The sequence below is a fragment of the Serinus canaria genome, chromosome 15 (genome assembly GCF_022539315.1).
Source record: "Serinus canaria isolate serCan28SL12 chromosome 15, serCan2020, whole genome shotgun sequence".
Lineage (NCBI taxonomy): Eukaryota > Metazoa > Chordata > Aves > Passeriformes > Fringillidae > Serinus > Serinus canaria.
In genome coordinates, this window is record NC_066329.1 from 4,587,332 (window position 1) to 4,658,109 (window position 70,778).

The 70,778-nt window shown below is 50.2% G+C and overlaps 1 protein-coding gene across 1 annotated transcript; it reads right to left on the reverse strand.

The window, feature by feature from the left end:
* Positions 1-15,958: 15,958 nt before the first annotated feature.
* TBX5 (T-box transcription factor 5) lies at positions 15,959-55,099 on the reverse strand. The gene is made up of 9 exons (XM_050980732.1): positions 54,657-55,099; positions 52,103-52,278; positions 50,387-50,481; positions 47,709-47,828; positions 46,784-46,931; positions 44,681-44,833; positions 36,436-36,527; positions 26,420-26,646; positions 15,959-17,983 (listed from the first exon to the last, which is right to left on the reverse strand). The coding sequence occupies exons 1-9, from the start codon at positions 54,694-54,696 to the stop codon at positions 17,406-17,408; spliced, it is 1,629 nt and encodes a 542-aa protein (XP_050836689.1). The 5' UTR covers positions 54,697-55,099; the 3' UTR covers positions 15,959-17,405.
* Between the last annotated feature and the right edge of the window lie 15,679 nt (positions 55,100-70,778).

The window sequence follows — 70,778 nt, forward strand, 5'->3', positions numbered from 1 at the left end:
TTCAACCACTTCCTTTTATTTCATTCTCCTGTCTTTGATCCTGGGCGGGGTGCAAGAGGAAGAACAAGGCTTGGATTGTAGCAGAGGTTTAGGAAGCTCAGCTCCAGTCTGAAGCACTTCTGATCAAAAACAGCAGCTGCCTCTGCTGCCCCATCCAGCAGTGGCTTTTACCTGTAGAACCCTTCCATGTGCCACAGTTTTCTGTTTTGCAGAGTAGCTGGTGGTGCCTGACTCTTGGTGACACCCAGGTTGTGAAGCAGCAGCTCCTCCAAGCACAGCAGGATTGGAGCCAGCTCCTCGAAAGCTTTTTTGTGGTTTCCACAGCAGCCATTCCCTTTTCCCTCATGAATTGCCTTTCCTGTTCATCTCTGAATGCAAGAAAAACCAAAACCATTTCAATTTTGACTCTGGAGCAATGTTTTTCTTTCTCTTCACTCACTTGGGCCAGCGAGAAAGTTTCCACAGATTTTCCCAGGTCTCTTCTTCGAAACCAGAGCAGAACAGTTCATGGAAAGCAGTGCTTGTGCTGCCTGCTGCTGTTTGCTTTGGAGGGCAGGAGCAGGGTGGAAAAAGGAATTAGATATCCTCATGTAGCTACTGAGCTCCTGGATTCACCTCTGGAAAACAGCTGAGCAGGTGCAGCCCTCGGTTCACTGCTGGGAAAGGAAAAGGCACAGGGAGAACGAGCTCCACCCAGCACAGGAGCAGTTCTGGGGAAGGCATCTCAGAACATCGAGCTGAATTGATGCTCAGCACACGCCCAGCAGCAGAGATGGTTTGAAATTTGTTGCAGACAGACACCATGATCTCATCCCATCTCATGGCCAAGGTCTAGATGCTCCCTTGAGGTCAGAACAAATGTTTGATGTTCAGCATTATTTTTTTGCAGGGGTTTTGCTGGACTGTGAGTAAGGTTTTGGCTTCACAGAGGCTCTGTCCCTCTCCTGAGGACCTCACCAAGAGCAGGGAGAGCTGGACAAGCTCCCTGCTCCATCCAGCAGCTGGCTTGCACTCTCTAGGTGCTGCTTTGGAAGGGTTTGTCATCTGAAATGAACAGTAGGAAAAAGCAACAGAGGGGCCACATGTGATCCCCCAGAATCCACCCAAAGCTCCTACTCTCCCCACAGAAAGAGGAGTTGTGTTTATCCTTGCACCTGGATGATCATCCTCCATCATTCCTGCTGAAGAATCCATGGAATGATTTGGGTTGGTAAGGCCTTAAAGCCCATCTCACTCCATGCCCTGCCATGGCAGGGACACCTTCACTGTCCCTGCTGGCTCCCAGCCCTGTCCAGCCTGGCCTTGGGCACTGCCAGGGATGCAGGGGCAGCCCCAGCTGCTCTGTGCCAGGGAACAATTCCTCCTGTACATTCTGTGTCATATCCATCACTTTTCTGACGCTGGGGACTCCAGAGCTTCCTTCCACCTCAAGTGAAAGGGAGGTCAGGCCCACATGGCTCCAGAGCTGTGCCAGTGCTCCCTGGGCTTCTCACCCCCAGACCTCAGCCCCAGCCAGTCTGAGGAGCACATTGCCCCTGTGTCCCCCAAAACCAGCAGAGGATTTGCTCTCACTCTGCCCCAGGGGGCTCCTGGCTGCTGGAGCCCCCAGCCAGACCTGGGGGAAGCCTGGGGCTGCTGGGGCTCCTCTCCCAGAGCTCTATCTCTCTTTCTATTTCCAGTGCACTTTCAAGTGCAGGAGCTTGTGTGTCCTTATCACTTCCCAGCAGGGCTGCAGCACCAGGGGCAGGCAGCCCTCAGCCCCTGCCAGAGCAGCATTCAGCAAACAGGCCGAGGGGGACACATTTTTTATTGTTGCTGTGATTATTATTGTCTTGTTGTTGACTTGTTCTCTGCTTTGAAGGAATGCAACCACCCCCAGGAGCAAATAGCAGAGGAGAAGCTGCATTTGTGTTGCTCCAGCCACTGTTTCCCATTTCTGTTTATCTTTCTGTCTCGGCCCACGAGAGGCTCTGAGCAGGAATCTGAGCCCGTGCCAGCTCCCTGTCCTCACCCAGAGCCAGAGCATTGTTTTGCACTGCTGGGGCATCCCTACAAGCACCACATGCTCCCTCTGTGTTTTCTGCTGACCTGTGGAGCCTCCAGGAGCTGAAGGACACATGTTTATTTTAAAAGAAAAAAAAGCTTGGATGAGTTGCTTAAATTTGAGGCCGAAATTTTAAATTGCTAAAATTGGATGCCAAGGGCTCCCACAGCCCTGAGTGCAAGAAGCCCAGATCTCTGCCAGGGGCAGAGCTCTCTCCCTGAGCTGTTTTGGGGTTAAAGGGAATTCAGATGAAGTTCATTTTCAAGGAAAGCATTGGTGGGGAAGGGGTCACACTGCAGCCATCCCCTTCTGCCCTGGGGGAACACTGCCCATCCTGGGACACACAAGGTGAAGGCTCCCAGGGGAATTCTGAGGGCTCAGAATCTTTTCCTGCAGGCTGATGGTGCTTGTAGGAAAATGCAGGAGCTGGGTGCAAGAACAGGATGCAGCTCCCAGGGACATTCCCCAGAAAAGCTTTATGGCCTCTGCTCTGCCCAGGAACTGAGGCAAGGCAGCTGCACATGAACCAAGCCAGAGTGGGAATCTGCTGGAAAAACCCCTTCTGGGTGGAATGGAGAAGATCAGGGCACAGATCACAGGTGACAGTCCTCAAACAGAGCTGGGAGCCCAAAACACATCCCTGTTCCCACCTGGTGCATGGCATTCCCCTCCTGTCCCTGTGGGAGTCCCACATGAGTTCTTTTCCTGTTAAAATCTCCAACTGCATCTTCAAAGCACAAGAGACCTTTGTGGCCTTCTTGGCAGCTGCCTCCACCCTCTGACTGTGCTGCCAGGGAAGAGTTTGGTCTGGAATTCCCTTTTTTTATTAATGGTCCCACTGCCTTTAGACCTTCCCAACGTGAGTATGGGCCATTGACCATGTGGAGTCTCTTCCTAAATGGAAAACTTCAATTTAGGGCTTTAGATACCCCCATCAAAATTCATAGGGCAGTGGGACCCTCCCTCACCACCACAAACCAAGGCAGGCTCAGGCTTTTTTTGTCTTGCCAAGGTGATGCCAGAAGTGTGTCTGGCCTAAGTTCCAGCTGATTCCTTGCTCCAGGGAAGCACTGTCCCATATTCTCCTGCCAGCTGTGGGTTTTATCCCATTGTAGCTTTGGAACTGAAGGCATCAGAAGATTTCTGGGATTTATGAGGCAGCTTTAGGCCTTCCTCCTTTTCCCTTTTGTCCTACCAGCCTGGCTTTTCAATATGACCTAAAACCCATGCTGATGTCTCACTGGATGGCTTCATTTCTGTGCCAAAAAGAGAGATTATTGACCAGGAGTTAAAGGGCTCTCATTGCTTAGGCTCTGGGGAGCAGAGCAGAAGGAAGCAGCAGGTACCTGGTGTGGAGGAAGAGGAGAAGGAAGCAGCAGGTACCTGGTGTGGAGGAAGAGCAGAAGTCCCTAAAGCTGCTGGCCTCTGCCTCACTCCCTTCTGCACACATCTCTCAAACCTCCACCTCCAAAAGTGAAATTCCAAGAGATACAGCCTTATCAAAGGACAGGGAACACAGCCCAGCCCTCCTGATTCCCCAGAGAATTCCAAATGGCATGGAAACACATAAAGGCAGAGATTACATTTCAGAAATCTCCACTGAGCCATTCGAAAGGCAGCACATGTAGGGCTGCACATTCCACTCTCTCAAGCATTGCAAGCTCCAGGGATGCTCAAAGTCCTTCATTTTGCCAACATTTATAAGGCATATCTTGAGGCCATTGATCACTCCCAAAAGCCAAAGCTATCAACCTCTCTTATCTGCTGCCTGTCTTTATCCAGCTGGAAAACACTGTGTGCTCCTTAAAGCATCCTTCAGGCACGGTCTGGTTATTCATCACATCTTAAAGAGGGAATTCAGTGCCTTGGCCACAGTGTAAGCACTGAAAAGAGCAGGGATGGATCTCTGCAGCTCCCAGCAGCACCCCCTGATCCCAGCTCTGCCATCCAACACACAGGGGAGCAAAAAAACCCAACCCAAAACTCAAAGGGAGCGAATCCCTAAAATAATCTGCCAGCTGAAGCAGGAAGGATTCAAGGACAGGGAATTGCTCCCTGCTGCCAGGAAGGAGGAGCAGGAGTGGCTGGTTCAGGTAAATGATTAGATGGACAGACAGACAGATCTGTATTTCTGTTTTTCCACACGTGTTTGTGTTGAGTTGGATGTGCTGAGAGAATTCTCCAAGCAGGTTTCTGCCCCACAGCTTCTTTGACCTCTTACTCTGTTTCCCCGTCTCTGAGTGAATAATCTCCCTCATGGAACCTTATCAAGTGATGTTTGACAGTCTGGGAACTCGATTGCATCCAGGAGCTCTCTGTCCTGCACCATAGCAGCAATATCTCCCAAAAACTCCTACTAAAGCCAGGCCCACTCCTCATAAATCACAGGCACACATTGGCTGTCTCTTAATCAATCTTCCCCAGGTGTTCCCTCACTCAACCTCACCACCAGCATCTTGAGGCTTTTCCTGGAAATTCTATTATTTTTTTTCCCCTTAAAGCATGCTCAGGGCTTTTGGATTTTCTCTTTTCTCCCTGGTAATGTCCTGCTATCAATTTGATTTTTGCAGAAGTCTCAAGGGTCCATAGATACCTTCTACAAATGTCTAATGAGTTAGAAACTCCCCTCAAAAATATCATGTTGGCATCTCTACCTCTGGTTGGTTGCCCACCAATCAAGCAGATTAAAAAAATATTTTATAGACAGCTTAAAATACTTTATATAAATATATAAAGTCAGCTCACTTCACTTTTCCCTGTCTCCACAACATCTCCAGGAGCACTTCCCTGGTACCCAGAGAAAGCTTTTCTTCTTGAAGCACTTTTTACTCTCCAGGAAGAAAAAGTGATTTTTCAACAGAATGATAATTTTTTACCTTAAATTACCTGGTCTATTTGAAGACAGTTGATAAATCACTGAAGAAATAAAACTCTTCTCTGCATTGAATCATCTTGTAAAGAAAAAGATTAATTTTGTCATAGCTTCATTGCTGGACAATTTTTTTTTTTTTTAGCTTTTAAGTGTCTCATGAAAAACACACTGTTTGTAACACGCCTGCTCCATTTCAGCTTGTAAAAAAAACATTTAAAAACAAAACAAAAAAATCAATGAAAGCATTTTTAATTTCTATTTCAGGGAAGAGCTCAGGCTTAGCAGCAGCCTGACAGAGCCATGCAGGGCTGGCTGAGGTCCAGCCAGCAGAGGGGACGGGCAGTGAAGGTCGTGGATGCTTGGAAAACCTCCCAGAGACATCCCCCAAAATCCCTGAGCCTCTCTGCCTAAACACACAAGGTGGTACCAAAACACCCCATTCCTGAGAGAGCTTTGAGAGTCTTCCACAAAACCAAGCCAAGATATGATCCAGGGATGCTCCTTGTCCACCCTCCCTGGCTTTTCCCTGTCTCCAGAGGCTCCTGGAGAACCCTCAGAGCTCTGGGACATCCCTGTGGCAGCACCTGAGCTGTCCCAGCCCCCTGGGCACAGGGGCACTGCCCAGTGGCCCTGGAAGAGCTTGAGCACAGCCAGGGACCTTCTCTGGGGCTGCAGATGGTGCCCAGACAGAGCCAGGAGCTTCCCAAATTCCTGGGCTGAGCTGGAACCAGCCAGGCCCTCCCCAGCTGTGGAAAACACAAAAAGTGGCACAAATTGGAGGGTAAAAGCAGTTTTTTGGTGTTGTAACCATTGAACACCAAAAGTTTGGGTCAAAAGCTGGAAAATTGGTGTTTCTCAGCTTGACTGTTTTGTTTTCTGGCTGAGAATAAACCCTGCTGTGCACAAAGTCACATCCCACTCCCCTCCTCTCACATGAGACCCCTGCTTGAACCATCCCTGGAGCTGCCTGAAACCCCAACAACCTGAGCCTGTTTAGGATGTTTGAACAAAGAGGATTTCCTAGAGGGGAAAAAAACCCCTATAAATGCTATTTCTAAGCAGCTTTAATAGAGATCCCAGCTCCTCTGCAGCTGAGCCTGTTGTGTCTGAAGTATCAGGCACTTGAGATAGCCCAGGGAAGTCGTGGTCCCTGCCCTTTTTATATCTATTGCCTAGTTCTGGAAAGCATCCTGTGAGGAGCCACTTGGACTTTAATAGGATGAATCATTGTTCAAACCAGCATGTGCTTGGAAATGTTTACATGAGGGGGCCTGAAATGGAGATACCACGAGGAGAAAAAAAAGGAATTCAGCTGAAAGCTGTGGGCAGAGCTGAGAGACACTTGTGTGGAAGGGTTCAGATCTGCTGGTTCCCTGTTTGAAATCAAAGTGTCACCTCAAGTAGAGGATTGCTAAACCCAGCGTTTGGGGGATCTCCAGGAGTTCTTTCCCCTGCTGATAAATGACCCCAAGACCAGCAGAGGGAGGGAATTCAAAGGAATCGACATCTCCTGGCTCTGAGAGCCCTGGGATTATTCACCTGGTGGGAATGGCTCCTGGAAGGAGATAAACCTGCAATGTGAAGCCCCCAGAAACCACTGAGAAGCAGCAAAGAGCAGAAAAAGAGCAGCCTGGCAGTGCCTCCCTCCTGAGCACAGCTATAACACAAATCTCACTCTAACAAGTGCTATTTTCCTCTGCCACCTGCCTTTAGGAGAAATTCCCATCATCCTCTGTCATTAATCCACATTTTTCTGGCTTTATCTTCCACTCAAGGCATCACACTGGGTATCTGAGATCAAGTCTAGCCTCGGGCCAAAGTTTGGGGAGCATTTTGAGGCTGTTTTTGCAGCCCCAGGTGTTATTTTTAAACAGCACGTGCACCCAGGGTACTGCCTGATAGGCTGGGTATGTTTGAGGGCACGGCAGAACAAAGCTCCTGAGGGTTGGGGGTGAGATTCCCACCAGCTCCAGCAGCTTTGAGATCAAACCCTGCAGGAGATAAACCTTAGGCCCCTCACAGACTGCTCTGGGATCTGGGAGCTTTGCCCTTGGCTTTGAGACTTTGAACCAGGGCCAAGCGATTGCAGCTCCTGGTTTAGGGGAAAAGGAAACAGAAAGGAACTCCAGGCTTAAAGGATTAGAAGGAAGAGCTAAAAATAAAGTACCAGCAATGCCAGACCCCCAAATTTACTGCTTTCCTGCAAAGAGGATGGGTTTTCCTGTTGTTTTAGTGAGGGGAATCAGCTTTCTGCGTGACTTGGAAGAGCAGGACACCGAGGAAAAGCTGAGTGCTGTTACTCTCCAGGAGTTGTTCCTGTTGTTCTTCCTTCTTCCTGGAACTCATCCTCTGGCTGAAAAAGAAGAGCAAATGGGTCTTGGGGAGCATTTCTCAGCTACTTCAGCTGATTTCAGTGAAGGGTTGCAGCCCAGCAGTGCCAAAAGATGGCACAGTTAAAGGTATTGTGTCACTGTCATATTTTCTGAAAAATCCTCTTGCCCTGGCTTCTGCTCCTGGGAAGCTGAGAAGCCTCAGAGAAAAAGGAAAACAATTCTTATCTCATGTGCTTCTCCTGTGTTTTGCTGCTTTATATTGTAATTAGAGATTGTTTATCCAACATGTGAATTATTTTAATTTAATGACCAATCACAGTCAGGCTGTTTTGGGACTCAGGTTTTTAATTAGTATCTTGTTAAGCCTTCTGTGTGTATCCTTTCTCTATTCTTTAGTATAGTTTAGTATAGTATTCTTTAATATTATACCATAAAATAATAAATTAGCCTTCTGAGAACATGGAGTCAGATTTATTTCCTTCCTGCCACGGGGGACCCCGAAAATACCTCACCAGTGGGTGTTTCTGCTGGGGGAATATCCCTGCCTTGACTTTTCCTGCCCTGCTGTCCATCTCCTCCTGCCTTTTCCTTCAGCCCTACATTGGCCTTCCAATCTGGTAGATCCTCTCTTGGGGCCTGGATGACCTTTTTGGGGTTTTCCAGGTCCCATCTCCCACCCAGTCCTTTTCCAGGGACCACAGCTCAAGGAGAGCAGGAGCAGGTGCCACTGGGACAGGCAATTGAGGCTCAACGAAGGAAATTTTCTGGGAATGAAAGGAAAAGTTTGAGCATGGCTCTCTGCTGCTCTGAGCAGACACTTGGCTCTTGAGAGGAAGCCCAACACTCAGCCCTAAAAACTCTACACACACAGATATGTTACATATTTATCCCAGGCAGAAATTGGCCAGGAAATGGCTATAAAACACACATTTTGAATAAAAGGAGGGAGATTTATGGCTCTTTTGTGAATCTGAGTCATATCTTTCTGCATCCCCCAGGCAGGAATACCCTAATCACTAACATACCCCAAACATGGACGCACAGTGGGCCGGGAATTGCTTCCTTCTGGCCACAGCTCCAGCTAAAGACGTGATAGGGATTGAGCTACTTTATCTGACAGTTGGTAAATGAATTGCCAATTCATTCTGAGCTCAGAGGGGGAGTTTTTCCCCTTGAAAAAAAAGGGTCCTTTTATATATGTCTTTGATCAGGCAGGGCCTTGACAAATTATTTTCCAAGGAATTTCTTGAGCCCTAATGCCACGAGAAGGAGAAGGGGGGGGTTGGAGGGGAAAAAAAAAAAAAGTATTTGCTCTCAAAGAGAAGCTTTTATGCCTCCAAAAATCACAGTGATGTAAGGGATTTTCTGCCATTTCCCCTCAGCCTCTTGGCTTCAAGGGAGGGAGGCAGGTAGCTTGAGGATTTCTCCATGCCATGGAAGCCAGGAGGTGGATGGGGAGGAAGCAGTGCCAGCTCTCCCAGGCTGATCCCTCCCCAGTGAGCTCCAGCACCGGCTGAACATAAAGGTCAGGGCCATCAGTGACACTGAGAAAGAGCCCCTTCAGCACCAGCACGAGCCAGGGGAGCAGGGGACAGCTCAGGGTCGTGGCACCACAGAGCTGCTCCTTGCCACGAGTGCTTTGGAAAGGTTGGGAATCAAGGGAGCATCTCCCTGCCAGGGTCACTCCGAAGTGTGAGGAGAGAGCAGCGTTTGCTTGTCTCTTGCTGGGCTCTGGGGGGGTTTTCCTGGCTTTGCCATTCTATTCCTTTTATCCTACCATTTAATCCCTCTCCTCCAGGCAAGGATCATGTCTCTGATGGAATCCCAAGTGAGTTGCACAAGCCAGGTCTGGACAATGGCTGTGCTTTCTATTATCCCTAATGTACAAATCACTTATTCCCCTGCTATGCCACTCTTCTGTCCTGAAGGAGAGCAGATCCCCACAGCACAGCGTTCAATTAATACATCTCTGCTGCACTGAACTTCATCAGGATGGATTAACCAAAAAAAAGCATTTTAAAAAACCCCACATGACTTTTTTCTCTGACCTAGCTCTGCATGGGCCCATTTATCTAAAAGAATATTCCTGGTGGAATTCTCAGTAGCAGCTTGGCTTTGGACAAGACTGATGGATAAAACCACCAGGTGACATCCACAGTCACCAATTCCCATATTCTCACCACACCCTTTTCAGTTAGGAGCAGCTAAATTTCCTCGAGAAATGGGCCTCTGCAGTTGTCTTTTAGGACATTATCAAGCAAAATTCAACCACCTTCAAGAAAAACCCAGAAGAATTTCAGGTTGAACGTTGAGGGTCCTCAGTGAAATGCCATTGAGCTTGGAGAGTTTCTCCAGCCGATTCATTCTTTAAATAGTGCCTGTCCAACTTTTCCTGGCTCCCAAACCGTCCAGGTGAAGCCCTAATTTAGGTTATATTTAGCTACTGTCCCATCCCAGCCTGCTGCAGCTCAGAGTTACCTGTCCTGAAATTCTCCTGGAATTCTGTCCTCCTGGAAAGAGCAGGGTTCAGCTAGTGATCCCCAGGGGTTCTGCCCCCATCCAGCAATAACTGATCAAGCTGTTAGAAAACCCTAAAAGCTGCCACGACCTGGGGACAAAGGACATCCCTAAAGATTTTCCTGTACTTTATTAACAGATGTGTCAGTTGAACAAGGATCCAAACAAACCAATTTTAAAAATGATCCTGTATCAGGCTCAGAAATGCTCTGGGATGGTGATCATCCTGCTCAGACCCAGAGCTCCCTTCATTGTGGGTAAAAACCTTCAAGTAAAGGCACAGACTGAACCCCTGTGCCTGGAAGACTGTGGGGAAATACTGGAGATCTAAAATTATTATTTAAATCCTATATATTATATTATATTATATTATATTATATTATATTATATTATATTATATTATATTATATTATATTATATTATATTATATTATATTATATTATATTATATATATATTACATTACATTACATTACATTACATTACATTACATTACAATTACATTACATTACATTACATTACATTACATTATATTACATTGTATTGTATCATATCAGATCCTACTATATATTGTTTTGAATATTATCATTATTAGTAATTATTAAGTTATATATTCTATTAAATATATTATCTCTTTTTTATTATTATGAAATAATAGTAAAATATATAGTATCTCTATTATAACACAGCTAAGAATGAGTTGACCCTTTTTGGTTCCTGACTTCCCCTTGTTTTATTCCTTCTTTGAATACTCTTTCCAGCTGACCACCAAGTTGGGATGCTGAGGTGGCCAGCAGCAATATTTTATGCCAAAAATGAAGCATCTCTGAGATTCCCAGAGGCATCAAATAATAGTAGTACTATTATTATTATTATTATTATTATTATTATTATTATTATTATTATTATTATTATTATTATTATTATTATTATTATTATTATTATTATTATCTTGCACAACAAAACCCCATTTATGGGTACAGGTACCCCCAAGCCCTCAGTCCCTTGCTGTTAGAGGGTTCACCATGCACTGCTGCAGGTGTTTGCCTCTTCCTCCCTCCCAGCTTGTACTTTCTGTTCATAATTCAAGCCCCATTTTTTCCCTGAGGCAGGTTAGAGCTCATTTCTTCAGGCTCTAGTAGCAGCAAACACCCCTGAGTGAGAGCAGTGCCCAGGTGACATCCACAGTCACCAATTCCCATATTCTCACCACACCCTTTTCTTTCCCTTCTACTCACTTGTGCTCCCAACAGAATCTCTACAAGGAGCTGATGCAAAACCTCCTCTAAACCTCAGCCTCAGATGCTGGAGCCCCTGGGTGTGATGGGTTCAAGTGAAACACATCCCTCTGAATTGACTTCAGGTTGGAAAATTCCCTTGGACATATTGAAGGAGTAAAATCTAAATGTGAATGAAGGATTGCCCCTCTTTGGGGGTGGGAATTTATTCAAAACACTCTCTGAACATTTGCTACTCACTTCAACTTTGTTGTTTTTATTACTCAAAAATAACACAGCAAAGGCATTGACTTTAACAGAGAAAAGTAAATTTAAAAAGCAAACAAACAAATTTAAAGGCCCCAAATCTAAATATTTTTTGGCCCATGATGAGCTCCACCTCCCAAGTCATGGTTCCTCTGCCTCACTTTTTCTCTCCAGTAAAATTTCCAACTTCACAGTATGTTCTAAAACCAAACAAAAAAATCTTTAGATTTTTGTTTGGTCCCAGGGCAGTGGGAGAAAGACTCAGAATCCTTTGAGAACCTCATATTTTCACTGGTGTCCAGGAGCTGGAAATTTTAAGAGAAAAAACGAAACCACACTTTTGCAAATCACATGAGACCCATCATAAAATTGTCAGAGTTGGCAGCACTGTAAAATCTATGATATTGTGGGCTGGATTTATGGACAAGAATCCTGAGGCTTTGGGATGTTTTTTTCCCTCAGCCCTCGAGGCACAACAGCAATTTTTGGGAGGTTGGCTCTGCTGTGGGAGCAGCCTGAGCAGCAGAGGGGTGGCTTTGTCCCTTCCAAGCATCCCTGCTTGTAGGAAAAGCTTCACCAGCACAGGTTTGGGGGCTGCTGGTGGGGAAAAAGCCATCTCAAAACCCACCCAGCACTGTGGCTGGTGAAACCTGAAATGTGGAGTGATTGCTAGGGGCAGACAAAGAGCTCTCTGTGCCTCTCAGGGCATCACAATCCTCCCCAGGTACCTGGCAGGGAGTGTTTGAGCCCAGGGAGGCAGCTGGAAAAGCAGCATTGTGACCACAGGCTGGAGTTGCTGCTCACTCTTTCAAAGGTGTTCTCAGCATGGGTTGGGTTTCATGCTCTGAGGAATTGCTCAGCCTGCCCCTGTTTATTCTGCTTCATCCCTGAAGGCCAGTTTGCCTTCTGCCTGCTGATGTTCCACGGCTCCTCTCCTCACCAGATTCCCTGCTCATGGGGAGGAGGGGTCTCCACTGCCTTCTCTCCCACCTCAGCAGCTCTCCTCCTCCTCTGGAGCTCCCTTTGGAGCCCAGGTCCCTCCTCACCCCGGGGTGCAGCTCTCCTGGACTCTGGTTCCATCATCTCTGTCCCCAGGCCTGGAGCAGGAGCAGCCCAGCCCCAGCCCAGCCCCAACACCCTCAGTGGGGTTTATGGAAACCACCAGAGGATTGGTTGGGGATGGTCCTCCTCAAGTTTCAGGGCTTCTTAATAAAGAATCATGGAATGGTTTGTGTGGGAAGGGACCTTAAAGTCCATCCAGTGCCACCCCTGCCACAGGCAGGGACACCTTCCACCATCCCAGTGCCTCCCAGCCCTGTTCAGCCTGGCCTTGGGCACTGCCAGGGATCCAGGGGCTTCATTGGGCACCCTGTGCCAGGGCCTCACCACCCTCACACAGAATAATTGCCAGCTGAGTTCTGAATAGGGTGAATTTTGCAAGCTCTTTTGTCCAGTTCCTCCACTGACAAATGTCATTTTCCCCCTAATTTTGCTGTTTATTATCACCAGCATTACTGTTCTTGGCTAAGAAATAAATCCATAAGAAAAGAAATCAAAGAAATCACATCAGGCTCTTTGGGACATGAAATCACAATCAGAGGGAGTGGACAACCCTCTTCTTGACAGCTCCTGGTGTTGTTTTGAACCACCTGGGGAAAGGCAGAAGCTCGATGTAGAGCAGGCACATCCACATCCAGGCTGGGATCACCTTTTCCCTTCACGTCCTGACTGCTCCCAGTTCTACCCATGGAACTGGAATTGCCCTATGGAAATGCCACGCTGAAAAACTCCTTCAAAAGGGGAGAGAAAGGCTGCATTGGTTCCTCCCACCACCTTTTCTTTGCCTTGATCCCAGATTTTACTGCTGTGACTGTCGCCCTGATTTTTGAAGTTTTTCTAAGCCTTCTGATGTTTACATTCTTGTAATGAACTTTCTCACACACCTTCTGTAAATCACTCATTGTTTTGCATTCTTTTCTGGAGGAGGAGAAATCTGATGGACTGTTGGTTTTTCCAGTGTCATTGGAGAGGTGGCACTGTCACCCTCCAACCCACTGTCACTTTTGGAAACCTATAAATGTCAGTGTCAGAAATTAAAAATTCTTTTTTTACCGTGTGAGAGCTGCGTGTCTGTGTCGTGTTATTTCGTGTCCTACAGCGACATGTGACAAGTGATGATTCTGCCACTGATGGCCTCCCTGCTCCTCACACCAACGTGGCTCCACAAGGCTGGATCCTCAGGGGTCTGCCTGGTTTTCCAACCCCAAACCCCATCACAGAATCTCAGCATAACCCCAAAGAGCCAAACCCCAAACCTGAGGCGCTCTGAGGAAATGAGTGGAATTGGAAGCTTGAGCCTTCCCTCCCAATGCCTAAGAAGTAATTTTCCATGGGAGTTTAGTTTTCCTTAATCCTCTTTGAGATGCCTGGCAGGCATTTCTGGGGAGACCTCTTTGCTTACAGGGTAACCACAGCCCCTCTAATGACATGGGAATCACTTGGTGGGGATTAGATGATTGCATGGTCAGCAGTGGGACAGCCAAGCTGGGAAAGGACAACGTGGGTGACAGCTAAATAGAGTGTAATTGTTGTGTTCCTCAACTCAAAATGCAATTTACTCATCAATCTTGGAGCCCTGCATGTTCTGTGTGATTTAATGCAACGTTTGGGGGATTCCCTGGGGGTGGCTGCATGCAGACAAAAAGCTTTGCAAGAACTGAGGATCCAGCCTGCATCTCCTTCTGCCCACAAATGTTGATACCCAGAGCGAGCTCCAGCATCACATTTTGGCTGTGTCTGACCCAACAATCACAAAATGTTTTGCAAGCATGAAACAGTAAAAGCAGACATCCAAAGAAAGAAAGTTTTATTGGAGGCAGTGCTGGGAGAGGCCCAGAAGGCCCCGTGCCCCACATCCCTGGGACAGCAAGGTGGGAATATCTCTGTGGAGTGGCCCTCCTGATCCTGGGTGGGAAATGCAAGCACAGAAAGCTCCCAAGGCTCCAGCATACAAGCTCAGAGATAGAGATGGATGCAGTGTTTGACCTAAGACCTTGCAGAAGGCTTGGAGCTTGAGAACAGACTAGTGAAACAGACACAAAATAAGAATAAAGATTTGTAGTTTAAGCAGAAATATGTTTTAAGCAAGTAGGTATGGACCTCATACAAGTGAATAAATATGCTAAGCAAGATAGTAGAATACAATTAAAGTTTAGCAACAGGACTTATTATAGATTTGATAAAAAGTAGAAGATACAGCAATTAGTTTTTGTAGAGTTATATGATTGGATAGAAAAAGATGCATTGGGGTAAATCATATAAAACTTAGCAATTAGCAATTGGTAATGAGGATGTCAGCAAGCTTTATGGAAGGTGCTGGTTGGATAAGAAATTTATAGAAGACATTGTAATTAGAATTATAACAGCTTCTGATGCAAGGCCTCTGATGTAGGGCTTCTAAAGTGATGTTTGGGTGTGACAACCTTGCAGTCTCACCCTTCCTGGAGACTGATTTTGCAATAAACCATCTTTTAAACACCTCTTCAGCCAACCCCTCTTTCTGTGTCCCCAACAATCCTGCTGCCTTTGCAGGGTGTCCCTTGGTGTCCCTCCCATGTGGGACAGGCTGGGGACACATCCTCAGCTCCTTCCCAGCACCTGGCCATGCTCTTCCTCTGGGGATCCTGGACAGGCTGGGGACACCTCCTGGGCTCCTTCCAAGCTCTTCCTGCAGTGATCCTGCTCCAGGCTGGGGACACCTCCTGGGCTCCTTCCAAGCTCTTCCTGAGGTGATCCTCCTCCAGGCTGGGGACACCTCCTGGGCTCCTTCCAAGCTCTTCCTGAGGTGATCCTGGCCCAGCCTGAGGACATCTCCTCAGCTCTTCCTGCCGTGATCCTGCTCCAGGCTGGGGACACATCCTGGGCTCCTTCCAAGCTCTTCCTGCCGTGATCCTGCTCCAGGCTGGGGACACCTCCTGGGCTCCTTCCAAGCTCTTCCTGCCGTGATCCTGGCTCAGCAGCCCCACAGAGCCAACCTTTCTGTTTGGCTTCCCAACTACAATCTCATCATTGCTCTGGAGCTGATTGTCCCACCTGGTTTTCATTTCCCAAAGCATCTCCCCTCCTTCACCAAGGCTTGGACACAACCCCACACCTCCCCTGGGCCAAACACCTCCCACCAGCCTCACTTCCCTGGGGACAGGGGGGAAGTTCCACCTCACTGGGCATTCCCAATGCCACCCCAGCACCCACCAAGGTCACTTTGAGATGTGCCTTGATGGGCAGGTGACCCCAGGAGAGCAGGGCCCAGGGGGACCCAGGCAGCTGTGGAGCAGACAAGGCCACAGCCCCAAGCTCAGCCCATCCCTGCCTCCCCCTGAGGATGCTGCACCTCCTCTGCTACAGCAGAAATCAATAAAAATTCAATTATAGGCATCAAGTAGAAGCAAAAAAAAAAAAAAATCAGGTAAATCCACCCCAAACCCCAAAATACATTAAAAATAGGTGGGCACCCCCTTGCCATTGAGAGTGTGTGGCATTTATTAGCCATAAATTGGCACACAAAAATGGGAGAGCACAGCTAGGTTGGATTATTTTTTTCTCCTTAGCTCCATGGCTTTGGGTACTTGTCTGTATTCCCTCCCAGATCAGAATTCCCACACATTCCCACCCGCATTCCCAGAGGCTGACACGCAGGTATACCTCTTTAGTTAATTAGAATTACTTTTAATTAAAAATATATGTAAATTATATAGAGTGTGCACAGCTTGGAGAGGAAAAAAAAAAAAGAAGAAAAGAAAGCAAACTTCCATTTCAATAAAAATTTGAACCTCTTGGAATCAGCTGCTTTTGTGACATCCTTGGAGTTATTGGAACTCCCACGTATAAATAAATAGGACCAGGAAATTTTACACCTGAAATATTCTGCAGTAGACATTTTTCCTTGCACAATTTTGCTTTTCCTTCTCTTTTTGCCTCCACCACTCCCAGCCTCTCATGATCACTTTCTGCCCCTTTTAAACACATTTATTTAATATCTCACTTCACACACCCAGACTGATATCCCTTTTTTTTTTTTTTTTCCTTTTTCTTTTGGAGAGGAAGCAAAGGAACACAGGAGAAAATGAAAACTGGGATTGCAAACAAGCGTCATCATCATTTTGGTGAGCAAACTTTTTCCTCTCAGTGTCTGAATCCTCTCCCCCCTCTCCCCCTGTGGCAGCTGGCTCAGAGCCTGGCTTTCCACATGCTGCCAAAAATCCAGCAGGACTCAAGCTGGGGATGTTTGCAAGCTTGGAAATAACCCCATGCTTCTGTCAGAGATGGCTGAGGGACCAGGAAAGACCAGGAGATAGGAAGGGAGAGAAGTGAGAGAATTACAAGTGGGAAAGGAGATGAGGGGATGGTTTATGGAATGATTCCTGGAGACAATTTTGGGGAATTTGTAAGGAAACAGCTCCCTGTGGGAGTAATTTCACTCTTGGTACAATGCCTGGGTGAGGTAGGTACTGGATTTATTTATTTGGGGGTTCTCAGTACCTCTTTCTGTTGAAAAGTAAAGATAACACTAACTAAAAAAAAAAAAAAAAAAAAAAAAAAGAAACACACCACTCCAAAATCCACCCTTGGCAAAAAGGGACGGTGTCTTTTTCTTTTTTTTTTTTTTTCTTAGAAAATGGAAAGAAAAAATATATATTATTATTTATTATATAACATTGTCAACATCAACACCACAAAAAAAAAAAAAAAAAAAAAAAGTAACATCCTAATTGTTCTTGTTCAAGCATTCTGACCGTGGTGAGAAAGGCAGCAGGAGTTTGGTGTCCCTTGGAGAACAAAAAGAGCAGGAGGGCGGGGGGGGACAAGGGTGGTGGCAGCAACACAAACTGGGTGGGACCGTGGAGGGACAGAAGTGTGCTGGGCTGTTGGCTTTTCTTTTGGAACAAAAGAAAACAAAGAGGGGTCAGGGCAAGTCCCAGCGAGGCCGATGCTTGCAGCCTGGTTTCGGTCAGTGTCCGTCCCTCTCGAGTGCTAGCGGTGAACATTCACTTCAAGGAGTCTTGCAAAACGCTTTGTTATCAACAGGGGGATTCTTTTCCTTCTCCTTCTCCCGTTTGCTGGGATTTTCCCGTGGCTCTGGCATTCCCTGCCCCCCTGGTTAGCTGTTCTCACTCCACTCTGGCACCATCCCCACGCCGTGCACCGAGTGGTACTGGTGGGGCGACAGGGTTCGAGGCACGCCGTGGGAATACAGGAATTCCGCCGGCTGGAGGCTGCTGGGAGGGGACTGGATGCCCGTTTGAGGTCCACACTGCCTCACGATGGGCTGGTGAGAGCTTTGGTGCTGGAACATGCTGTGGGTGTCTGCGATTTGGGGCGACGTGTGGTTGGCCACGCTGCCCAGGCGGGGCATGAGCGGCCCCGAGGTGAAGTGGGCAGAGAAATGCTGGTAGGGTAACCTGTCCATGGGCTGCATGGCAGACACTGTGCAACTGCTGTAGGAGGGCACGCTGGGCCACGTGTTACAGCTGATGTCCTCCAGGCTGGGCACGGGCTCCGTGGGCGGCGCCGAGCTGGCGTACATGCAGGCCTGGCGCTGCGCCGACTCAGTCCTGTACGACGTGTTCAGTCCCTGCTGCTGAGGGTAACTGGACCTGTAGAAAGGGTCCTCGTCTGCTGGAGAGGTTTCCATGTAGGGCTTCTTGTAGGGATGCTCGGTGGTGGAACATTCCTCATCTGTTGGGAGAGAAGAGTCCTGGTAGCCACCAATGATAATGTGCCCGTGGCTGAACCTCCCTCTCTGCAGTCCTGCTTTTATTGAGGACGAGCTGACACTTCCCTCGGTGTAAATCCCCATAATTTCCCTGGAACTGATCTCATCTATCCTCTGGAAACCAAGCCTCGCACTTGGCCCTCTCTGCTAGAGTGGGGAAGGGATTAGCCAGGAGCACTGGGAGGAAAATCAAGATGCTGGAGGGATCCTGAGGTTTATCTTGCTCGGTGATCCCCTCACATGCTCCCCATCTCCTTCCTGCTGCCACTTTTACCTGAGGAATAACATCTGCCTGTGACCTCTGCACCTACCAGGATCCCCACTCTGCCCCAGGAGGCTCAGAGCTGATGCTGTCAACTCAAATCCCTCACAACAAAATATTTCCATGATAGAATATAAATGATAAAAAAGAGACAAAAAAGGAGATCACAATAAAATCCTCCCAAGACAGCACCAGCGATGGCACGGTTGGGACAATCAGATTTGGAGTGTGACAGCCCCAGCCTTCAGCTGAGCCAAGGCAGCTGGGCACATAAATCCACACAGGGCTGTGGGCACATAAATCCACACAGGGCCATGTGCTGGAGCCAAGGGGAACAAAGGAGAAAAGTAAATTTCACAGCTAGAAACAACAAGGCACATCTTGCAGAGCCCTTTGTTTCCTGCAGCATCCCAGGCCAGCAGAGGGAAGGAGATAAACAATTTAGGTGAAATCTCCAGGGTGAGGCCAAATGAACAAATGAATGTGCACTTATTTATTCATTCACAGGGTCATCAAATGAAATCCAGCTCTGCTGGAATGGATGGCAAAATTCCCAGGGATGAGCACTTCACCAAGAGATTTTAAGGACAGTGTGGCAAGGGAAGGGGAGCTTTCTGACATGGATTAACTTTTCTGCTGCTGCTGCTTCAAAAACAAGATTTCTGGTGAGGGCAGGAAAACATCCCACTTGGTTAGAGCTGTCCTGGCTGCACCCTTTGAACAGGGGTCAGATTTGAAAGAAATTTGGAACAAGTTACCCTTTACAATTTTTCTCCACCAACATGAGCTGTAATTTTTTCCACCCCCAAAGTACAGTGGGGAAACAAACCCCAAACAGTTGCACAGAATGGAGGACTGAGAGGATCTGCCCCACAAGAGGCACAGAGGTGTTGCTGCCAGGCTGCTCTGAGGGGAATGCTCATGTCACACCTTCAGGAGGGGCAGGTGGGCAGTGCAGGCATCTTTTGTTTCTTCTAAACACACACATGCCTGTAACCCTTATTGCCCTGAACAGCCACGAGGGCTCTCCTGGAAGCTGCATGTAAAGTCACCCCTTGTTCCCACCCAAGGGGTCTTCCAATCCAGCTGGAACAACTGCTGCTGTTCATCCTGGTTCAACAATCCCACAAAGAGCAGGTCCTGAGGGACACCAGGGACATCCCCACAGTGGCCTTTGGCTCTGTAATAGCATAAATTCAGCTGGAAAGCCACAGTCCCATTTTGTTCTTCCTGACAACAGCAAAGCCTGGCTCCTTCACCTCAGCAATGCAGAGCCCTGATAATCAAGGTTCTCCTCTGCCTTCCCGGTACATTGGGGTGGGAAGCAGGATGAGAGAAATGAGCAATTCCATCCCATTTTTGAAACCAGCTGAAACAATGAGCAGGGAGATGCAGGAATGTGTCATCCTCCTCAATCCAGCTCAGGTCCAGATTTTGTAGGAGCAGGGGAAAGGATGGGGTGCCCTGAAAGCCAAAAGCTGGAGGCACAGGTCTAACCTCTCTCCTGATCTCAGCTCCATGACAGGAGGTACATCTGGAGGAAGAGCCTGAGCTGGAGCTTTTATGGACTGTGTAAAAAGTTTGGATTCCTGACCCACCACTGAGTAATAAGAACACTGGGGTGGAAAAACAATGTCTTGTAAAATGCAGCATTGTTCTGCTAATAAAGTTTTCAGCATTAAACCGCATCACTCTGCTGGCACCAGAAATCATTGGCTTGGGGTTTGACTGTTTATTTTATTTTGATTTTTTTTAAATATACAACACAAACCAGTCAAACTCTGTTTTTCCATGGTGTAAAACAGCCTGACTTACAACCTGAGCTTGCTGATTTTTCCATTTAGCCCAGACATTTCACTGCCTGCCACAGCCCAGCTGGGCAGAGTCACAGAGTCACGGACCCACTTCCAGAATCCATCACAGGTGAAGAGAATAAACAAAGCCAACCAGGATTTCACTGGAAAGCCCATAAGCACCCTGTGTCCTTCTATAAGCTCTCAGGATCACTCTGCTGGTCCCTCTAGAGCCAGGTTCCCTGATGTTTTATGTGGAAAGGGATTTAAGGTGTGTAAGCACCTTGTTCCCATCTCCAAACAGGATCTAGGCACTAACAAAGGATTCCAGCCTGCCCTAACAGCTTCTGCCTGTCCTCCTGCCCCTCTTCCCAGTGATTTTCCCATTTATGGAGCCTCTAATTGCTTGAGAGGGAAGAGAATGGTCCATCTGCATCCTGAGGTGGGATGGTGCAGAGCAGAGAGCCTCAGCTGGTGCTGCCTGAGGGATTTACAGCAGTCCAGGCTCTCTGGTCTTGTCCCACCCTCCTCACAGAGGAGATCAGAGCCAGCACAGAGCAGCTGGAGGGCACCCCCGGGTGTGTGGAGCAGCTCTAGGGTGGAAAGGGGACATCTTCAATGACCAAAGGAGCACAAGACCAACAGGTCTCTCATGCAATGCCAAAGGCTGCAGCTTCAATTCATCCTCACGGACTTTGGAGCCTGGACAGTGCAGCTCAAGGGACAATCCTGTCCCTGAAGGTCCTCTTACCTCCTCTTATCAATGTAAGCAGGACACTGAGGATATGTAACAGCCTGCTCAGGGTTTTATTCTTGGTGTTGGCTCCCTGAGCAGCTCCTTGTCCTTTTCCAGGTGCCACTGAGCCCTCAGAGGAGGTGTTGGCTATCCTGGGAGATATCCTGACCATCTCCCCCTGTTGCTGCTATTCTTAGAAGCCAAGGGTGGGGATCAGCTCTAGGGAGCAGCCCCTCGATGCTGCACAAACCTCAAAAAGCGGGAGGTGCTGCCAAGCAGGGGGAGCTGCCAGCGCCAGGGAGAAGCTGCTCTGAAGTGAATCCAAGGAAAACGGAGCCTGAAGAATGGGCTGGAAACTGGCTCCCTCACAAGGAATTTGATGATCTATCTAATGAAGGAGCTTGAGCGAGAGCATGAGCGCTTCCAAGATTTCCGGTATTTACTACTTCCAGCTGGGCTGTAAATACCACGCAAATGGCTTTTTAAATGGAATTTTCCCAATTCCAAGATTCGGGCCACGTAGAATGAAATGCAAACATGGAAAGCCTCAGGACTTCAGGGTGTGCTGGGCCTCCCTCTTCCCCCCTGGTGTAAATCAGGAGAGCTCCTTCCCCACAGATGACACTCATCTCCCCAGGGTGGAAGACAATGAAGAATGGGACATGACTCGTTTGGTTTTCAGAGCTCACCCACACTTCCAGGGTGTCACAGGAGGTTCATCCTGACTTTGTGAGGGACACACAATGGGTGATTATCACTAACTCTGTTGTTTCATCCAGTCTGGGTTCCAGCATGGATCTGGCACGAGCCTGAAGAGCCAATACCAGGGTGCAAGAGTGACAAAGGTTGTCCAAGAAGAAAAGGACAAGGCAGATTCAATCAAAATGAACATCTCTAAAGGGAAAATAAGCCCTAAATCCTGGGACATGGAACCTAAGACATGCCAGCCATTCCAGCTATATCTCACTGTTTGTGATATGGCTGTGTTGTATTGAAGGTGACAGGGCTGGGGGACAGGGACAATCCAGCCCCCAAAAGCTGGAATCTTTTCCACAGGCAGCAAGCTGCCAGCACTCCCTGCAGGCACCTCTGACAGGATAGGGGGATCAGAGAATGGGTCTGGTTGGAAGGGACCACAGTGGCTTATCTGGTCCAACCTCCCTGCTCCAGCAGGGTCATCCCAGAGCACACGGCACAGGAGTGTGTCCAGAAATTCTGGAATGTCTCCACAGAGGAGACTCCACACCCTCCTGGGCAGCCTGACTGGAAAGAAGTCCTTGCTCATATTCAGGTGGAACCTCCCAAGCATCAGTTCCTGCCTGTTATCCTGCTGCTGGACACCATGGAGCAGAGCCTGGTCCATCCCCTGGCACCTCCCTGCAGACAATGATGGGGTCCCCTCTCAGCCAAGACTGGCCCAGCTCCCTCAGCCTTTCCTCATTAGGGATATCAAACTACAGAGCCACCAGAGTGTGGCTGCTCAGCAAGAGCTGGGTACACCCCAGCTCCCTGAACATCTCCTCCCCAGGCAGGGAGTCCCTTCCTCACCCTCAGTGTCCCACAGCCACCCTGCCCTGGGCTCCACTGCATCTCTGCAGCTGCAGCACAGCCCGAGCTTTGGCCAGCTCATCACATCTCCAAACATCAGCAGGGTGTGTCCTCCAAGGAGACATCCCATGCCTGAGTTTTGTCCTACAGATTCTCTGAGTGAAAAAACAGAGCTGGGTGGGATGTGGGAGAAGCTGGTTCAGTCAACAGAGAGGTCTGTGCACACTGACAGGGCCAGTTCTTGAGGAGAAGGTGGAAAGGCATTGCTGTACCAGCACTGACCTCATCAGAGCAGGAAGGAGATGAAAGATAAATCCTTCCCCAGGGCGATGGCCAAGCTGGGGGGCTGAAGGACACGGTCCTCACCGGTTGGAGCCAGTGGATTCTGCCACGTCCCTCTTCTCCCTCAGAGTGCCAACTTGACAACTTTTATAACCTCCCCAGGGAGAAGCTGTTCCAGTTGCCTCCTGTTCAGCATCACAAGCATCCCAGAAATCTGCCAAGTGGTTGGGATTGTGTAAGGCTGGGAGGGAGCAGAGGTTTAGAGGGATGACTATTTAGTCCACAGGATATGTGAGAGAGAGGATATTACAAGGGAAAACAAGGCCCAGTATCCTAACTGGGATGTGGGGCTAAATGAAAGACACAAGGCAAGCTGCCTGCTGGTGAGGCCTTTTGGGCTTCTCCAAGCACAACAATGGGAGAGGGAGAGGTGGAGAACAACCAGAAAAAAGACAAAGCTCCAACTGCTCTTTGTGTCAGCCTAAAAATCCACATCAAGAGCCGAGGCCACTCCTTGATGAGATGCAGGGTTGGAGGTAGTCCAGCCTCTCAAGACCGGTGACTTTGTCACGTGCCATCAGCAATCCCAGTGTGGGGCTGGGATACAAGGCAGGATGATCCTTGCCATTCCCCGTTCCTGGAACAGCGACCCCAAAGCAGTGCACTGGGGTCATTCCCAATGCTGTGACCCTGCCCTCCCACCTGCACACCAGGAATCACCAGATTAGGAGCTCTGGGATGTGTCCTTCCTTCCTTCCTCAGCCAGGAGAGCATCACCTCCCTGAAGCAGGGGAGCCTCCGGAGATAACATCCTCTGGCAGCCCTGCTGCTCTCCCCTAATGTAATTCCATATCAGATCTCCACAGTGAATCCATCTTGCCTTGACAGCTAAGAACAACACTGCCAGCCACAGAGACTTATCCTTGTCTTAGGTCACCAGGAAAGCAGGAGTTGAACAAGGTTCCTTTGAGTTGGGTGAGCACAGACCTGTCCCTAACTGAGCCTAACCCAAGGCTTGGCTCTGATTGAAGAGGAGGCAGAGAAAGTTCAGGAGATGTCAAAGCTGGAAGGAGACTGGCTTGGAATTCACCCCAGAAGATGCAGACAGCAGCTGGTCTCAAAGCCAGCTGAACTGCCCTCTGCCCCCAAGAGCACTTATCCATAACCACAGCCTTGGGAAAGGAAATAATCCGCTGGAGATAAGTCCTAAACTGCCTGAGGAGGAGTCAGTGCTTGGGGAGTGGATAGTCCAACACAATCAATGATATTTCCAGCCCAGAAAATGGACAGAGGGACAGTAGGAGCAGACAAACTCTGGCTTTTGAGTTTTCTGAGGTGGTGGGGCTTGATATCTGTTAAGCACTAATGTAGGAAAGCGGGAGAACCATGAGGGAAAACTCAGAAATGAGAGGCTGGAACAGCAAAAAAAAAAGAGGAATATCATACATAGGATTATTTTCCCATGTCCAACAAAGATCCTTGCTGATGCTGGAAGGAAGCTCCACGCTCAGTGACATGAAACCTTGGATCACGCTCTGATTTGTCCAACCCCAATCGCTCATCTCGAGTGAATTTTTTTTTTTTTTCCTTTTAATTAATTTCACTTCGCAAAGAGCTGCTTGGCAGCTCAGGCTGGCTCTCTGGTTCCCATTAACTTTTGTGTTTCTTTCCTCTGAGCCCTGGTGGCTGTTTTCCATTTACCAAAGGCACGGGGAGGGGAGAGAAGAAGGCTGAGGGAGGAGAGCGGAGGCTCAGGCTGCAGGGACACCGAGCCTGGAGGAAGAAGCCGCTGGTGTCGGGCAGGACGCTGCTCCTCTTTGATTAAAGCCTTTGGCGGCCCTGATAAAAGGCCCTTAACTGCTTGTGCCACTCAGGGCACGGCCGCGATAAGGAGGGGCCTGGGGCCTGCAGGCGAGGCCTCCCCGGGCCTGTCCCCGCTGGGCCCGCGGGCCGAGAGGGCCGGGGAGCTTCACTCGGGGCAGATAGCCGAGCCTTTTGTGACAATAAGAGGAAGTGAGATAATTGGGGGATTGAGGGAAACCACCCATGGAGACAGCACTTAGCGGGAATCCCAAAACTGGAAGGAAACCTCTGTTGGTTCCTTATCACGTTCCAGCGCGGAGGCGAATGATGAATTGCCCCGCGGGGCAGGGACACGCAGCAGTCAGGGATTGTCCCAGGGCTGGTTGTCATTTGGGCCAGCTTGTTTTGGTTAGTTTTGGAAAAGGGGGAAGAGCAAAGGTGAGAGCTCAGCTCCCAGGACAGAGGCGCTGAGAAAGGGCTCCCAGGGGCTGCAGCTCCCAGCGCTGAGGAGGGATCTCAGGGATCTCAGGGATCAGTGGGACTTTGCAGCAGCCCAGCAGTGCAGGGGTTAAACAGGCACACACCCCCCTCGGACCTGGGGGACACTTTGGGCATCTCCTTATGCCCTGCCTTACAGCCAGCTCAAGGCCAGCTCAGTGCCCATTTCCAATCCCTGCTCTGGCACATTCTGTGTCAGCACAGTCACCTGGAGGGCACAGAAAATGCCACCTGTTTCCCACTGTCTACCTCAGGAAAATATTAGGATTTCTCAGGACTTTTTTTATACTTTGCATACCTGTACACAACCCACGTGGCTCCTACAATGTCTGGGGGATTCACCAAGGACATGGGAGAGATTTCCACTGCTCTCCTGCCTCCTCTGCCAGCCCTCCCTACCTTAGACTGTGTGTCTGCACATCCCAGTGCTCCAGGGGTTATGTTGCTAAAAATAATGACATGTGTCTGACTGATAGGGTGGTGCAGGGAAGTGGGAAGGGCTCTGCTGTGGGGAGAAATTCCTGCTGCCTTGGTGCTTGCTGCCTTCTGGTAGCTTCTCCATAGAGGAAATCCCAAGAAGGGCAACGGGGTTGGCAGAAACCAGCCCCTGCCCACCCCTTGTTGCATCCAACCCTGGAAATCCCCTATTTTTTTCCAAGTAAAACTGATCCAAAGCTTTTGCTATCTCGGTCCTACAAGTGGTGCTACACTGAAGCATTCCCACTGCTTTGGGAGAGGAGGGCAGAGACCACAGACCCCTCATGCCTGCCCAGAACAATTATCCCAGCACTATCAGGGGGCTCTTCATGCCAGGATGAGCTGAGCAGTCACTGGAAAGCCCTCACAGTTTGATCCCTAAAGCTCTGTCAAAGCAGCTCAGTGGCAGCAGAAGGGAAGGACCATGGATATCATGGGTTTCAATCCAGGCACCCTGCGTTAGCCTGAGCATTTCTGCAGACAGAAAACTGTCTCCCAGCTGTGAGACAGGCCTGAGTTGAAAACTGGGCAAAATACAAACTGTCAAGGTATCTCCACTTGGAGATTAACCCTGTCTGAGGGGCTGCAGATAAGTCATCTTTATCTCCAGCACCAGCTATCTTTCCAAATGTGGATTCATGGTGGGTGAAAGGCACTGCCAGCCCTCCAAACAGCTCATTCCCAACCTAGCAGAAATGGGATTTTCAAGTTTCCCAGCCCAGCCTGGGGGAGCTGCCCACAGCCCTCATGCCATGCTCATCCTCCAGCATCATTTGTTGCGTGCTACTTTTGCCAAAAAATCAACTACTGGAGAAGGGAGACAAAGGAAAGTATTTTCTCACTGAATATCTAAAATACTCTCTCTTTCTTTCACTTTGATGCTTTTCTGCCCACAAAGGCAGTTATCCTTGGAGCTGTCCAAGGGGAACCATCAGGAAACAATGCTGACAGTCATGTTGGGAGGGGAAAAACACGAAGCAGGGAGCAGGCAAGCTCTGACCTTTTCTCTTGGTGCAGTGGTAGATCTGGCCGTGCTCCTGGGAGATGGGGTAGGGGTTGGCAGGAGGCAGCAGGTCCTGGGAGGTGCTGGACACCCCGTTCTCACACTGGTACTGGGAGCCCAGGTTGGAGGAGGCAGAAAGGACCCTGGTCTCACCACTGAAGGGGCTGTGATTCGAGGACACTTTTTGTCTCACTGTGCTCCTGGGAACAACCGGGTACTCTTTACTACAAGCAAAGAAACAGAAGAGAAACAAGTCAGCAAAGCAATCAATTAATAAATAGATCAGAGGATTCATAAATGAAGGCAGCACATTAGTGTCATGGAGTTTGTTTTGGCTTTCAGGGAAATGCAGATATCCCTCCCTGGAGGCTGCAGCCCCGTCACACTTTATCCATGCAGAACTTGTTACTCCATTTCCTGTTAGTCCCCTTAAATTCATGCCTTTTTAACCACCACTGTTTTATACACACACATAAAATATATAAATGCAGTTTCAGCAAAATAAACAAGATTTCTATTTACATATTGCAGCATTTATAGGCTGTATACTGTTTGTAATGTATGTGCAGTATGCACATGCATGTAAATGAAACCAGCATTTCTGCCAAGCTGACTTGGAAATTAATTAAATATTTAGGTCTACTTTTTTCCCCTTATAGTAGTTGTCCCCATTCTTTTTGCCTGGAGTCTGTCAGCCTGCTTGTCCTGGATGGGGGATCCCTGCAACACAGACCAAGCTCAGAAAAGAGAAATAAATAAATCACTGGGATTTGATGCACACCAGAGCCTCAGCAGAGCCAGGATGGGAGGGAAAGCCTGGACTGTTCTCTTGCCCCCAGATCTGGTTTGAAGTCGGGATGCTTTGCCAACACAGGCTGGAAATCCCCTCTCCTCAAAGACCCTCTGGTGTTTTTTGGAGATGTTTCCCCAAACACACTGGCAATGTGACAACCCCAAAGATGATTCCTTCTCTGCAAGGAGAGCTGAAGCTGAACAGTGGGTCTGAGACACTTCAGGTGAGGTAAAAGTCTCCTCCTGAACCCAAACACTTGAAAAAATGCATAAAGATCAGGTAGTACAGCACCCCAAAGTGCTGCTTCCAACACCAGTTTTCTCCTCTGAGTCTGTAACCATTGGACCAAGCTGGCTTTGAGGTATCCCCCTCGCCTGTCCAAAATCATTGTCATGGAGCAAGAACAGCTCCTTAAATGCCATCCACAGGCTCACCTGGCCACTTCCATGCAGAGGAAGAGCCCTGAACCTGCAGAGACACCCCTCAGGGAGGATCTGTCACTGTAGAACTCAGAACTTATTTACCCAATTTAACAATGGCAATCATATAAACCTAGGCCAGCAGGGAGCTTTCGTCCAAACCACTGCTGTGCTGGCTGCCAGAAACATCAGCAACCGAGCTGGAATGGAAGGGAAATTGACCCAGGAGCTCCAACCCAAAGAAATGTGGCTCTGGTTAGGGCATGAAAGCTTTCCCAAGCCCAGGAACTGGGGGCTTGCCAAGGACAGCCTGCTCCAAAGGTGGGGTTTCATCCCCCTGGAGCAGCATTTGCTCAGAACTAAAATCCAGGCTGTGCACGAGGAACAAAAGAGAGATGGACTGGGAGGAAGCAGAGATTCATCCCTTGGATAGTCAGGGCAAGAGTGGATGCCAGAAATTGTGGTGAGATTCAGAGGACCTGCCTGTGGACATCCAGCATTTAAATCCACCAGGAGATTTAGCTGGAGCACAGCTTTGGTGGCTTCTGGGGAAGGTCAAGAGCTGTGGCCATCAAACCTCAGGGATGACCCTCAGATCTTCTGGGTTCTAAGGGATCTCCCAGCCCTCCCAGGTGACAGTTTTGAGCTGCCTGTTCCACCTGCACACCGTAATCCTCAATGAAAATTGTACCAACATGATACACCTAAGCTGTATCCTCACCTTGTTTCCGTTCCAAGGACATCACCTGCAAGGAGGTGACTCCTGGATGTGCCCTTCTAGCTTTCCTTCTGAGGAGAGGCTGCATGGATTGGCTGGGCCTCACACAAGCAACATCCAATTCCCAAAAAATGGCAGAGCTTTGTTTTGTTTCCCAGTGGGGAATGTGAGAGCTGCAGTGGAGGAGAGAGAGGGGCATCTCATGGCATGATGCCAGGCTGTGTGACACTTAGGAACATCTTGCACTGGTAGATCTGGCCACAGTGGGTAAATCTGGATGAAATCCTGGAGGTGTTTTCCAGCCTCAGTGATTCTATGACCCTTTCCAAAGGCCATCTCTTTGGAATGTGATCTCTGTGGGGGCTTCTGACCATAAATTCTCAGTGGGACCTCATAATAAAGGTCAGGCCCTCGCTGTGCCAAGCCCCACACAAACACTGGGGAGCCATCCCCACCCAAACCAACACTTTTCTCTCTTTCAACAGAGAGGGAAAAGTGATCAACCTGATTAGGGCTTTTATTTCTTGATGAAAAACTATTTTCCTAGAATCGTGAAGGTCACAAGAGACCTCCAAGGTCGAGTCCGACCTCTGATCAACGCATTGTCAACTGAACCAGAGCCACATCCAGTCATTTCTAGGGCACCTCCAGGGATGGAGACTCCACCACCTCCATGGACAGCCCATCCCAAGGCCTGACCACCCTTCCAGTGAAGGAATTCCTCCTGGTGGCCAAAGGGAAGCTCAGCTCCTTCCAAGCCAAGCAGGAGCTGTTTGTCTGCAACAGCAACACTTTAACCCCAAGTGCTAGAGCACAGGGGTTTGAGTTCCAGATTCCTTCCAGTCTGCATTTCCCAGGGAACAGGAGAATCTCCGTGGCCAGAAGAGAGGACTGTGGTGCTCTGAGGGATACAGCAGGAGCTGGGAGTCAGGAGGGAACAGGCTGGAGTCACCAAGTTTCCAAACAGCAATTCCCGGGAGGTATCGCAACAACTTCTCTCCGGACTGAAATATTTCCATTTCAGTCAAAACATGTTGGGTGCTATTTTTGCCAAAAACTCATCTACTGGAGGAGGGAGATGAAGGAAAGTGTTTTCTCACTAAATACCCAAAACATTCTCTTTCTTTCTCTTTGATATTTTTCAATGCTTCTCTGTAATTCTGCATATTCCTCCTAACAGGAGCTGAGCTGAAATAAATCTTTGGTATCTTCTAAAGCAGCAATCATCTCAAAACATTTCTATTTATTCCTGAACCCACTCAGCATGTAAAGTGCACACCTATCATTTTTAAAAACTGAAGGACAAACTGAAATGGATCAAATCTTTTTTTTTTTTTTATAAAGTCACTATTTCCAAAGTAGTGGTTGTCATCCTGAGCTATAGTTTAATGGAATAAAAGATTTCTGTCATATCCAGAAATGTTGCTGTCCAAAAAAAAACCTCTGTAGCAAAGTAAGAAGGGGGGAAAAAATATTAAACCTTAAGTAATGTAGGAAATTATCCACATAGCAAAGATGAAGTTGTTGATGCTTCTGGGCCAAAAAGCTTGTTTTACATGGGATGTTAATAAGCTGCTTTCATTTTTGCATTAAAAACTGCAAAACTAAAAGAATTTCTTTAAAAAATTGATTGGGAAAAGAATTTACAAGGATAAAACCTGTCCCTGGTCTATTTAAAGTCTGTTGGAGGCTAATAATGAATATTTAGTTACTATATTAAAATAGCAGAAGGGGACAGGGAGGAGCAGCAAAGGTGCTGTGTAGTATTTTGATTTTTGTTAAAACTTGGGGTAAGAAATCATGGATGAGGTCCAAGACCATTGGTGCTGAAGTCTAGATTTTGTTTTTGTCTCCCAGAGGTCCCTTAAATCCCCAGGGCTGGACAGCTGCTCTGCAGAACTTCCCAGCAGCACCCACATTCCACTTCAGATACCTCAGAGAACTCCCACCCTACAGATCAGGCCTGACAAGTGAATCCCCCCTGCAATCCCAAATCCCACCTCTGCCAGGTGGAATTAGAAACTCACTCTCATTTTCTCTCATGACAACTTCCCCTTTCCCTGGCCAAGTGATACTCCCACCACGACAGACTCAAGAGTTTTGTAGCAGTTTTGTTTTCACTTCTGCCACAAACTCACAGCCAGCAAAGAATTCAAAGAAGCAAATTCAAGATGATTTTGCAATCTCAGAACCAGAAACCTTGTTGGCCACTGCAAATTACTAATAGCTGGAAAAATGATAAATTCAGACCTGGACAGAGCAACACCCAATTCACTTTCTTGCTTAGTACTACACTCTAAGAGAATAAAAGTTTTCCATATATTTTCACGTGCAGACATGAAGTTTCCTGATGTACCAGCCAAGGCATAGTAAATGAAGCTGCCAGACAAAAACCTGGGTAAAAACCTCTTCAAAAATCAGTTTAGAATCAGGAAGTTCCTGCATTGAAGCATCCAACCCCTACTGGCCCTAAACAAGTTATTTTAGAAGATGTTCCTGATATTTCTGCAACACAACATTGGATACCTCAAGGTTTTCCAGAGCTGCTGTAGCTCATGGAAACAAAGCTTCAAAAGATTTATTAAATATCAGATCCCAAGGATCTGTTGGAGGTCAAAGTGAAGCATGACATGGGAAAGAATTTCCTTTCCATGTTTTTACAGCAGCCTTGGAAATCCCTGAACTGTCTAAATCTTGTTCACAATATCAAATCTTAGTCTAAAACCTGACCCAAGGATGAGCACAGGGATTCCTTTCCACTCTTTCCAAATTTCCAGGAAATTTTAACTCCTCCTTGGGCAGTCCCAACAAAAGGACAAATATTTGCCACCCCATCAGTGCTGTCCCCTCTACCCAGCCCAGAATCGACCTCCCATTCCAGATGTGCAAACACAACTCTATGGCTTTGGGGTTTACAGCTCCCAGGCCACCAATTGTTGTCCTTCCTGCTGAGGCTCAAGAGGAGGGAAGAAGTGGAAGTCAGCCATAGCAGACACAGCAAAAGGAAGAAGGGGGAAAAAGTGCCTGGAGTAAACAGATCATCTCCCAGGGAAAAAACCAAACCCAGTTGTCAGTGTCAGCATTCATTTCAGCTGATTTCCAGCATATTGAAATAAAATTGAACCACTCTCAAGAGGCTGTCTGGAAGAGGATAAACTAGAGCAGGGAAGTAAATGGTAGGAGAGGAATTACTGAGGACTTCCTGCAGTCTCAGCCTCTGATTAAACACGACGCCTCTCTGTGTGGGGACTGCAGAGCAGACCCAGAGAGAATAACACCCAAGATGGGTGTGCAGCAGCACAAACCAAAATATCCACTGAGGAACATGAGAGTCTGTCCAGTGCCCCATTCTCCTCCAACACAGCAAATGTCCTGACCTTCCTGCCAGGACCTGAGGGGCTCCAAGATCCTTGGGTTGGGATGGGACAGCTGAACAGGGCTGAGTGCTGGTGCTGTGCTGGGGCAGGGGCAATCCCAGGATCAATCCAGGCTGGGGATGAAATGATGGAGCAGCCCTGGGGAGAAGGGATTGGGAATGCTGGTGGGGGAGAGCTGGAGATGCCCCAGCACCCAAAAAGCTCCCATGTCCTGGGCTGCCTCCCCTGCATCGTGGGCAGCAGGACAAGCGAGGGTTGCTCTGCCCCACTCCGGTGAGACCCCACCTGCAGAGCTGCCCCAGCCCTGGGCCCTGCACAGGGAGGACCTGGAGCTGCTGGAGCAAATCCAGGAGGCACCAGGATGGTCAGAGGGATGGAGAAGCTCTGCTGGGAGAGCTGAGATTGGAAATTGCCTCTGGAAAATAGAAGATTCCAGGGTGACCTACAAGAGAGTTGGAGAGAGACTATTTACAAGGGCCTGGAGTGACAGGACAAGGGGAAATGGCTTCACACTGGAAGAGTAGGTTTAAATGGGATATGTGAAAAAAAGCCACCCCTGTGAGGGTGGGGAGGCCCTGGCACAGAGTGCACAGAGAAGCTGTGGGTGCCCCTGGGAGTGTTCAAGGCCAGGCTGGATGGGGCTTGGAGCCACCTGGGACAGTGGAAGGTGTCCCTGCCCATGGCAGGGGGTGGCACTAGATGGGCTTTAAGGTCCCTTCAACCCAAATCACTCCATGATGATCCTGTGGTCTGTTAGCAACTCCTCTGAGCAGGGCAGCCCAAAGCCATCTCTGCAACCAGCCAAAGAACCAGCAATAAAAAGAGCCAAGTAGAGACCAAGAGCTCTCCTTAGCAGGCAAATAAATTATAAGTTTCTCCAGAAAAAGATGCTGGAGGAAGAGGAACACAAGAGGAGCTGGAGAATGGATGTGGGCCAGAGGCAGCACCTCATCCCTTTGTGCTGGGCTGAGCTGCTGCTGTTCAAACCCTGCTGCTCAGATCCCCAGAGGAGGGTCAGTGACAGAAACTGCAGCTACCCTGTGTTTCTTGAGTGGCTTTCTCACTTCAAAAAAGCTGTGAATAAGCGAGATCTGCCCAGCTTCCCTTTGGATTTCATCTGAATTCTGTCAAACTCTACAGAACACATTTCAACCAGGACCAGGAATATTTCCTGGGGGATGTGTGCTGGAGGAAAGCATCCCCTCCCCAGCAGATGTTATAATGCCAAATCTCACACTGAAAACATTTCAGACAGGGGGTGACCCCTGGGAGATTTCAGTGACAGAACCTGGGAAATGGAAGAGGATTAAAGATGCAGTGAGAGGACACAGGAAGAACGAGGTGGTTTGCAGCAGACCAAAACTAATATGCTTGAGTCAGCCTGGTGCTCACCAGGCCAACAGGATGTTGGAATGCCAGGGAACACCAGAGCTCATCCATTTCTTCTGCTGGCACCCCAAAATGCACTGTCATCTCTGTCACACTGGCTCTGACTCATGGAGCTGATTTTGTGTCCCTGGTGCCTGGCCCTGTTTCTGCTCTCGATGACACATGGGAATCTCTGGAATAATTCCTTTGGAGCCAAGAAGATTGCTGTGGATCAATGCCAAAGGCAGCAAACTGGCTCGTGATCCCTGACAGAGAAAACACAGCCACCACGTCAGACCATGCTGTCACTCTTCCCTGTCATGTGGAGCATTCTGACTTTTTTTGTCACTTTTCAAGGGGGAGCCAAGAGCCACCATTTCATGGCATCATCATACCCCTCAAAAGCCTCCCCAACAGAAGCTTCAAGGGTTGAACTGCATTAATTTACAAAGTTAATTAAATTAGAAAATAGCCAGGGCCTTCCAGACTACCAGAAGCTCCTCAGCCCCCATAAGAACCACCAGAGACAATGGGAACTGCAGATGAGCAGCAAGAATTGCCTACAGGGTTGACCAGAACTGCTCCCTCACAGTGCTCCAGACCCACACATGTAGTAAAACTCACATCCCTCTATGCATTTTCCTTCCTTTTAAATGTTTATTGGGGGGTTTTTCCTAACCAACAAAATAAAAAACTCAACCTCATGCTCAGAAACTGGAAAGCTTTGAAAAACCTCTTCTTCCCAGAGGGTCCATCCTACCAAGAGGCTGCTGAAGGCACCTCTTGTGCTTCAGGAAAGAAGGGCAGTGGGAAGAAAATGAACATTCACTGGAATTTGGATCTCTCTGGAGCTCATGGCTCCTCTTTGTCAATAAAATCCTCTCCTGCTGAAAGTCTTCACACCACTCCTGAATGAAGTTCTACCTGGACAGACTCATTACCATCTTTCTGGGAAATAGGAGGGAAAAACCAACATGGGAGGCCCTGGAAAGGAGAAAGCCATGGAGAGGGATGGACTCAAAGCCATGGTGAATGTCAGGTCAGAAGTTTCTGGTACACTCTGCACTGTTATAAAAATGTGGGGGTTTCCAAGTACTTTTTTAATAACAAAGGAATAGATTAAAAGTGCATCCCACCATATTCTCCAAGGGCATAAATGGACATCATTCCCCTAAAACCAGGATGGACTGACCGGTCCATCACTGGGAAACAACATCATAAACATACATTTATATGTTAAAATATATAACATATAAATTTAATTACATTTTCATATATATTTATATGTTAAATCTATATAAACCCACAAAAGGCAGGGCATAGTTCTGCAACATTCTCAATCCTGAATGGTTCTTTATCTCACAGACACAACCTATTTTTTATAGCTACAATTTATTTATATATATAACTGATTTTATATATTTTCATATATAATTTTGAATATATTCATATATCTACATAAAAAACCCACAAAGGTGGGCACATATTTGCAACCTTGAATGGGTCTTTCTTTTACTATAATCATCTTATCCTGCCCTCCCTTAAAAAAAATGCCACCTTTGTAAAGGCACACAGCCATTCCTCTGCAAAGTTATTAAAATGAACATCAGAAATTATCCAGTAAAGGCAAGGATTTTAACCCTTCCAGCCCTGCCAGGCCTGAGTGGGTGTATTTATATATTCCAAGTGTTTCTGTTCCCTACATCACCGACCGCAGCCCCTGCATAAAAATGCCAATCAATTTTTAGCACGGGCTCAGCGTGGCTTGATGCCATGCTCTTCATATGGCACTGAGCCCTTCCTAAGAGTCCTCCCTGTTCCACCTCCTCCCTCCTGCTCCAAAAAACCACCCCCCCGTGAATCCAAACCTTCAAACCTTTCCAGTGGCTGTAATGAAAGGGTGGTTTGGCAGCAAAAGGAATATTGGCTGGGGGGAACACATCATCACTCAAGTTCCAGCAGAAGCTGGGAGACTGGCACGGGGTGGGGGGAGCTATTTTGAGGGGTAGTGCCACCATAAATAAATAAATATTGACAGATCCTGCCAGGATCTGTTGGAAAGGGCAGGCAGGGAACACAGGGCACATTCAGGAGCCCAAGGAGATTATTTCAATGGAGCAGATTAAGTGCTGCCTATACCTTTTTTATACATCTATCTTAGCTTTTCTGGGGCTGAGTCTGAACATGTTTGTACACAGGAAGACATTTGCCCAGTTTGGGTGGGTTCCAGGCATGTTTGCAGGATTGCAGGAATTATTTGGTGCCTGACAGCACAATTTTCCTGGCTATGGAGAGCCACGCTCACATCATCAGCTACAACAACCAGAAGTGACCACCTACAGCTGGCTCCTGGGTGGGCAGGGGGAAAAACCCTCCCATCACAAGGTCCCAAAGCAGGTCCCTCCAGCAGGAGCCAGAGAATAAAGGATCTGATCCCCTCCTGGAAAATGCTCTATTGAGAATCTCCATCTGTCTTAGTTAGCATCGTGGGTATGGCACCATTCCTGCAAAACATTTGCACCAGGAAGCAGCTTGACACATGGAGAAAGTTCCAAGTGAAGGGAAAAGCACGAAGTTAATTACCAGCAGGGCCTGACATTTAGAAAAGGACATTAAACAGGATTTTCAAACAAGATTTAGGCTTGCTTTTCAGCTTAAGTACTTGCAGCCAAACCCGGGATTCTAAAAGGCCTCCTCAGCCACCTGGCCCTGGAGATCCCAACATTTTCTAACCTTTCCTTCTTCAACCTGAAACCACCACACCTCTGCTCCTGCTCTGCACATCCAGAACCGAGCAGGCAAACACTCTCCTCCTGCCAAAGCCCCTCCAAAGCCAGTAACAACAGAGCACAGGACTCTCCACCACCACCTCCAGAGGCAGCTGGAGCAAGCTGAAAACCCTACTCCCAAAACAAGGCTGGGAGCTTTGTCTTTAAAGCACTGTCCCCTGGGAGAAAGGAACACTCTGGTGGCCAGAGCTTCTCCCAGCTACTCCGAGTTTTTAATGGGTCTAAGTCCACGTGCAGCCTCAGAGAGGAGAGTTTAGTGCAAAACTTGGGTGGGGATGTGTCTGAAAGTAATGCAAAGTCCCCATGGCCAAGACAGCATCCCACAAGTGAACTCCTGCCTCTGCCACCCAGCAAATAAGGAGCAGAAGGTCCAGGATTTTGGCCCCGTGTCCTGGGAATATTTCAACAACCTGATGTAGAGCACCCATGCAGACACCAAGGCAGGGAGTGGCACCATGTCCTGGCTCTGGCCAGGCCACGAGGGACGTGCCAAGGCCCAGGTGGCTCTGGTGACCCTGGGAGGGTCCCCACGAGGGTGGCACACGTTACCTCTGCATCCTGGACATCCTGTGGAGCTCCATGTCATCGCTGCCACGGAAGCCTTTGGCAAAGGGGTTGTTCTCAATCTTCAGCTGGGTGATCTGAAAGGGAGGAAACGCAGCGGGGTCATGGCCAGGGACAGAGGGGACAGTGGTTGTTAAACCCAAGGCAGGTGGGGTGGGAGGGAAAATACAGCTTGCAGGAGCTGCAGTCATCCCTCAGCTCAGGCTGACCACTCCAGATGGGCCTTTCCCTGGAATGCTCCACAGCAAAAATATCTCCTGTCAACAGCCTCTCGCTTCTCCCAGCCTTGTCCCATAACTAACATGTGGGACTGCTCACAGACATTTTTCTCTGGAGAAAATCTGCTTTCTGAGAGGTCTTAGTTTCATTTTGCTGTTAGGACAGAAAGGGCTTCACTGCTCCGAGGACCAGGGATGGAAGTTGGGTCTGAACAAATCCCAACAAGTATTTTCTCATCAATGCACAGGCAAGACCAAAACCTCAGCTCCCAGACCCTGCACCCTCTCTCCCAGCCCAGTGAATCTCACCCTTTGGCTGTTTCAGACCAGCTAAATGTGCTCCAGGTGCTCTGCATCTGCCATCCTGCCCCACAGCTGGCAGCACTGCATGGACTCATTACCTAAATTACTTTGAGGGCAACTTCACTTGTGACCATCAAACCCTGGAGGATTTTTTTTTCTCCCCATCACTTCCAGTTTGTTCACTAAGTGAGCAACCTTGAGAGTCTGAAGTTTAGCCAGATGAATCCCCTCAAACTCAACTTTGGTCCTCTTAAAGCATCTAAATCTAACATTTAAAGCAGCTTCTAGACAGACCATGCCCTAGCCCAGTGGGACTATGCTGCTCCAAGAGGTTCAATCCCCTCCTGCACTACTTTTCCTGAGGGTTTTGGTGAGCAGGGCTTGTCATTTAAGCCCTGCTCACCAATTCATTCATTGTGGACCAGCAACACCCTGGTTTTGTAAAAACTCCCTCTGCCCTGCCAAATCTGATGCAAATCCTTTGGTGCCTTGGCAGATGAGGACTGAGCCTGGACCAGGTGTGATATTGCTGCAAAGCCCCAAAATTTGTGCAGAAGAGGGGAAATTTCCCTTTTTTTCCTCTTTTCTCCATCACTGCCTGGCAGTCTGAGCTCTCAGCAAGGACTCAGGAGAGACACTTGCCCAGGAGGGAAGACAACCCCGTGTTTGCCACTGGAGGAGCTTCACACTCTCACCACGTTTTATGGAAACCCCGTCCTTCCTTCCCATTGAGAGCTGGCCAAGGGGAAGGAAAGAGCTCAGGATCAAGGGAGGGAGAACAGAGAGAGGTTCATGCTCACAGAGTCAAGCACAAACAACCAGGCCCACCTCCCTGCCAAAATCCAGAGAGGAAATTCTGGCTCGCCCAGTGTCAATAGCAAACCTCGCCAGGTGTATGCACAACCAGATTATTTTGCTCTTTTCTTGTCTTTTTGCATATTTTTTTCCAAGGGCCACTTGTTTATTTGCCATTTTTGCCTCATTCAGCCCCAAACTTCTCACAGAGCCCCCCACCACACTTGCACTTATCTCCACAGGCATTCCCATTAAATCAGGACCATACTTCAGCACACAAACAAGCCCTTGGCACTTTTGGCACTTTTTTTTTTTTTTTTGTCCTTCATTTCAGATTTCAAAGAGAAGGGTAAACAAACAATCTTTTGGGGTCAATTTGCCAGTTGAGCCATTCTCTAGCAATAAAACAGAGGTGCATTTTGTAATTAAAAGCCCTGAATCATTACACAACCAGCTGTGTATTTTGCAAAGCAACTGCCTATCGGTTTGAAGGTGGTGACTCTTCTAGAATGAATAATAGGCATTATTCAACATGTTGAATGCTCCTGAAGCCCTGTAAATGTAGGAGTTGTCCTCCCTTGCAGACCCCAATGGCAATATTTGCTCACATAAGTCCTTCAGTGAGTGAGGATTTACAGGATTGGCACCAGCACACAAAGGCACAAAGGGCCGGATTCATCCCAACCTGACCGAAGGCATTTTAACCAAGGCGCCTGCACTGGGAGCCTCAGCTCCCTGCTGGAACCAAGGGAGGGAGATGGGGACTGCCAGAGGGCTCTGGGGTGGGTGGCAGTGCCTTCACAGGTCCCCAGTGCACTCTGGTCACTGGAGGAGGAGCCAGCAGTGCTCCAGCCCCTCGTTTAAGCCCCTCAGTTGAATGCCCCGTTTGATTCTTCAAGGTTTTAATGACCCACGAAATAGCAGCCAGAATATCAAAACAGGACCTCAATATTGCAAATCTGGTGGTTTAGGAGAGGAGAAGTCCCCTAACCCACTCGAGGAACACACTTACAAGCAAAGGTGTTGATGCTGGTGGCCAAAAGCCCCAAGAGATTCACGGCCAGCTTCAGCCTCCTTAAAATTAAGGATCTGCTGGACTGAAGGCATCTAAAAACCTGGGACTACAGGTTTAGAATTCATTCTCAGACCTTTGGTGTCCTTCAGATGGATTGGAGCTCCCAGAACAAAGTTTCCCCAGGTGACACTCATGGCATCAGCCACCTCAAAGCCAGGAGAGCCCAAGCCAGATTTAACAAAACTGTGCACAACAAACTAGAAAACAGAGAGAAAGTTGGTGAATCCCTGCTTTAGCAAACAACCTGAGGAAGATATTTCATTTGGCCACTTTTTTGCCTGACTCCCAAACTATTCCAGAGGTGGAAAAGCAAACTCAGGGGTGGAAATAACCTTCTTCTGGATCAGTTTTGCCACAGCAAAACTGAGTTTAATTGACTATAACTCACGGGGGGGCAGGGGGGGAGAAAAGCTGTCAGAAAGTCAAATGACAATTACCTCATGAAAAATAAAACAAAATACAACGTCCTGCGAGGTCATTAAGACAGAGTGCCCAGGGCTGAATTGTACAGCACAGGTTCAATAAAACTGAAGGGCTTTGTTTGTGTTACTGATGGCAAAGCTTCCCTGGCTCCTGAAGCTGCCACAGACCCTTGGAGACCAGAGCTTTGCAGGGTGAAGCCTCCCAGATTTCCACTTTTCAGGGCTTGTCTGACCTATGGGTTCATCTTCAGTTTAATGGGAAGTGACAGGTTCCCAATGGAATTGGGAATCCCAAAGGAATCCCTGGGCCGCTCTCCTTTCTCTGGGCTAGTTGGCCACAAAGCTCTTCTGCTGAGACCTTCCCAACAGCATCCTGAGCTCCAGCATGACAGAATTTAGCTTTGCATGGAGTTAGGTCGAGGAAAGATGCTTTATTTCTTTTTTCTTTTCATGTATTTATATGGGATTTGTGCCTAAGGGCTCATGAATAACATTATGGCCAAAATCAAAACTACCATTTTATCAAAAACTTGCCATGATAAGATTTTTCTCAATTGTTTATCACTTTAGAAGTTGTAACAAGTTAAAACTTTGTTAGGGGTGATGTGCTCCACACCAGGTGCTCTGGACGTTATTTTATTTACATATTTTGCTATCAACTTCTTTTTTTTAAACACTTAAGCTAAGGGAAAACGCTTCAGTCTGGTCTCTTGGGGCTCTTCTGAAACTAAGAAAGGTTGGGCATTCTGGAAAAGGAATGCTCTGCAAAGAGTATGGATCCTGAATTTCTGAATTCTCACTCAGGTCTACTTGGAGAACTTAAAACAGATTGGAGGGGGGGAAATAAAATCCCCATTTAGTGATGAAGAGGTGCAGGTGATCACCCTTGAGAGGGGCAGAGCCCTGGTGGAGCTCCCCTCTCCATGGGGATCCAGTTCTCCCTGGCCTGCAGGTGGCCATGGTCCTGCTCAGGGTGGCACAGAGGGACCTGGAGCAGCTGTGCCACCTCTGGAGCTGGCAGTGCTGGCAGCCACAGGAGGCTCCCTGGGGCTGCAGAGCACAGAGACTTTTCTGCCAGGCCCTCACAGAGCTCAGGTGGGGACCAAGGCAGGATGGAGGAGGAAACCAAGCCAGAGGAGAGGGAAGGAGAGAAACAGATGCAGACAAGGTGGCTGCTGAGCCCAGGGAGATGTGGGCCAGGCAGAGGAGCTGGGTGGGCACTCAGAGCCCCAGGAGAAGGGAGGGGGGAGGTGCTGGCAGAGGGGAGAAGGTGCTGAACACAAAGCAGGGAAGGAAATGGGAGGGGCTGGGGGGAGACAGAGGGGATCACTGAGGAGCCTGCTGCCTGAACTGGGACACGAGGATGGGAAGAGAGACTGGCACAGAGTTTTGGGGGAAGGAGATGAGTCTGCAGGCAGGATGGATGCCAGATCCAGAGGGAGTCTTGGCCAAGCTTTAGGAGAGGGGCTGCTTTGAGGACCAAAAGGGTCCAGGGGCTCAGGGCTAGCTGAGCACCCCATCCCAGGGCTGGCAGGGAGCAGGGACAGGATTGGGGACAGAAGGAGACAAGGCTGCTTCAGCCAGAGTTGTGAAGGGCACGAGACTCCTGGAAGGAAGCACTGTCCCACCAAGGCCTGGGACAGCAGTAAGGATCGTGAGGAGCCCCAGAGAGGGTCAGGGAGGGAGCAGCAGCTCCCTGCCATCCTCAGGTGTCCCAGGGCTGCACAGAAGTCACCAGGTGTGGTGATGAAGAGGAGCTACTTGGTGTCACCTTGCTTAGCCCCAGGGAGCTCTGTCTCTCACAGCACTTGGGGGACCCCTCTTTGGAGAGGAGTTTGCCCTGGGTAAGGAGAGGGGCTGTCCCCTCTTGCCAGCCAGATGGAGAAACACAGGGACAATGACCCCAGGCAGGGCAGGGAGAGCCTGGGGGCTGCACAGGGGAATGCCATGAGATGCCAGCCAGGCCACCCCACTGGTGGCCTCTGCTGAAGGGGTGGAGGTGGCCACCTGCCACCTGAGACAGGGAAAATGGAGCTCTCAGGAGAAAACACACCCAAGGACCTGCCCACCTCCAGCCCTCAAAGACAGTGACAAGAGGGGACAGGCAGCTCTCCAGAGCTCCCAGAATGGAGCACCAGCTGACTCACCAGCAGAATTTTAGCACTGGGTCTTTTTAGGGGAAGGATGAACCCCTCTATTCAGAAATCCCATCAGAGATCTGGCAGTGAATCCAGTCTTTGACCATGCCCTGCCCTGCTCCTCCCTGGTGCCCACAGCATTTCTGGGTGCCTGGAACATCCCACCCAGGGCTAACATCTCCTTAAAAGAATTTTGGCTACCAAGAATGTTAAATAACTTAGGGTGGGAAAAAAAAAATCCGCATAAAGCCGGATATCCTGAGGGGGGGGAACCAATATAAAGCCCAAGTCCAGCTAAGGGGGAAAGTAGGTTGTAAAAATTAATGAGAATAATTGTTGTGAATTCTTGCTTTTGAAAGAACCCTCGTGAGGGGAGAACCTTAATTATTTCTGTCTATTAGGTTCATTTCCTGGTCCTAAGCAGAGAGCTCATACCTAATAAATATGAGCCAGTAACACAATGATTTAAGCTACAGCAAAATGGTGCTTAACTGCAGGGAAAGTTAATATTTGGGAATCAACCTGATTGCAAGCACCCATTGTGTAAATAGCAAGGAAATGAAATGTGCATGTGACCTTTTTTAACACCTCAGTATTTCTGGGGTGTTTTTAAGGGTAGCAGAGAGGGGGGAGGTGACCAATGGAGCTGCTGACAACCGCCCTGAAAACTTCACCAAAACTCTCTTCATAGCTTAAGCCTCTTTTTGGGGAGTAGGGCTGAGGAGAGGGAGATCCCAGGGTGCTTAAATATCTTTTCAGGCTGTCTAAAATATCAGGGGAAATAAGCACAAGCCCTACATTGGGATTGCAGCTGTGCTCTTGAAATAAATTGACCTATCTGGAAGCAGGCAGGTATTTCTATAAGCTGTGTAAGCATGGACTCAAGTGCATTTTGGGGTGAGTCACACAATCCATTGTGTAACAGAATTCAGCTCTAACAGAGCTCTGGAAACCTAAACCCCAATCAGGGATGAATTTGTGTGTGTGTGTGTAAAATACATGGGTGTATAAAACTCTGTGTAAAATATGGCAGAGGCTGGGTGGGGTGGATGAGAAAGATTGCGTGAGGGATGAGCTGCTGGTGAGGGGTGAAGGTGAGAGAGAAAAGTGGGGAAAAAATCAGCAGTGCACTGACAGCAAGAGTTGGGGATGCCCCACAGGTTGGGGGCTGCCATCCTTTATGGCAGGGGGAAGTGCAGCCTGCATTGCAAGAGGAAAATCTGGTTTTCCAAGCAACCTCTCAGCTGTGAAAGCTGAGCTCAGGTTTCAGCTGGTGGAAAAGACCCCAACTCAGTTTCACCCACCTCAGCTGGAGGATGTTTCTCCTTGGCACTTGCATCAACCCCAATATCATTCATTCCCTGTCTGCACTGGGGTGAGCTGCAACATTTATTCCCTTCCCTGCAGGGAGATGCCATTTGGGGAAGATCATCCCCTGGTTTATTTTTATGGCTCTATCTTTCCCAATTGGGATTTTATCTTGGGGCTACAGGCACTCTTCCCCTGTTTCCCCCCTGATCCCAAGCAGCACGGGGAGGAATGTGTGTGTCAGGGAGCAGAGGGATGTCAGAGCCTGTAAAACGTGTCAGGGGTGTGTAAAATGTGTCCTGGTGTGTCTGTGGGGATTCCTGCCTGTGTCAGATACACAGATGTCATTTCTTATCACACAGATGTTGCTGATTTACAATCAAATATTCCTGCTCCTCCTAGCATGGCAGTTTTCCCAAACTACTGTACTTACATGTTCCTGCTTTGCTTTAGTTTTATTTGCATGATCATTTCTTTTCCTATAAACCAGCCCCATTTCTCTTCAAAGGAGAGCAGCTCCACTCATGTCTGTTTTCTGCTCGGGAAATGCCTTTAAAGCAGGCAGTGTGTCCTGTTTTATTAACTCCCACTTCTATTAATATTATATTCTTTCTGCAAATCCATCAAGCAGAAGTTAAACTTGATTTTATAGCATCCACAGTGGAGTTATAATTTAAGGCATAATTTGGCAAGGACTCAATTTGGATTGGGTTTGCTTGTCCCAGCCGTGCCAGCAGCTCCTATTTTAAAGGTCAGGGAAGTATTTTCCTTTCTCTCTAGTTATGGTGGAACACTCTTTCTTCTCTAGCCCAGCTCCGCTCTCTGCAGCTCGCTGGTCAGCTGATGGGAACCTGCATTTCCAGGAAAGCATCCAGGATTTCTTTGGGGTGCTAAATGACTTTTCTCTGTTTGAGAAACAATTATTCTGTTGGGTACAAAGGAGCCATCCTACCTGCCTGGAAGTACAAGTTTATAGTGAGTGCTTTTTATGTGATTAAGAGAGGAAATTACTTTTTCACTGAAAGAAATTGAGTTTTCATGGGGCTGTGGCAAGGGACAGTTGGTGAAAGACATCCCTGATTCATCTGTGGAGAACCACCCTGCCTTCAGCACTCAGCCTTCATCCTCCTCCTCCTCCTCCCGTGCTGGGTGGAGGAGCCCAAACCAAGCCGGGAAGGAGCGGGAGCAGCGTGCTCCTCACAGAGGGGCAGCAACAGAACCAAGAACACTCTTATTCCACCCAACCATTTTCTACTCCAGCAGAAGACAAACCCACCCCGTTATTCTCGTGCTTTGTTTGCCTGATCTCGGGAGCTGAGCCTCCCTTTCCTGCCCGGGCCTCCCGGCTGCCAAGCCCGCAGCCCCCCGTGGGCAGCCGGGTTATCAGCGCCCGGCCGCGGAGGGGAGCGCCCGGCTCCCTCCTCCAGATTAGGAGCCTTTGACCCATGGCGAGGGGGGGAAGATAAAGCAAACTTCCTCGGTTGGTCGTCTCCATGTGAGCAAAGCATCCTGGTGAGCTCATTCCCCCTCCCCGGCTCGCCCCGAGCTTGGCTTTGGATGCTTTGTGCGGCCAGGAATAACAGAGGGGATGGGATGGGGATGGGAGAGAGGAAAGGGGAAGGGAGGAGGAAAATGGGCGAGGGAGAGGAAGGGACAGGAAGAAAGGACAAGGGGACAAGGAGAGGAGGAAGAAGGGGACAAGGAGAGGAAAGAAAGGGGAAGAGAAAGGAGAAGGAAGGGAAGGAAAAGGACGGAGGGGAGAGTAGGAGAAGAAAGGACAAGGGGACAAGGAAAAGAAAAGGAAGGGGGAAAGAAGAGGAAAAGAAGAGGGAAGGGAAGAAAAATGAGAGGGAAGGAAAGAAAAAGGAGAGGTGAAAGAAGAAGCAGGGAGGGAAGAGGGGCTGAGTGGCTCCGAAAGAGGGAAGGAGCGCGATGCGGTTTGCCGGGGCGGGGGCCGGCCCAGCCCCTCACCTTGTGGTTTTGGTAGGAGGTGACGGCGATGAAGGCGGTCTCCGGGAAGACGTGGGTGCAGAAGGCGGTGTTCTTGGAGCCGAAGCCGTTGTTCTCGTCCGCTTTCACGATGTGAAGCCGGGGCTGGTATTTGTGCATGGAGTTCAGGATGATCTGGGCAGGGGAAGAAGGAGAGGACATCCCGTGGGAATGGAGGGGGCACAGCACGGCGCATCCCCCCTTCCCAGGGGAGGAGGAGAAGGACACACACCAGCAGGAACCCGCTGCCCCTTCCCCAAAATGTTTGCCCTTTTCAGGAGCCTCTTCGAAGGGCAGATGGAGGTGCTGGGGTAGGGACACGGATCTCTCCAGAAAGTCGCCCGTGAGCCCAGCAGGGCCAGGAGGTGCTGTCAGAGGTGCTTCCTCACCTGCTCCTTCACACAAACCCCTGAGGGGCCAGAGCTGCTCCCCCACCACGGGATGGGAACAAACAGGGGCGTCTCAACACCCCCATCCCATGGCAGGGGGGGTCAAGAGTGCAGAAAGGGCCAAGGAAGAGAGCTGGGGGGATTTGGGGGTTTGGGGACATCTCTCCCGCCAGGCACCCGCGGAGGACGGTGGCGGAGCCGGGAGGGGTTCCAGATAAAGAGCGGGCCCTGCTCGGTACCGGGTTAATCCCGGGGGAGGATGGGGGGCGGCGGCGGCGGCGGGGGGCCGCTCGGGCCCGATAATGACTGCCGGACCCTGGCGACAGCGAGACGCAGCGCGTCCCGCCGCCGCCTCCCCCGTCCCGGGGGTTTAAGCAAATTGCTTTGACATCCAGGAAAGTCGTAGACATCAACGGTGAACGATCTAATGGTTTTTAATTTCATTACAGCGACTCTAATTGAGAGGCTCCTGGCGCAGCTCCTCCTCTGAAGTCCCTTATTGTCCCCTCAGCGTCTTCGGTTTGTTTGGAGGGACTTTTTCCCCAGAGCCGCCTGTTCCCAGCGGGGATGCCTGGCCCCTTCCCCCCGGGCCGGATCCCCCCCTTCTCCCCAAAAGCACCCCGGGGCTGGGATTGGTTCTCCCTGCTGCGCTGCTCCCTTCCCTCTTCCCGCAGGAAAGGTCCTGATCCCTGGGAAGCAGCCCTTGCAAACCCCTTCTGCAGCAGCTCAATTAGAATTAAAATAAAATTCGAATTATAAAAAGAAAAAGGAAATCAACACCCGCAAACGGAGGTGCAAAGGAGAGCCTGTAAATGATGCTCGGCATTGGGGTGGGCTGAGGACTCTGCTGACTTCTCTCCCCCAAAGCCCTCTCACTTCTTGGCTACCACGTGGGCGAGGATTTAATAGCACAAAATTTATCATTAAAAAGGGAAAAAGAAAAAAAAAACAGCTTGGAAAAAATGAAACTGAAGTGTTGAAACGAGACTGGAGAAAAATCCACTCTTGGAAAGGGCTGGCGGGATCTGGAGTCACATATTCGTTCAATTATATATTTTATATGTATATACACACATATATATATTTTATTCGTACATGCACATATATATTTGCTCAGAGGAACTCGCATCTTTGGAGACCTTCGAAGGAGGGCTGTTCTTGGCTGCAGAATTCACACAAATTTTCACGGCCCCACGAGTCTCGCAAAGACTTTTTTAATGCCCAAGAAGTCCTAGCGGGACTTCAATTTCTCTAATTGTCTTTAATTATTGTTTCTTTTTTTTTTCTTTTTTTTTTTTTCTGATAGAGGAATCACATTGTTTAAGGTCCTATTTCCTCTGCTAATTATGCCTGATTGATTTTACCTGTTAGGCAAATGCCCGGAGGCAGCGGGTGGATTTTAACGACTGGGGGGCTCCCCATGCCATTAAAATCCGAGTGACCAAATCCTCAGGGAAGCCAGGAGAGTTTCACCCACTCGCCAACTCCAGGCCCCGAGGGTCTGTCATTGAACAACCCGGGTTCAAGTTTTATGCTTCTATTTTTGGGGGGTCCTCAGTGGGGTTCGTCCCGCTCTCTCAGGGTGGAATAACACCTGGATCTGAGGGTGGGTGACACTGGCACGGCCTCGGTGGCAGGGGACACCCCCCGTGCGTGCTGGACAGCACGATGCCCTTGTCCCAGCCCCGGCACTTACATGTCCGAAGGGATCCAGGTGGTTGTTGGTGAGTTTGAGCTTCTGGAAGGAAACCAGCTGCCTCATCCAGTGCGCTCCGGTGGCGGGGGAGTCGGGGTGCACGTACAGCCTGCCGGGCATGGCCGGCTCTGCCTTGCCTGTCACCGACCTGCGTGCGACACGGGGCTGAGCTGGGCCGCCTGGGGACGGCCCGTGGGCTCCTGCTCCCGTCCGTCCCTTCCCGTGGGCTCCTGCTCCCGTCCGTCCCCTCCCGTGGGCTCCTGCTCCCTATCTGTCCCTTCCTGGGGGCTCCTGCTCCCTGCCATCCCTTCCTGGGGGCTCCTGCTCCCCCATCCGCCCCCTCCTGCGGCTCTTGCTCTTCTTCTGTCCCTTCCTGGGGCTCCTGCTCCTCAGCCATCCCCTCCTGGGGCTCCTCCCGTGGGTTCCTACTGCCCCTCCATCCCCTCCCACCCAGGTACCCCGTGCCGGGGAGAAAAGGCATTTCCAGCACGGCTGGCTCGGGGAATTACTGAGCTCTTTGGCACCTTTCCCGTCGGAGATGGCTCTCGCCGCTCGCCCGTTTAACCCCATCCTTCCCCCTTTCCCTAATTTACAGCCAGGAGCAAAAAAAAGAATCCTTAAAGATTTTCCTGCCCTGCGATATTCCCTCCCTTAATATAATTAAACCATCAGCTCCACAATAGCAAGTAATCTCATCGTCAAACAGGATTCGTTCATTGCGACAGAATTCCTGCGGTTTTTCCTTTTTTTTCGGATGCATTTCTCTCCCAGGGGCTATGGGAACTGGGAACACCCCACTACGCCCAGGTGAGGCTCCTGCAGCCCAACCTTTTGCATGGAAAAAGAAGGACGAGCCGCCGATTGAAAGATTTCTCCCCCCCGGGCAGCCCCAGAGGTCCCGTCCCTCTCCCCCACGCGTGCCTACCATTTATTATCCGCGAATTTGTATCTGTGGTCATCGGCCGGTACAATATCCATCAACAGGATGTACTTGGTCTTTGGGTTGAGTCCAGTGACCTTCACTTTGTAACTGGGGAACATTCGCCTGGTGAATAAATAAACAAATAAATAAATAAATGAAAGTATAAAACCAGAGGAAGATTGCCCGGGTGGTTTTGTGTGTGCGAGGAGGAGATGTTGGGGGGACGTTGGACAAAAGGGTTAAACCCCGCTCCCAGGTGGATTTTCCCCACCGTCCCCTTGGCATGTGGGACGGGTTTGGGTGGTGCTGGGTCCCATCCAGGCGAACCCTGTTATTTATCAAAGCAAAATCGGAATTTCGAGGCTGGCGGGTTTGTTTATTCACCTCCTCGCATGTCTGCTCGTCTATTTGTAGTTTTACTAATTGTTTCTTTCACCAAAGTTTTGAATCTCCGTTTTTTGAACAAATCTGAGCGTGAGAACTTTTGGAAGCAAGTTACTTCCCTCCCTCCATAAACCGCTGGAACAGGAGAGGAAATTTGCCAAAAAAAAGTTTTAAAATAAAAGTTATAATATAGATACTCCTATAAAAATTAGATTTATATATCTTTCTATAAATGTATATGTTTATAGAAATCTGTTCTCATATATTACATATATAGAAATAGAAACATTTTAAAATACATTTATATGGACACCTTGAGGTTCTAGGGACAGACACGGAGTAAAAAACCTGCACGCACTCAGGTGGAAGAGAAAATCCGTGAACAGCCGTGCGAGCACCCCGAGACAGCAGCAAACACACCTGACAAATCCTTGGAAACCCTCGGATACACACAAGGAGGAGCTTTTCGAAATATTTTCCATTACTGCAAGGCAGGCACTTAAACCACTGCCGTTATTTTAGTTCGAGCTTTCCAAATATTTAAAAATAAAGCAGATGAAAATGGAGCCCTGGTCTTAAAACACGCATAAACAACAAAAAAAATCCAAAAAAAAAAAAAAAAAAGTCCCACACCTCTAAAAATACCGCGCTCTTCTCCGAGGCTCGGGATCTTATCGCTGCCGTGGGGCACCTGGGCTGGGCTTTAATTCGGGTCTAAAAAGTTGTAGGGGGGGCGAAAAGCGTCCAACGAAGGAAGCGGGTGTTGAACTTAAACTTTTTAAGGGAGAAGAAACCAAATTCCACCTGGAGATTAATCTGTAACTCCATGGCAAACACCTGAGCAGCGGGACCAGGGACTTCACCGGGCACCACGGGCAGTGATACAAATCAGGAAAGCGAGCCCGCATCTCCCCTCGAGCCCTGCCTGTAAATGTAAATGTCTCTTTTATTGCTCTCCAGATGAGATCTCTGTCCACAGAGATTTTTGTTTGAAATTTCTGCAAGGTGGTTTCTGTCTTCCTTAGAGAGTTGGATTTATTTTTATTTTGTCCCTGTGAACGGGATTTTTTCGGGAGATCCCATCACCGACTCCATCCCGTGTCCCCTTGGCCACAAACCCCTTTCAAATCCATTTTCGCAGCAGCGAGGTTCAAGAGGAAGGCGAGATCTATTCGCTAAAACTTTATCCAACCAGCTCATTTTTATTTTCCCCCTCCCTCTTCAGGCAAATTTTGGAAGACCACAACAAATACCAGCTGACAGAGCAAAATGAAAGTTTCATTCTGCCTTGTTGATTGCGTCCCTACAACTTAAAACTATTCCTACACGTGGAGGCTTTTTCCCTTTTTCTCCGAGAATTCTAATTGAAAATCACAACGAAAAATCCTCCCTCGGGCTCCCCCGAATTTTTTGATAGGATTGGAGAGACTTTTTCACTGCGTCTCGCTGGCCACTCTTCAATTTAACAACCCTCCACCACATTAATATCCAGGATAACGTTAAATCCCCTCAAAAATACCCGCGTGCACATATAAATATCTGCGGATCAGGTTTACACAGCCGGTCGTGGAATCGATTAAACCCCAATAAAGCTGGATTTGCAAGGCTGCATATTTTGCCGCACACCCACGCAGATAAACCCCCGCCTAGAAATACACCCACATGATATTTATTTGCGGACGCATCTATCCCTGCATCTAAACAGCTCTGTTATCTCTCCATAAACAGTAGCTTAAGACAGCCTGGACTTTTAAAAGGGGTGAAGTGGCTGAGATGGGAATATTCGCTCCAGAGTGAGCAAAAATAAATAAAAAAACTCTGTAAAATGGCATCAGACTTTGGGGGGGGGGAGGGGAGCAGAAGAGCCAAATTGCTATAATAATAATAATAATAATAATAATAATAATAATAATAATAATAATAATAATAATAATAATAATAATAATAAATGGCCCACCGAGCTGCTCTAAACAAAGTTTGCTTTTTGGCCAAGTGGTTGCAACTCGCGCTCGCCTGGAAAGTTTCCAAAGGCCTGAAGTCGGAATTAATGACCCAACTGTTCTGGTTAAGAAAGAAGCCAGAAGAAACAATTTCTGCCGCCTCTCTCCAGGCAGGGAGGGCTCTGCACGGCCGGGCAGTGGCACACACACACACACACACACACACGCAGGAGGGCTAGGACACGAGAGGTGTGACCGTCCCCGTGCCAGGGAGGTGCCCGGTGCCCCCCATCCAGGCGGGGGTGTCCCCCCGTCCCCTCAAACGCGGAGGGGACCGCGGAGCCCCCCTGCTCTTACCTCCCGGCCTTTGTTATGATCATCTCCGTGCCCACTTCGTGGAACTTCAGCCACAGCTCGCGTTCGTGCAAAAACACCTTGATGCCCTCCATGCCCTGCGGAGCGGGGAGGCACAGAGCGTCAGCCCCGAGAGGAGCGGGGACAGCCCCGAGGGGAGGGGGGACAGCCCTGAGGGGAGAGGGGACAGCCCTGAGGGGAGAGGGGACAGTCCCGAGGGGAGCGGGGACAGTCCCGAGGGGAGAGGGGACAGCCCCGCCAGGGCAGCCGGGCCCCGCACGGCCCCGCCGGGAAGCCGGCAGGGGAAGGGCCGGGCTCTGCGGGCCGGAGCTCGGGGCACTGCCGGGTAACCCTGCCGCAGAGCCGGCCAGAGGAGTTTCCAGGCCGGAGCGCGGGGATGCTGCTCAGGGCAGGCCTGGAGCGGGGTCCTGCAGGGCTCTGGGGCGGGGGGCGATGGCAGAGAGCCCCCGGGGCCGGCTCCTACCGCATCCTCCCGGAGAAATCCCTCGGAGCCCCGGCCCAGCAGCTCGCAGAGCCAAGCGGAGGGGATTGACACCGTTCCACGAGTGATTTACAGGCCAGAGCGGCGTGGGGTGTCACCCTGCGCCTTCGCCCCCTGATTTTCTCTTTCCCACCCAAGAGCTGCGAGCCCTGCGGTTGGGGCAGATGCCACCGTGGGGACAACGCATCCCTCCAGCCGGGCTGGGAGGCACAGGGGACACCCCCGGCCAAACCAAGAGCTTCTCGCCATCGCTAAAAAAGCCCCGTCAAACTGCGGGGGTCGCTTTCCAAACATCCCCGCTGGCCCCGGTGCCCGTCTCGGTGCCCACCCAGGCCCTGCCGAGCCTTCTGTGCACCCCGTGGGCAGCGGGGTCCATCGGGGGTACCTGCAGGGGGATCCCACAGCAGGGACCGCGGTGGAAAATCTCCTTTCCCCGCATTTCTCCCCTCCCCTGCCAGGGCTGCCCCACACCGGGAGCTCCCAGCACGGGGAGAAGCCGAGGGCTGGCTGGGAGCACGGAGCCCACACAGCGCCAGGGGGGCGAGGGCTGAGGGAGGGCAGCAGGGACCCCCCAAGTGTCGCTCTGGGGGTGCCCACGCGTGGCTCAGCCTGCGCTGAGTGCCCGCTGTGCCCGCCCGGGCGTCCGAGGGGTGCATAGATGTGGATATGTACAAAATATCCACATTTATAGATAAATATAAAGGCATCTCCGCCCTGTGGGTGCTCGCCCCTGCATTTGCCCACTCGGGCGCGGACAGTGGTGGGTGTGGGGATGCCGCTGCAGGGCGGGTTCCCCTCGCTGTGTTTTGGGGTCCTGCTCCCCTCCTGCTCCTCCACACCCCCAAAACTCTCCCGGGCACATCCCCGCAGCTTTGGCGCTGGAGCACGACCTCAAATAACACGGCAGGAGGAAGAGCCCACGGCCAGGTGAGGCTTTGCCCTCGCGTGGGGCCTGAACTCGTCCAACCCCGCAGCTGGGGCGGAGGCACACGGTGGGGAAAGGGGGCAAACGAGCGAATGGAGCAGGGATGGGGTGGGAAAAGGGCAAACGAGCGAATGGAACAGGGATGGGGTGGGAAAGGGGCAAACGAGCGAATGGAGCAGGGATGGGGTGGGAAAGGGGCAAACGAGCGAATGGAACGGGGATGGGGTGGGAAAGGGGCGAAGGAGCGAATGGAGCAGGGATGGGGTGCAAGGGGAGCAGCGTGGGCGCTTACCTGCTGTGTGAAGGCTGCTTGGGGAGAGGTGGGCGACTTGCTGGTGGCCCCCAGCTGCGTGTCCTGCTTGCCCTCGGCCTGCAGCTCCTTGGCCTCCGGATCCGCCGGCGTGCTGGGCAGCCCGAAGCCTTCCTCGCTATCCGCCATGTTACGAGCTTCCTTCGCCGAATCCCCCACTGCAGGCACACGTCGGGAGAGAGCAGAGATAAGAGACGCTCAAGTCAATGCTGACGTTTAATAAAAAATAGATTTTGATCGGGCGGGGTGGCTCCGAGCGAGCGCAGCGCCGGCCGGGGCTGCCCCGACCATCCCAACACTCACTTTAACACTCGCAAGGCCCTTTAACTTTGGGAGAGGGAGAAATAAAGACTTTTATTTATTATCGCAGCCCGCAAGGGATGATAGGATTTGGGGGGGGCTCGGGGGGGTGGGGAGGGAGGGGAAGGGGGAGGCGGTATTATTGAATGCATCTTTTGGAAAAGGTAAACAGCGCGTTTTTAGGGCTGCTGGCAGCACGCGGGGAGCGAGGCACCCGAGGGGCTGCCGAACGAGCAGCTGGTGGCACAAATGGCTCTGGAGCCCCCACCTCGAATCCCCCGACCTCCAGAGCCTCCCCCGAGGCTTGGCCACCTCCAATTCCTCCCGTCTCGCTGCCGCCCGGGGGGTTGAAAGTCCCAACTTTCCTGGCAGGGAAGTGGAAGCGTTCACCCCGCTCCGGTTTGGAGCAGGAAAACACCACTGACACACGAGGCCACTTCTGGCACCCAATTCCCAAGGAAAATTCAACTTTTTGCACCTCTTATAAAACATGAATAATTTTAAAAGCCTGTTCTTCTCTTAGCCCGGAGAGTTACGAGAAAAGCAAAGGATGGAGGAGAAAATTACAATAGAAAAATGCAAATAAATCAATCGGTCAAACGCTGTGCGAGGTAACGAGGACTCGGGCTGGTGAACGGGAGTGGAACTGGGGCTATAGTCAACTAAGCCAGAACATTTAGGATAAAACTGCACCAGCAGAGAAAATGAGCTTAAAAATTACAAGGTTTATATCTGATGTGAGTAACCGCAGTGAGTTTTAAAACCGTATTTTGACATAGTTTTAAAGGCTCTATCAGGACTGGTAAAAGTTTCATAGCAACAGAAAAAAAAATAACAAACCAAAAAAGATAAAAGCCATCGAATTATCTATTAGGTTTTTATTGTTTTTAAGGAGTTCGGAGTTTTAGCTGCTTTAAAAAAATATTTCTTGCATGTTTCAAAGAAGGGGATTCAGTTTTGAAAGGCCAACCATATGGAGGCAATATTGGGTTTAAATACATGAGAATGTTTTTAAATGAGTTCTTCGCCCTGCAACGGTATTTGAAAGCTGGTCAAAATCAAGCAGAGAGAGCGAGAAAAAGGCAATTCTCCTTTAAAAGCGAAGGAAAATTGGGAGTGGAAGGGAGGGGGGAGAAAACGATCTTCCCCGCTAGTGGTGGGGAACGCGCTCACGGACGGATATAGAATTTAAAAGGACAAAAAGCGAGGGGACTCCGGGTCCGCAGCCCTGGAGCTGCAGCTCGTGCAGACCCGGCCCGTGCCGCTCCCTCCCTCCTTCCCTCTCTTCCCGAAGGATTTTCCCCAGCGCGCACCCGCCACAGAGCCGAGGGCGAAGCGAAAGCGCGGAAAGTGCGCGGGGCGCTGCGGGAGCCCGGGCCCAGCCCGTGGGGGCAGAGCCGCCGCTCCAGGGACCATTTAAGGCTTTTCTCTTCCCCTCCTCCTCCTTTTTTTTTTTTTTTTTTTTTTTTTTTTTTTTTTTTTTTTTTTTTTCCTCCTGGACTGTTGTGGTGTCTTGTTTGTTTGGGTTTTTTTTTTTTTTTTCCTTTGGGAAGTGCCGCTCATGCATTTTTTAATCGATTTCCCTCCAGCTTGGAGCTATGACTCCCCTGGAGCTGGCAAGGTTAGGGCGTAGAGCGAGGGGAAATAATAATAAAAAACCCTAAAGCATGTTTATTAAAACAAAGAGGGACCCAGCCATGGCAGCGCAGCCCAGCCCAGCGAAGCCTCCTCGATGCTCTCCGCACCCAGACATAATTAAGCAGATATAAAAATAATCATAATTTTAAAAACAGAGGGTGTGACGACAAAAAATAACCCCACAACTAAGAGCATTTGGCGATCCGTGGCTTCTAATTTCTTTCTTTTTTTTTTTTTTTCCCCTTAAAAGAGCTTCTGAGAAGAAATGGAGCTTGACAGAACCAGGCCGCGGTGGCTGGATGAAAAATGCATCTCGCTTTGCTAAAGTAGCGCCGAGCGGGTTTGAGGGAGGAAAAAACACAAGGGGGAGAATTTTATGAAATGAAATAAAATCGCCACCCTCTGCTTTTGTTCCGGCTTCGCCCCGGGCCCCCCCAGCCCCAAGGAGAGCTGGGCAGAGCAGCCCCCGCTCCCCGCGGCTCCCGAGGCCTCGCGGTGCCCCCGGGCAGCCGCTCTGGCTGTGCCTCGCTCACGCACCCGCACACACGGAGGACAGACCGACCCCGACGGACAGACATGGCAATGGAAGAGCCGTTACCTTGCTCGTTGAGTTCCATGCAATCAATGCATCTCCACATATATAATGTGTGGCTCTATTTCCCCCGTTTGCAATGGAAATTACAATGGGATCAGGCTTCTCGTGTGCATATTTCCTTTTATTTATTTATATTTGCGGATCAGCATGTGAAAACCCAGCCTGGAAGAAAAAAAATCTATCCAATGCAAGACTGCTTCTCTCTCTCTCTCTCTCTCCTGCTCTCTCCAAACACTTCCAGGTTGTCAGACGCACTAGAAAGGATCCTGAGACCAAGATAAAGCCCCCACCCCCACCCTTTTCTCAGCCTGATCTGATGCAGCTCTCCCCAGCCCACTCTTGCTGCTGCCCGGTTAAAAATAATTTAAAAATTAAAAATAGTAATTAAAAAAAAAAAATAAAGAGAGAGAGAGAGCGCGAGAGGGCGAAAGAGCGGAAAAAGAAAACAGCACCCTCTCGGGAAAAAAAAAAAAAAAAAAGAAGAAGAAGAAAAAAGTTTCTGCCGGCTGGTGAGCCCCGCTCCTCCGGGCAGGTTCGCGGCGCTGCCGCTGTGCGCGGAGCCGGGCGCGGAGCGCGGAGGGGCCGAGCGGAGCGCGGAGGTGACGTGGGCTCGTCCAGCTCCGCTCGCCAAGTGCCGGGACCCACTGCCCAACCAGCTGGGATCCTGCTCCGGAGAGACTCCCTCTCCCACAGCCCTCCCTCCCGCCCCCTCCCCCCCAAACCTCCTTTTCCAGCCTATTTTTCTGGCCGGCAAACAAGAACAAGGCACAAAGACAATCATCAAACTCCGCAGCAACCCTCCCCCTCTCCTTTACCTCCTTCCCCGCTCCCTCCCTCCTTCCCTCCCTCCCTCCCTCCTCCATCCATCTCTCCCAGCCAAAGAGAAAATTCAGCGTCTGGGAATATCCTGCCCCCCCAGCCCTAAATAAATCGCTGGCTGCGCTAACCTCGCACCACCCCCAGGTCCCCCTCCCGCCCTCGAAGGCAGCCCGGAGGTGTGGATTTAAACCCGGCTCTAAATTTGCTGGTGCTCACAGAGGCCTTTTATTGGGGGGTGCGGGGTGTTCCCCTAAAATAGATTTTCCTAATGAGTGCAACCCCCCAAAAACCGCGGCGCAGCGGGCCCGAAGGCCGCGGGCTGTGTGCGCGGGGCTGTGTCCCTTGTCCCCGCTCGTGGCCGCATCCAGGCTCCTTCCCCTGCCCTTTGCCATCCTCTTCCTCACCCCTGGCCGCGCTGCCACGGCCGAGGGCCGCAGCCCCCCGGAGCTCAAATAATCAAGCCGTCAGCGTGGAGAGGGGCTGGGGGTTTATCTGCATCTTCCTTCGCTCTCTCTCTCTCTTTTTTTTTTTTTTTTTAATGTATTATTGGGAGGGTAAAGTTGAATAGGTCAGCGCAGGGTAAACAGCCTCCCTGTCGCATTCTGCAGGCTGAAGAGAACCAGATTGGCGAGGCGGATTTTTGATAAGACTCGGAATAAATGGCATGGTTCAGATCAGCTCTGCCCACCCTCCTCCTCCTCCTGCTGCTGCCCCCACCCTCTGCTCGCCGCTCTGTCCCATCCAAAAAAAAAAACAAAAAAAAAAAAAAAACCACCCACAAAAAATCCCTCACTCTTTTCTGCCTCTCAGACAATTTCTTTCTTTTTTCTTCTTTTTTTTTTTTTTTTTTTTTGGCGTTTCGAGGAAGTTTTCAGCAAATCCACCCTCGCTCCCAGCTCTCGCAGGGCGCGATAACACCGGAGCCCTCTGAAAGTTTGAGGTGAGGAAGGGGAAAGTCTGGGGGCGAGCGGCTCTCGGGGAGGGGGTGCGGCTGCGGGTGTAGTTTGGCATCTCCCAAACCCTTCCCATGTGCACGCCAGCCCCAGCAGCTACTTGAGAAGAAACAGCCAACAGTAAACGCTCGCAAATAAGAATAATAAAATAACTGCACTTGTAGCCGCAGAGAATAAGCCAGAGAACGCTACTTAAACAAACAGAGCGAAGCTTGTGCCATATTTCATTATTTTTCGAGGGGAAAGGAGCGCGGAGCCCTCCCAAACACAAATAAACCAGGCAGCAAAGCGGGCGCTCGCTGCCCCGCGGGGAAGGCGGCGGCGGCAGGAGCGGCCCCGGCCCCGGCCTGGGGCGAGCGAGGGCTCCGCGGAGCCTTTCCCTGGCCTGGGCTCTGCTCCGAGAGGTGCAAAGCCGGGGGGAAAGCGGGGAAAGGCAGCGGGGAAGGCGGGCAGGCGGTGCGGGGAAGCCGCGGGAGCGGGCGGGGAGCGCGGCCGGCCCCGAGCCGCACGTGGGCTGCCAGCATCCCCGAAAGGACAGCGGCGTTTGCCTTAAAAAATACAAGCGAAAGCAACGAGGAGAAAGGTTTCTCGCAGAGAAAAATAGCTTCCCTCCCCTCGGCGGAAAGGAAGGGAGAAGTGGAAATCCTGAAGTTCGGAAGAGCGAACCCGAGCACGGCCGCTGCCTAGAAAAGCACTCACCTCTCCAGTGCCAAACTAGCTCTCAAACACCTTGAAGACAAGTTGAAAACGATGCAAATAAATCGAATTTATTTCCGTCTGCAGGTTGGGGGGGGAGGAGTGGACAAGGAGGGAAAGAAAAAAAAAAAAAGAAAAAAAAAAAAGAAGGGAAAAAAAAAAAAGAAAGCAGCTGGGGAAAAAAAGAAGGGCAAATTCAGGCTCCCCCAGGACTGGAAGGGCAAGGCGAGGAGCCTTCCAGCTCGAAGCCGGTTTGTGGTCTCAGACAAATTAAATATTACTGTTTATTACCGGCCATACTCCGATAAAATAAAGAGAGTTCAAGGCGATAGCTGCTATCTCACGAGCTTTGCTCCTATAGGACACGGAGACGTCACCAACCACGCAACTGGCCTATTCTGTCATGGTTGACTGCAGCAGTAATGGAAGGTTAATTTGTATTATTCTCCTCTTTTTAAAGCTCTATCGGGGAGATTCCTGTGCTTTTTTTTTTTTTTTTTTTTTTTTTCCCCAAAAAGAAATCCATTCGGTGAAATGCAAAATAACCGTGGCTGGGTGTGTGCGACCTCTATATGATGTATGTTTATATCTATAAATATAGATATTCACGAGGCAGACTTAGACAGGCGGGTGTGAGAGGTTTTATATCATATCCGAGCAGGCACGGAGCCGCTGGAAACGTCAGGGAAACCCCCTCATCCTCCAGCAGAAACTGGGGAAAACAGAAGCAAAACTCCCTCTTCACCACAACTTAAATAATCCAACGGGATTGGCATTATTCAGCTGAATTTCTTTTTCTAAACAAATAATTCTGTGAGAGTGAGCAGGAAACTTGTCCAATGAGCGCTCAGGCGCCTCTGGAAGCAAGCACGCTGGGCTATATATAGTAAATGATAACCTGGTTATTTGCACGGATTCAAGTGTGCTTCGGGAACCAATTATTTGCTCTGATTAAATTAAAAAATATAGGGAAAAAAAAAAAAAAAGTAGTTAGTCCAGGCGATTATTTGCCAAATGAGATTGACAAGGGAAAAAAAAAAAAAATCAAAACCCTCCGGATCCCTCCAAGTGCAGCCAGTGACTGCAGAGATGCCGCTGGCGCTGCCCCGTGTCCCAGCTCTCCCTTAATCTGGAGGAATTTTGGGATGCACACGCGGTGGTAGCAGGAAGATTTCACTCAAATTAAAAAAAAATAAAAATAAAAACAAAGGAAAAGAAAAAGGAAAAAATAAAAGGGAAAAAGTACACACACCCATACAGAGCAAAAAGTGCTAAAGCGTTTTTTCCTCCGACAGAAAAAGAGAGGAGGAGAAACAGGGAGCGAGGAATTAAAGAGCAGCAGCCAAGGAGAGCGAGGAACGTGCGGGAGCCAAGGTGAGTTCCCAGCGGGCATCCCAGCCCTGCCCGGGCCGAGGGGCTGAGGCAGCACCCCCAGCCCTGCCTGCCCTGCCCTGAGCCCCCCGGGCCCAGCTCTCCGGGCCCGCAGGAAAAACACCAGCGAGGACAGAGGAAAAAAATTAAAATTATGGGGGTTAGGGAGGAAAAGGCCCCCTTAAGACTGGTGCGCCCCATTTGCTGGATCTGGCCGTGCTTGTCAGCTCGGAGTCCTCTCAAATGGCCGGGATGAAGGGAAAAAACCCTGAGAGAAGGGAAAAACCCACCGAGGATGGTTCTCCAGCGGGCACCGAACGCCCAAAGTGCTGGCAGCGGAGCAGGATAGGAGCTCACGCAAAATGAGAACTAAAATATCCTCCCCCGCAGCCGGCATCACCTCCTGGTGTCCCCTGAGGTCCCCCCGCAGCCCTGAGGGATGGGAATCGCTTTCCCTGCCCGCTCTCGGCCTCCGAGGCTGGAGCAGCCCCGGTCCTGCTGCTGCTGCTGCCGGGGAATGAGAGACACCGGGAGCGGGAGGATGAGGGGCCGCAGAACCGGCACACGCGGGAATGCAGATCAAACCAGGCGAAAACACAGGTATTTAAGGGAAATACAGGTATTTATAGGAAATACAGGTATTTAAGGGAAATACAGGTATTTAAGTACAGATGTGCACATATGAGTGCGGACACCCCGTTTGCAAGCACGCCCCCGCACACGATGCCTCTTCGCTCAAGACTTTAAGGGATTTTATATCCCATTATTCCATATATTATTTATCTTTAGACTAAACGTGCAGTGTGACCGCCTAGCGCTGAGATCCGAGAGTTCCTGGTGAATAACCGTGGCTGTTTGTACACGGAAATACCCGCAGGCACAGCACAAAAATCGCCTGTGTGGATGTGCAGGTGATGAGATCTTCACTAACACTTGCCCAACTGCGTTTCCGCCAGCTCGAGCCATCCCTGCCCCATCCGCTATGGGTTTTAGATGGATATTTACGTTTTGCCCGGGGTTTAAAGAGGGATTTTTGGGTGCACACAAGCCTTAATCTGCCCCCACCCTCCTCACAGCTCAGTGGGAGTGGGCGCAAATCTGCGCACCAGCAGAAGGCGGGCGAGCGGATCGGCGTGGATGCACCGCCTATGCACCACACTCTCCATATATATATATATATACACACACATATATATATATATTTATTTATATATTAGCCAGAAATAGAACCCCCCACCCGCCTTCTCCAGCTGCCACTGCCCCGAACGCGGTGCAGCGCTTACCTGGGTGGGGGTGGCGGGTGCGTGGCTGTCCCCCCCGAGTTTCCTTGCAGCCCTGCCAGGCTGCTGCTCGGTTTTTCATCTCCCCGGCCGCACCGCCCGGCCCCGGCCAGCCCCGGCTTTAGAGCCCCGCATGCCCCGGTGCCCTCCCGCAGCCGCTGTCCCTGGCTGTCCCCGGAGCTTTCTCCTTGCGGGATTAGCTGCAGGGAGGGGGATGGCCGGGGTGCCGGCTCGCAGTGGGGTCGAGGTGTCAGCAGTAAGAAATAGTGCCGAGCGTGAACTCGCTCTCCCCCGCCCGCCCTCCACACCCCTTTAAAATCACTTTTTGGGTCGGCTTAACCAAATCGAAGAGGCTTTGGCGTTTCTCTAGCGGCTCCTCGGCGGCCGCCCTGCCCAGGGACGCCCGGCTGGTAAAATACAGAGACATCAGCACTTGTGGCTTCCCAACTCTCTTTTTTTCCTCCTTGCCATATTTTCAGAGAAAATCAGCTCCCTCCTAGCAGGGATTATTATTTTTCCTTTCCATTTTTAGATAATTTACTTCCCCTCTCGGACCAGTTCTCTCTCTTTGCTTTTATTTCCCTTTTGTTGGCCGCTTTTCGCTTTGGCGAAATATGCACCTGGGAGCAAACAAGTGTTTAAAATAATCCTCCTCTCTGGAAGCATTTTTGTCCATTCACTTATTGGGGTTATTTTAATATGTGTTTGGTTTATTCTCCCAATTGTTTCCTATTTTCTTTCCCCTCAGTCATGGGGGCAGGGGCTGACTGCATTGATCTGAGAGTTGGTATCAACAAAATATTTGTATAAAAGTCCCGCCAATACAGTTCTGTCGTGTCATTATTTCCATTACAAAATCCTGCATTTAGTGCTGGAGAATTGCTCTAGACGAGCCTTCGGGGGTAGATATCTGGCTCAAGCTTTTATCTTTATTCTTTTTTTTTTTTTTTTTTTTTTTAATTACAGGTGAATAGCGTTTTTCTTTTCAAGTTTGTGGCTTCGGCTGTTTTGGATTTGGTTTTTGTTGGTTTTTTGGGGTTTTTTTTCCCGCCCTTCTGGCTACCTTAAAAAAAAAAAAAAAAAGTTTGCAATTAAAACCCTTTTCCCCTCCCTGAGCCCATTAATTTCCCAGGCGAGCTGCAGCCTTTAAAACAGTGACGAAAAAGAAAAAGAAGGAGCGGGGCAGAGGCAGGGCTTGGCGAGGCGCGGGCACAGCGCTGCCCTTCCGCACCTCCCACGCCTGGGGGTGAAAATCCCTTTTCCTCCTGGATGCCAAGCAGAGCGTGAGGATCCCCAAATTCATCCCTAATGGAGCAGAAGGGTTTAATTCTCTTTTTCCCGTTCCCTCCAAAAGGGAGAAAAATCTTCCAGGGAGGGGAGACCGGGGTCCACCAGCCCCTCCCCAGTTTTTCCCCAGTGTTTCCCAGGAAAAGAGGGAATTGGGCTGAATTTCTCTTTGCGCCCATTTTCGTGGGGGATTTTTTGGCACGGGGTGCCCGTGGGATCCGCGCTCCAACCAGGGCGTCAACCAGGGCCTTATCTCGGCCCCGAGGAGAAAATAAAAGCTGATAAGGCCTTCGCTCTCTGGGAAGAAACGAAATGGGGGCAAAAAAGGGGAAATCCTCGGCGCCCCTGCCTCTCCCTGAGAGCGATCCTGCCGTGACCTTGGAGGGCGGGCGGGGGTGGCAAAAGGAGCCGATCCCGCAGGGTTTGAAGCAGGCACCCATAAAAGGCCTCACAGCATCACTTGCGGATGTTTTCCCTCCCGGGGAGAGGAGCCCCGGGCGGGGGGCACACCCCGGGCATCCCCAGTTCTCTCATCCCGGCCGAATTTCTTCCTCTCTTTCTCGCCAAATCATTTTTCTTTCCCTCTTTCCTCTTTTCCAAGCCCTCTCTCTTCTTCCCCATTTTCTGTTTCTCCCTCCTTTTCTCGCCCCCGGTCGCTTTTCTTGCCCTGCCCTAAATAACGCCCGGCGACAGCGCAGCGCGGCCTCTCTGGGATACCCAGGTTATCCTTTGTATTCCCGGCTATCCACCAATTTTGGGAGCGGGAGACGCTCCCAGGGAGGCGGGGGGGGGTAGCTGTGGGCTCGGCCTTGGACTGGTATCACGGGCATCCTAAAATCCATTTTTATCTCTTCGGGAAAAATACAGATTGCATCAATAACCCAAAGAGTTCTTGAGATTCCTTTTGTGTGCCTGCTCAGAAAATGTTAAATACCGAAAAATGATCACAGGAGGAATAGAGAAGAAAAAAAAGAGCATTTCCCCTCTTGTTCCAGGGCTGGGTGAGATCCCAAACTGCAACTTCAGGGCCCTGAGCTCCCGAGTGCAGAAGAGAAATCGGTTTTGGAGGGGCAGAGCCCCGCGGGTTCTCAGCGATATCTGGGAGCAGTGGGATGCCCTGTCCTGCTTCCCAAAGTGTCGGGGAGTTAATTCTGAGGGTAGCAGGTATCTTCCCTGGAGAGCTTTCCCACACAAACAGAGGCTGGAATCGGGGCTGAATATCTGGGTGGTGTCGGTACTCGGTGTGGTAAATCTGATTTTTTATAAACCCGCCTGTGCTTCCATGAATTCAATCCTATCGATTGATACCTGTTCATGGAGATCAACAGTTCCTGTTGGTACATGCTTCTCTGTCCTGTGGTTTTGGGCAAAAATATTCTGCTTTCACCCCACTGGAGGAAATTTCAGGAGCTCGTTGCGTTCCTGCCTGGGATTTTTGGGGGGCAGCCAGGCGTGTTTACCTGCCCCGTGTGTGTCTGCCAGGCTGCCACCACAGGGGCCGTGGGTTAATGCTTTTACCGGCTCATTTTGACTTGAAAATCGTTCATTTCCAAGGAAAAATCCCTTAGTGGGGAAAGGAATGCTCGATTCTCTGCACAAAAAAAAGCTCCCTCGGAGCCCGGGTGGGACCTGCGGAGCGGAGCCCGGGTCCCCCCGCAGGCTGCGGGCACAGGAGCCACCAACCTCCCCGCTCCGGGGACCCGAGGAGCCGCCGTTCAAGACAATGTCTATTTTCTGTCATTAATAACTCGTTTCTTCCTTAAAAAAAAAAAAAAAAAATCTCGTTTGGATCCAAGATTGTTTTTATGATTCAGTCGGACAAGACGGAACACATGTTAGTTTAAGCAGGTTCATGAAATAGCTGTAAATCAAATAAAGTTTACGAGTTTAGCAGGAAATACTGAAAAGATGAGGGGGAGGGAAAAAAAATCCGCCGAGGCAGAGAGCAGCAGGCTGAAATAGTCGGTGGAGTTTTGTCCTGCTCTGTGTTTCTCTCTGTTCTCTTGTGCATCTTGCCGATTAAAGGCCTCGAGACCCCGTGTTGGCGCCAAGTGGCATGTTATTAATCAGTTATCCCGAGGTTCAGTCCACAGAAGAGAGAAATTTAATCACCAGAAACCAGACCCGACATAAAAGAGAAATCTAAAATCAATTCCCTCCCGTCGTCCCGTCTCCCCCTCCCCTTCCCCACCTCCGAAGCGAGCAGAACGAGCAGGAGCAATCAAGATCGCGCTCCCTCTGCCTCTTAATTGCGGCGGGAGAACCGCAAATTTCTCCGAGCTTTGCCTCCAGAAGAATTTGAAAAAAAAATTAAAAATAAAAGAACCTACAGAAAAAAAAAATCCCAAAGACCCGCAACAAGTTTGTCCTTGATCTCGCTATAAAAACGTGATGGGGGAGAAATATCCCAAGCGGAGCCTTTTATAATGGAACCGGGGGCTGTGGGACGGGGGAGCCGGTGCAAATCCCATTTCTCGCCGGGAAAATGATCTTTGAAGGCTGCCAGGCCTGGCGGGGAGGGGTCCCCTCACCCCAGATGCCCCCCAGGCTCTGCCTCCTTCCCCCAGCCCGCATTTCCCTCCAGGAAATGCTGAGGGAAAAGGGGGGGTCTGGTTTGGTGTCCCCCCAAAGCTGAAGGCGCTTGTGGGCACCCCGATGTTCTCCCCTCGCAGCCCTTCCTGCCAGGGCGTTTTGGGGTGGGAATTCCCACATTTGGGTTAGAACAGGAAAAGAAATCCTCGGCCCGGGACGGGGCAGCGGGGCCGGTGCCACCCTCGGGGAAGGACCGGAGGTGACAGCAGGGCAGAAGGGACCAAAAAAACCCATTCGCTCCCAAAAAAATCAGCTTGCTCGGAGCGCAGGGAAAACGGAGAGCGGTGGGGATCGTCCCTGCAGCTTTCCACGCGTGTTTCCATGGGGGTCACCCCGTCCCCGTTCCCTCCCCGCTGCCGGGGTCGCGCTTGTCCCCCCGGGCTGCGTGAAGGGCACCCGGAGGAGCCGCGAGCCGGGCGGCCGCCCCAGGGCTATATTTGGAAAAGAATTTGGAAACCCTTCCAGCAAATGTGTACGAAAGGTACCGGGCCCCTTCCCCGAGCCCCCCCCCCGAGGGTCGCCCCACGCCCCGTGGCACCGCTGCTGAGCAGGCAGCGTCCTGCTCCTCTCCATCCCCGTGTTTGTTCCTCGAAAGAGAAACGACTCCACAAAAACCCCAGCTCAGGGTTTCGCCCGCCCAAACCCCAAGAGAGGCGACTTCACCCCACGCCGGCCAAGGCTCGCACTTGGTGCCAGCCAAATTTGCTTGTTCTGCCCTAAAAAAAACAATAATTGCAAGAGGGAGTGCTGCGGGCCTGGATCAGGGGGATGAAGGGCGAGGGGGGAACAGCTGCCTCTCTGCCCTCTTTCCAACCCAGCAAAACAGCTTGGCGTTTTTTTTTTAACGAAAACCATACTTTCCCCGCATTTTTTCTCTTCCCCAACAGCCTCTCAAAAACCTAGAAAGCAGCGCTGCGAGTTGATGGGTTTCTTTTCCCCCTCCACGCTCTATCTGCTCGTTTTCCTACAGCCCAAACAGCCTGGAAACCACAGAAAAAATAATCAAAGTGCAGCATGTTTTCCCACAGTAGGAATTCATGTTAGCACTCTCTCCACGTCTTGATCCTCCGTTTGCTTGTGGGGATCCGGGCGGAGATGACTTCAGATGCACAGGCACAGAGGCAGGAAGAGATTTTTGGGGTGTCCAAAACACACCCAGCCCCAGCACGGCCTCGGGGGGAGGATGGATCCCCGTGGATCTGAGCATTTCCATGTAAATACGGGAATTTCAGTGCACAAGGGGGAGTGCAGCCAGCTCCCACCCCCCCAGCAGCCCGTGCCTTCCTCCGTGCCCGGGGGTGCCCCAGAAACTCCTCGGCTCCTCTGCCACCTGGACGAGCCCCTCCCGCGGCATCACACCGGGGGAAAAGGGTGGAAATGAGAGGAAAAGGGAAATTTTGGATTCTCCACCCAGGCAGACCGCGGCTAGGAGAGCTGGTGGGCTCCGGGGGGAAGAGAGGTGAGGGGAGAGGGCTCGTTCTCCGGCAGAAAAAGGTTTTCCAAGCCCCCCTGGCTGTCAAGCCCATCCGAAACTCCTCCTCTGTCTGCGGAGCGGCTCCGCTCCCCCCTCCCGGCTCCCGCAGCTGGGCGGCGTAGGTAGCTCCAGATAAGTGAAAGTGGTATTTTTATAGGCTGATAAAAGGGACTTATCTCGGCTTTCCCGAATCTGACAAAGATTCCCTAATTGGTCATTTGCCCACAGCAGCCTTCCCCAGCCCAGGGCCCGCCTGACGCTATTTTCAGCCTCCAACGGGGGTGTCGCGCCCCAGGTACCCCCTGGGCTGCTGCTCCCCGGCCTCCTCCTGCCCAAATCCCATCCACAGCTCCTGCTCGCTCCCACCCACCCACCCGCACGGGCTGGGCAGCCGGGGAAGTGCCGCATTCGGGAACACAGAGTGCATCTCCCCCACAGCATCAGCCCTGGGCTGGCTGTCCCTCTGACCGCGCTCCGTGTCCCGGCTGAGCGCACCCACCATCTGATTATCCGGCCTTTGAGCGACACCAAATACATTTTATCGCACAAATACTTTTTATCAGCTGGGAAAAAAGCACCCCTATCACATGTAAAGGCACGTTCAAGCAGACAAAAGCTCTGTACAGACAGAAAACGGGCGGGGATGCTGAGCTCTGCACCAAAGCTCCTCCAGCCTCCAGCTGCTGAGATGGAAATGGAATCCCTGGGATTAAATACAAACGGCAAAGCAGAGACACCCCACTTCCACCACAGCATCCCAGGGAGCACAGGTCCCCCTGAAACAGGTTACAACCACCTCACACCAGACTCTGCTCCACACATCAGCTGGGATTTTTTTTCCTTTCAATGCATTTTAGTCAGCAGGCTGGTAAAAAACCCCAAAAACTAACCAAAACCAACCAACCAACCAACCAACACAAACAAAACAACAACAACAACAAACAAAATAAAACAAAGGAAAAAAAAAAGAAAACCAAACTGAGGAGGAGGAAATGCATTTCTGCACACTCAGAGCTTGCAGCCAGTTGGCACCACAAGCCTTGAAGCGAGCTGGGAAGTCACCCACTAAACTTATTTCTCATTTTCCTTTTTTTCTTCCTCTGTGGAAGGGGGAAGGGAATCTGGATTAACAGCCCATCTGACCTACCAGTGGTGTTGGGACATGAATCAAGCACAATCAAAGGCCCCAGTGTCAGCATTAGCTTGACCCCTACAACTGCTCGGGCTGGGAGCTCGGCGGGGCCGGCTCTGGCCAGGGCAGGGTGAACCTTGCCCAGGGTTACTGGTGCCTGCCCAGGGCTCTGCCCAGCCCAGCCCAGCCCCCGGGCTTGGGGTTGCAGCCACCTCAGCCCAGAGGGGTGCAGGGCCCGTGGGGATGGAGCCAGCTCTGCCCCACCATGGCAGGGTGGCCCCGCTCTTGAGTGAAAACAGATCTCCCACCCCCCAAAGCATCCACTCCAAACCATGGAGAAGAGGAAGGGAGGTGTGGGCTTACAGGGTCTTTCAGTCATTTTGGAGGTTTTTTTGTTTCTTTGTTTTTTCTTTTCATGCCTTTTTCCTGTCCAGGACATTTTTGGTCTGATTTCCCTTGAGTGGGCAAGGCCCAGCCCCGTGGGAAGAGGCCAAACCTCAGGGCCACCCTGGGGACTTGGGACTCACATCCCACACAATGCCTCCAGACCCAGCCTTGAGGCTCAGCAGGTGCTGAAAAACACAGGAACTGAGCTTTAGCAAAGCCCAAATATCCCATCTCATCCTGAGACACAGGATAGCACCTGAGCACACCCTTTAATACCCTTTTCCATCTCAGACAGGAGGAAAGAGGAGCACATTAATTATTCCTAAATGAGGTCTCCAGCAGGAGAGTGGCTTGTCTGTAGAAGCTGATTTTCACAGGGGTATTTCAGGAAAAAAAATCTGGTTATTTTTGTTTTCAGTGGACCTTCCCCACACTCAAAAGGGACTCAAAAATCAGCGAGGAATCATCAGCAGGGAAAGCTGTTCTACCCTGGCTCTGCAGGAGCAGGCTCCAAAGGGGATGGACATGGTCCTGTCAAAGTTTCAAGCTCACCTTCCATTTAAATGTCATTTTTAATGGAAGTGGTGCAAGCTCCCCTTCTCTCCACCAAGCCCAGCACGGGCTATTTTTATTTCTTGTGTGCATGCTCTAACTTAACACTGACTTGTGCTTTTAACCTGTTCTTTCCAAATACATAGAAATGAAATCCACCTATTAAAAATAAAACAAATAGATGCCAACACTCTCTCCACAGCACTTGGCTCTCCAGCTTTACCAGGTGAGCTGGCATTAAACCCTGTTGCTGTGTTTTCTGCAGCTACTGGGTGAGAGAGGCTGATTTGGGAATGTCCAGTGAGAGCTGGGTCTGCTGGATCTGCTGATGCTCCTCCTGGCATGAGAAGGGAACCTGGATCAAGGGTCCCATCCAAGCCAAGCTCAGCATGCTCAGGAATCAGCCTGGGAGGGAATTCAGAGTGGGGATGCCCACCCAGAGCAGATTGGGGGCCAGGCAGGACTGTGAAGCTGCAGCTGCTTGAGCACTCTTGGAAATCCCTGCTGGACAGGCAGGGATGCTGCAAACACCACCTCCTTCTGCCACAGCTTTCCTGCCACCAGGTTCCAGTGCAGGTTGGATTCCAGAGCTCAGGGGCTGCCCCAGCTGCCTGTCAGGCACCTCCTGTGGCCAGAGAGGCTCCTCAGCTCAGCCAGAACAGAGCCCGAGGCCGCAGGGACGGACAGGAAGGACAGATCTCCCCATGGCAAACCCCATGGCTGCAGGGCCAAGCCCTCACCCGAAGGAGTCTCCAGCCAGGATCATCCTGCCCCAGATTTTTGCCCATGAAATGGACAGAAAATAGACCTGAAAACACAGATCTGAACATATCAGTTCCCTGCACGTGTCACCAGTGCTGTGACACAGCTGTGAGAAAACACCAAGAAGATTTGGTGTGGGGTGCAAATTCCCACATTTCAGACAGTCTGGGAAGCCCCGGGTGCAAGAGCTGCTGCTCATCCAGCCAGCAGATTCCCAGCTGGATCAGTGGTGTCTGTGCAGTCCCTAGTGCATGATGTCCTCATTACACATCTGCCCTCAGGGCCAGCAGCACATCCCACACTCCCAGAGCTCCCCAAATCAGCATCCAGTCCTGTGAGCCCTGATTCCCTTCCTAGGAAAGGGAGAATTTCAGGGTGTCTGACAGAAAATTCCAACTCCTCTGTGTGACTTGGAGCCTTTTTTTGATCAGTTGTGAACCTGTCTGTAAAAGGGCAGAGCAGTCTGATGTCTTCTGTGATGCCATTTGGGTGGGAAAAGTGCTTTGAGATTTCATGGTGAGCTCATCCTCCGTGGAAATAAGGAATTTCAGCATCACACAGCTCTGCAAAAGCACAGGAAGAGAGCAAAACAACCTCTATCCATCCCCTCCCAGCCCCTCTTAATTCTATCCAGAGCACAGAGCTGGCTGCTCCAGCAAGGCTGGAAGCTCTAATTTGGATAAATCTTTCTGGCAAATGCTCTAAAATCCATCTGCTTCCACAGGCACGGCGGAACTGCAGCCTGAGGTAGCTCTGACTGCCACTGCTGCCTGGACTGAGAGCAGAGAGTGCAATCAAACAGTGCAAAAGAGAGGAACAGGCTTGGGACTGCAGGAAACAGGAGGGAATGTGCCCTAAGAACAATTCCTTCAGGCTGGCAGGTCAGGCTGGAGTGGTGCTTGGGGCTCTTACAAGCCCAGGGCACCGAGAGGGTTCCAGCAGAGGCACGGGGTGGCTGCTGTGTGCTCAGCTCACGATGGATCCCCAGCCCTGAGCCAGGTTCCTCGGGCCAGGACCTTGAGGAAACTCTTCCCAAAGCCTTGTTTCCCTTTCAGAAGGCTGACTTTGGTTCTAAGCCATCAACCCAAGGCACCACAGCCGGCAGGGGACTCCTGCAAGGGGAAAAAAGCAGCTCTGGGGAAGTCAAACCCCATTTCCCAAAAAACCTGGGGTGTTACAGGGGTTCTCCCTCCAGCACCAGCCAGGCTGAGGGCTGGAGGTCCCTCACTCCTCCCAGCATCTCTGCAGAGCTCTGCAGCCTTCCCAGTCCTCCTTCCACGGAAAGTCCTCAGCACACATTTGGAGCAGTTTACAGGATGATGATGACAATGTGTTTCTCCTAAATAAAATCCATTTTTAAAGAGTACATATGCAATTACTTTGTGTTTTGGCCTGTATTCAGGAAAGAATTTCCCCTCGGGTCAGATTTGGCAGGGACTGATGGGGTTTTCTTGCTTTTCCTCCGTAGGGTGGGCCATGGTCCACTTCCTAAGATGGTCTGGACATTTTCACCTCACAATTTCCCTGCTACTGCTGGGACCCAGGACACTGGCAATGCCCTTGATCTCTCCTGCATGTTCAAGGTTTTGTGGCTTTTGGTCTTTTGTACTAAGGGTCTTAAATTTGTTATAGGGTGTTGGGAAGTGTTTTATGGCCTGCAGCCTGCGGTGGATGTGCTGGGGACCCCTCTGGATTAAGCAGCTCTTCCGTGGTCACCTGGAATTGTGAGAGCCTGTGCTCCATGAGGCAGGTGGGCCCTTGCCAGGCTCTGCCAGCCCTCCCTGATCCTGCAGTGGCAGGGCTCTGCCATCTGAGTGCCAGGAGTTCCCCCCAGCAGGGTCAGGGGGGACATCTCCCCTTGCTCTCATTTGAGCTGTGACTCTTATAAACCAAGGTGAGAGGGGGGATTGGTACCATAAACAAGGTGGAACTCCTGGGACTGGGAAATTACAGAGCCTGGCCTCTGCTCCTGTCTTGCAGGACACTTCTCCCCCTCCAGACCACACTGGTTTCTCCAGGCCCACCTGAAGTCAGAAGGAAGGGCTTTTATCTGCTTTTGGAACAGAGACTCCTGCATAGCTCGGTCCTAAATCGCTAAATTTCAGCCCAGGCAAAACCAATACCTGTGGATGAGGGAGACTTTATGGATGAGGTATAATTCTAAAGCTCTGCCTGATCTGAGCCCTTCTGGTGCTCATCTTCCATTTACATCTCACCAGCTGCAGCAATTTTGCTTAAAGCTCCTTCAGATCCCTACAATCCCCCACCTAGAGAAGCTACAGCTCCAAATCACCTCCAGAAACACAAAACTCCCAGTGGATTTAGGACAGGATTGCTGGTGGGTCTGCCTGGGATCAAAGGCTGCCTGCTCAAGACCTTGGCCATGTCCTGAGCTCCAGTGCTCAAACAGGCTCTGCACAGCCAGGAAATCTCTCCAACCTGGCACCAGAAACACCCCCTGCTACCAGACCCAATGTGCAGCACAGATCCATTTCCCCCTTATCCTCCAAAGAGAAAAACAAACAAGCACACAAATGCCAAAACATTAACTACTCCCCACATTACTCAGCCTTCTGCTAATTAGTAGAAATTTACAGCAGCTGCACTACTGGAAGTGAGCTCAGCCTTTAGCCCTGGAAATTCCTGGGGAGGATAATTTTCTACAGTTTTTCTGGACTTACAGAAATCTCCAGGAATGTTCCAATATACTAACTAACTTCAGCAGCATTTCTAAGCCTTCTTTATTCTGCTCCTGCTGGGGTAACCGTGGAGCTCACAGGCATGAAATCCACAACTGCCTTCCCTCTCAAAGGCTCCTGC

Coding starts and splice junctions, on each gene's coding strand:
- TBX5 (XM_050980732.1), bottom strand. CDS start 54,696: ATGTGGAGATGCATTGATTGCATGGAACTCAACGAGCAAG. Junction 47,829..50,386: donor ATCATAACAAAGGCCGGGAG/GTAAGAGCAGGG, acceptor TTTATTCACCAG/GCGAATGTTCCCCAGTTACA. Junction 44,834..46,783: donor ACCTGGATCCCTTCGGACAT/GTAAGTGCCGGG, acceptor TCCCCTGCCCAG/ATCATCCTGAACTCCATGCA.